The sequence below is a fragment of the Neoarius graeffei genome, chromosome 23 (assembly GCF_027579695.1).
Source record: "Neoarius graeffei isolate fNeoGra1 chromosome 23, fNeoGra1.pri, whole genome shotgun sequence".
Lineage (NCBI taxonomy): Eukaryota > Metazoa > Chordata > Actinopteri > Siluriformes > Ariidae > Neoarius > Neoarius graeffei.
Window position 1 is genome coordinate 24,410,942 of NC_083591.1, and position 72,089 is coordinate 24,483,030.

Here is a 72,089-nt window from a genome sequence, read left to right on the forward strand (position 1 = left end):
GAAAGACTTATGGGCAATGGCTGGTGGAATTGAAACTTTGGTCAGAACAATGAAGAGGGTTAACATTACAAAGAGAGATACAGGTTATTCCTCATAAATCTGGTCTGAACTGTCTATAACCCTGTTTGGTCAAGATCATAAGAAAAACCGTCACTGGCTGTGGGTCATATGGATCGGAAATCGAAATGGAGTGAGGGATCTGATTAATAAACAACAGGAAAAGTCAGAGATGAATGAAGCTCAAGTAAAAGAGAAAAAAATATCTGATTGTGAGACTAAGGAAATCAAAGAAGAGCAACCAGACATAGATGAAGACTCGCACAAGAATGAGGAAGAAGATAAGCATCAGAAGATGTCACTGCAGAGGGAAGTTCAAGTAAAGCAAGCAGACACACATGAAGACTTACACAAGAATGAGGAAGAAGACAAGCATCAGATGTCATTGCAGAAAGGAGCCCAACCCAAGAATGGAAACAAAAAACAATGGAGAAAGTTGCCAGTGGTATCAAAGAGGTTCACAATTACAGTGGACAGGAAGAAATGGCAAAAAATTGTTCCACTGGCAGATTCAACCAAACTGAGGCAACCATGGACCAACGTATTGCACAACAGTTTCCGAAAGAAAAATCTCTGTTGTACACTTGCCTTCAAGAGCCAGCACGTCAAAACTTCTCACAGCCGGAAAATTAATAGTCCATATTTAAACATCAGTGCAGTTTGTACATTCCCTTCCTGCAGTGCTAAATACTCCTTTAAAAGAAAAAGGGAGCCAGTGGGAGACACCCTGGTTAAAATATTTGTGTTACAAAAAGGACAAATAGCACACAAAACAAGTAAAAGACAATTCAGAGTAAGAAGAACTGAGAATAAGAGTGAAGTTATTGAATATTTTTGCCAATAAAAATTCCCAAAAATTATGCAAAAGCACATTTTTCCAAAATAACTGTTGTAATGTAACCAATGGGAGACTGTTGATGTGTACAGTGATTTTGGTGACACTACAGTGAATAAGAGTGAAGTTATTGAATATTTCCATAGCATCTCTTTTTGGACTTGCACTTTTCAGACGGTCCCTGCACACTCCTCTCACAGCCGGCTGCACAGAGACCAATGTTATTTGTCCAGCTCAGAGAGCAACTCGTTTTGATTAAAATTGTGTTGTAGCTTGTTGGCTACCTTCATACAGTAGGAAAGAAGCATCTATTGTGTTTTAACAATGTTTTGCTTAAGAGTTATTGATCTGGGAAGTTTGAATCTGTGAATATATTTCCAATCTTACCTCAGTGTTACACTCTGGAATTTCAGCAGTGTGGAAAAAAATCTCAATAAAATTTTGATTGATTTCTGTAACAGATTGTGCGATAACATGTTCTACATATCACATTATGTGATAAAGATCCTCTAACGATAGATCTGTGATTAAAGAATCAGAACATTGCTCAGTGAGCTTTAGATAATAATTTTTTTTTGTCCATTGGCATGTTTTGTTTATACATTTCACCATTCCCATTACCCCATTTGTAGCTGTCCTGTGAGTTTCTTGTAATCCTCAGCCATCCTCCTGTTTGTGGTTTTTAAATGATCATTGTTGCAGGAGCACTGAGATGTTGTACAGTCGGAAAGAGGCATCTTTGATGTTTTAACAACGTTTCGCTTAAGAGTTAACCATACTTGCCACCTCTACCAATTCACACAGTAGTCTATCGCTTTGGATAGGTGAATACCACCTACCACTTTTAGTTCTAAAAAAATACCACATTACAAAATAATCAGCGAACACTGTTGGATTTGCTCTTCTGACCTAGCTTCAGCTGTTTTTGGCATGGGGATACAAGTATACAGCATCAGATAGTCATTTAAGGGAACCCGAGAGCCAATGGAATGGCACGATAATGATGTTGAACCTAAATTGTATTACTCTAACGCACCATTCCATTGGTTCTTGTTAGGGGTCGACCGATAATCGGCCTGGCCGATATATCGGGCCGATATTCTGCATTTTTAGGGTTATCGGTATCGGCCATAATTTCCACCGATATGCGGATAACATGCCTTTTTGCAGCCATTTCGTTCCTAATGCGACTGTCACTGCACGTCCTTTCCTGCACTTGCCTCTCTGAGTTCAAGAACACGGTCCCGCCCACCACAACATCTGATTTGTTTGGCACAAGAGATATAGCCAATCGACACATGTAGCTAAACGCTGTGAACTGTTTCAAGGCGGCCATACGGGCACTCGGGCAGAAGCGGCACAAGGGATACAGCCAATCAACACGCGTAGCTAAACGCTGTGAACTTTTTCAAGGCGGCCGTACGGGCACTCGGGCAGAAGCAGATCCCACTTCAAGGTAAGGACGCTGCTTTTGCCGCAATAAGTCACAAACACACAACATCATTATATGTTTACATTCTTCATCTACTACTCGTTAAAATTGTCCATTTGCATCTGTGTAGCCAGGCAAACTTAGCTTACGGAAGGAAGCACTTGAATTAGCCTACAACCAACTAGTCTCGCTGAAACTACATGTAATGCTTCCTTCACTACAATATAATCCTCCTAAATTGGGAATATTAGGCTTGGGCATTAAAAGCATTAGAATGTAGATGGTTACTTGTTAAGTTGTTACATAATAGGGAGTGATCGCCTACTTTATGTTTGATTTTACTTTTTAAAAAATGCTGCAGGCAGCTCCCTACACTTGATTTGTTATTTAAAAACTACTTGAAGTTGGTAAGTCTTACTTAGTTCTTCGTGTAAAAGAATCCAGAGTGTATTTTCATTTATTTTCCACTGAAAATGGTGAGCTGTAATATAGTAGGGAGTGATTTATTTTTTTATTGGTGAATATTTCTTTTATTATTATTTTATTTCTCATTTTATTCTAACTAATGTTTGACTTTATTGTACAAATGCTGCTGGCATCTCCCTGCACAAAATTTCATGTTCAATTTTACAATTAAACATACATTTCATGGATATGAAGGTCTGTGTTAGTGTGTGCTATGTTTAATTTCATGTGAATTATAATGTTTACATTTATCGGTTGCACATATTGGTTAGGGCGGCACGGTGGTGTAGTGGTTAGCGCTGTTGCCTCACAGCAAGAAGATCCTGGGTTCGAGCCCCGGGGCCGGCGAGGGCCTTTCTGTGTGGAGTTTGCATGTTCTCCGCGTGGGTTTGCTCCGGTTTCCCCCACAGTCCAAAGACATGCAGGTTAGGTTAACTGGTGACTCTAAATTGACCGTGAGTGTGAATGGTTGTCTGTGTCAGCCCTGTGATGACCTGGCGACTTGTCCAGGGTGTACCCCGCCTTTTGCCCGTAGTCAGCTGGGATAGGCTCCAGCTTGCCTGCGACCCTGTAGAAGGATAAAGCGGCTTGAGATAATGAGATGAGATGAGAATGAGACATATCGGTTATCGGCATCCCAATTTCATAATAATCGGTATCGGTATCGGCCCTGAAAAAAACACATCGGTCGATCCCTAGTTCTTGTTATAGTTCTTGGCAATCAGCAATGAGCTCACATGTTACAACAAATCACGCCGGTATTTGTAGAAACCAGACACACTCTGGTTATCCCGAACAATGAAAACTCCAGAAGGGAAAAAAAAAAAGATTCGCTATGACAAGTTCAACGTAACTTGGTCATTGGCTCATCCAGCATCGAAGCAAGGTGAGAAGCATGTATTTTGTGAAGTATGTTGGTCTGATTTCCCAATAAATTTTCTTCAAATATGGCACTTGGAATGCAAGATAATGCACCATTCCCCCCCAATAAATAAATAATATAGGCGAGCATGCCTCCAGACCCCCCTAGAAGGGCATGACCGCGCCGCGCAGTAGAGGTCTGTGCGGGTCGGATTTTTCAGTCCCGCCCGCATTCTACAGTCCCACTCCCGCCCGCGCCCACAAAGAATTATGATTTTCAGTCCCGCTCCCACCCGCGCCCACAAAGAATTATGATTTTCAGTCCCGCTCCCGCCCGCGCCTGGCGTATTTTGTCCCGCTCCCGCCCGCAAATCCCGCATGATGCAGACGTTCGCGTTATTTCTCAGGAAGGTTCTTGTCTTGACACAGCGTGATGGTGCCCCGCCCCCTACTTTGAGTGGATTTGAGCATAAATATCTACAGCTCACGTTCACGTTTGTTATTATTTACCTTGTTTCTGAATTCAGCATGTAGTGTCTCTAATAATAATAATAATTAGTGCTGTCAAGCGATTAAAATATTTAATAGTGAATCACACATTTTTGTCACATGAGAAACCATTGTAATTCTCTGATCAGCATAAAAAAAGTGAATGGGCTTGCTTTGTACCAATGTTGTTGTTTTTTATTGCAAAGCTAGCAAGAGAACCATGAGTGAACAACTCTAATCAGAGAGACAGGTTACACAGTGACGGTAGGCTTGACTCAATGCTATCCCAGAAATCCTTCCTGTAATATGCAAATTTCGCCGCCTCTGATTGGACAGCCAAATTTGCATATTACAGGAAGGATTTCTGGGATAGCATTGAGTCAAGCCTACCGGCACTGTGTAACCTGTCTCTCTGGTTAGAGTTGTAGACTAACTCAAGCAGTAAATCACTTCACTCATGGTTCTCTTACTAGCTGGGTGTGAACGGTGAGTCATTAGACTGATTAAAGGATTTCCTGTTAGGGTGATCAATGGCAAATTTAAGATGCCATTCCTCACTCAATCTGGCAATTTGACTCTCTCTGCAAATTTAGGCATCTAAAATGTATTTATTAATGCCAAATAAAATATCCAGCACAAATTATGTATGATAAACATAAATGAATAATTTATAAATTTTATTTCAAACATGTTTTTAGTTAGTGGGACTGCAGCTTATCACCGCTCTCGCCCGCGCTGCATATGTGCACTCCCGCTCCCGCCCGCGCCCACATATGTGCACTTCCGGTCCCGCCCGCGCCCGCAATGAGCTTTCAAAATTTGGCCCGCGCCGGGTCCTGCGGGACTCCCGCGGGAGTGCAGGGCTCTACCGCGCAGCCTGATCTGTACTGCTTTTAATTTTCTGAGGGTTGGCAAGTATGAGTTATTGATCCGGAAAGTTTGAATCTGTGAATGTATTTCCAACTTTACCACAGTGAATGTAACTGGCTTTCCATTCGGAGGCAAGGTTGTTCCTTTAAATTTTCTGACCAGGGGTCTTCCGGTTTTTCAGTAACAAGACAAGCTGCATTTTTTTTTCTTATTAACTTGGAGAGAATAAAAAGAGGCTGGGGAGGGAATAGCTTTACATGAGATTGAGTTGAATGAAAGCCTTTTATTTTATTTTGCTTTGTTGAAAACAGGTGTCAAAGAAGTGCATCATTTTTCTACATAATCTACTATTTGTTCAATGCAAGTGTTTCATCACTCAATGTACGTCTGGATTCTTCTAGGGAAAAAAATGATTCCATTCTAATTTATGTTGCACTGTTAAGATTTTCATTTGACTCACCCTCAGTTGTTATAAGTTAAGTGATAACTGGAACGTAAGGTATTATAGATATTAAATGCAGGGGTTATATACTGTAAATTTTTTGATTTTCATGGTTCAGGCTGACTCCATTTAATACAAGGTATGTATTACATGTTCTTTGTAAATTAGTAAAGACTATATAAAGACTTGTCACCTTTATTCCACTTATGGGTGATTTTTTTTTTTTAACATGGCTAATTAAAGATAAACATCAACAGCATGATTTTCAGTCGGCACAAATGTATAATTTCAGTTTGGTAATACAAGTCTTGGTATTATCTTTTATACCTAAAAAAATCACAGTGAGAAGTCGAACCATTCCCAAGATATGGCAGTTTATTGCTTGAAATTGTCAGGAGTGCAACACCTTGAAGCATGACGGAAAAGATCATGTGTCAATTTTCATTGTATCCTACAATAAAACAGATGATGATACCAAGGGCGTGGGTTTGGTATTCAATTCAATTCAACAGTGGAACGTAAAAAATATATAAATAACCTAAAGAAATAAAACAACAATCAAACAAAACCACTCACAACAAAAACAATAAATAAAATACAATTTATGGCTCTTAAAAATTGCACTTAAGTAAATATTAACTTGGCACAGGGTAATAAAAAGACATTCTTTTCTTCACAGGCAACATTCTACCAATCCAGTTTCTCAAAGATTAGTACCCAGATAAACAAAAAGTGTAAAGTAACAACGTATTGCCAGCTGTCATTTGGATAAAAGTAACAACAATTAGAACAAGATAACATGTAGGTAAGGGTGTAGGTTTGGTATTAACATTGGTGGGGATATAAACCCAATGCCAACCCCCAGTGGTGCCAACTTCATGTCAACATTAGAGGGTCACAATATTTTGCTCCGTTGTGTTCCACCAAAAGAGTCTCCAAAGTCCAGACTTTTAAAATTTGAAGTTCAGAATTGTAGTAATTCAATAATAATGGGCGGCACGGTGGTGTAGTGGTTAGCGCTGCCGCCTCACAGCAAGAAGGTCCGGGTTCGAGCCCCGTGGCCGGCGAGGGCCTTTCTGTGCGAAGTTTGCATGTTGTCCGCGTGGGTTTCCTCCGGGTGCTCCGGTTTCTCCCACAGTCCAAAGACATGCAGGTTAGGTTAACTGCCGTGAGTGTGAATGGTTGTCTATGGCTACGTTCACGCTGCAGGCTGAAGTGACTCAAATCCGATCTTTTCGCCCATATGTGACCTGTATCCGATCTTTTATTGACAATATGAACGACACAGATCCGATTTTTTCAAATCCGACCCAGGCCGTTTGGATATGTGGTGCTAATTCCGATTCCTATCCGCTCTTTTCATATGCGACTTCAGTCTGAACCGCCAGGTCACATTCATCCGACTTACACGTCATCAACAAGCCACAAACGTCACTATTCTGCGCTGAAGTAGGCGGCGGGTCTCTCAAAAAAGTTACAACAACATGGCGCATAATCACGGGCGCAGATAGAGGGTGGGACGAGTCATATTTAAATTCACCTCGTTCGGTCCCCCCCACTTATAGGGAGGAAAAAACGTCTATGCTGTCTTTCTTTGCATAAGGCAAACCTCACGGAAAAATCAAAAGACTAATTACCATTCGGTTTATTGAGGTGCACGGCAGTGTATACATAGTTGCAACAACTCACATAAAACAAAACAAAGACTGATATTCGGTTGGTTGAGCTGCGCAGACTGCACAGGTTGCGAGCTCGAGCTTGGTTGCTATGGTTACTAACAACAAGTTTGACAGGCATATCGGGGTTGGGGTTGGTTTGCTGGCAGCTTTGTCCCCCCCCCCCAGTTTTTTGACCCCCCGAGTTCAAAAAACGTATCTGCGCCCCTGCGCATGACATCAATGCGAGGGACGCTTCGGGCTGTGAAGGTTCTGAATCTTCTCAATGGAAGGACGCAGAGGTTAGGGAGCTGATTTCCATTTGGGGGGATGCAGCTATTCAAGCTAGATTGGATGGGTCATACCGCACCCGGGCGGTTTTACTTCCGTAAACACTGGCCATGCTCACTGCGTGTGACGTCGTCGTATCCTGCAGTGCGCATGCGGAACACTTTTAGGTCGCTTTTCGTTCATACTGAGGATCACATACAAGTCGCATATATTTGTTAATGTGAACGACCTAACAAAAAAATCGGATTTCACAAAAAAATCGGAATTGAGCATTAAGCCTTGCAGTGTGAACGTAGCGTATGACTACGTTCAGAGTGCACCCTGAAACGACCCATATCCGATTTTTTTGCCCATATGCGACCTGTGTCCGATTTGTTATTGACAATCTGAACGACACAGATCTGATTTTTTCACATGCGACCCAGGCCGCTTGGATATGTGGTCCTAAATCCGATGCATATCCGATATTTTCACATGCGACTGCAGTCTGACCGGACAGGTCGCATTCATGCGACCTACACGTCATCAACAAGAGACAAACGTCACTATTCTGCATTGGCTAATCCCGCCTCTTTGGTGGAAAACAACAACATTTGTACAGTTTTCAGAATTTAAATAGACTTTTATAGAATTGATCAAGCTAATGGTGGATTTGGTAGGGACCTGGATGTTGATCTGTTAGCCTGATTAAATAAAACAGTTTCTATAACTGATTTATAACTTAAACCATCCTGTATTACAAGATTATAAGATTGTTCTGGAAATTTCCAGTAATTTGACACCTTCGGTCTCATTAGTCTGCTGTTAATCAGATTATTGTGCGAGTTCCGCTGCCGCCACAAAAACCACATCGCCACAAAAACCTCATCTCCATAGCAAACTGCACTGGTGTTTATGCACCTGAAGCCAGCGCTGAGAGAAGTTGCAGAATTCAGCTGGCTATAAACAATCTAAATAAATATTTATAAAAACGTAGAAAAAGTTTATTAATATGACGAAATAAATATGTGCAAATTATTAAGCCTGAATTAAGAGTTTGGTAATACAGCGGCCGTATCCCAAATGACTGCCTACTGAAGCTCGAGTGCACTATATAGAGTTTAAAAATCCATTACTTCCTAGTAACATGTAGTGCACTTATATAGAAATTAGAGAGACATTTAGGAGTCAACCCTCGTTACCAGGCTACACGTTTTCATTTCAGTTCAGAAACAAAAACACACACGAGACCTCACACTTTAACACTAACCAGATAATTAAACAAACAAACAAAAAAAAGAAATCATTAAACATGAAGAGTGCACTTTTTTTTGTTTACGTATTACGTAGATGTGCTTATTACGTGTCAATTTGCGCATGCGGGACACTTTTGGGTCGTTTTCCGTTCATATTGGAGATCGCATACAAGTCTCATATAATTGGTAATGTGAACGGCCTAACAAAAAAATCGGATTTCACAACAAATCGGATATGGGTCGTTTCAGGTTGCAGTCTGAACGTAGTGCAAGTGTCAGCCCTGTGATGATCTGGCGACTTGTCCAGGGTGTACACCGCCTTTCGCCTGTAGTCAGCTGGGATAGGCTCCAGCTTGCCTGCGACCCTGTAGAACAGGATAAAGCGGCTAGAGATAATGAGATAATATGCAAATCATTTGATTAATTGCAAATCATGCATGTGATGATTAACTCATTCTACCAATTTGCAAATGAGTTTTACAAGTGAATAACGCATTGACTGTCGGGAGGGAGTATGTTCCTTTCCCTCATAAATGGAAGTAAAACACATATGGAGCCTTAAACACTGCGTTACATTAGGTTGGCAGGGGGAGTAGGCTATCTTCTGTGTGATCTTTAACTAGTTTAATGGGGCTTTTCCTCTACCAACGCGGCTGAGTTGGGCTGAGCCGTGCGGTGCTGAGTTGGGCTGAGTCGAGCTGAGTGGGGCTGTTGGAGTTGCATTTCGACTACATCCGCGCTGAACCTTGCTGGCTGGAAGTGGGTGGACACATTGGGTGGAGTTAGCGAAAGTGGGTGGACGTCACGTGATGTCGTTAGGCGGCACAAACAGTGACATCAGTGACCTTTTAAGCGGTAGTCTCACGACCCGGATAGTAAACAATAAACATGGAGTCGTTAGTGTTGCTGGTCTTGGTGCTGTGGCTTGTTGTCACCGACAATGCCAACAGATACTGGCAAGAGCGTATAGATGAGGCGAGGCGCATAATTTGTCGTAATTCTTCTTCTTCCTGGTTTACGGTGTTTACAGATGGTGGTTCCCAGCATGCTCACGGGGCATGTGTGGGCATGTGAGGACACTCCTCCTCACCAATCAGTGCACAGGGGAGTGTCTCCTCACGCCCCTAGCCCCACTCGGCTTGGTTTGGCTCACTTCAGCCCCACTCCAAAACCATGCGAGTTTTGGGTGCTGAGTAAGGCTGAAGTGAGCTCAGTCGTGCTGCTCTGAGGTAGTCGAAACGTGACAGCCGTGTTGGGCTGAAGTGAGCTGAAGTGAGCTGAAAAAGGGTAGTGGAAAAGGCCCATTTGAATGCTAGTTTAAGCTGATATGTGATTGATCTAACGGTAAAACAGGACGAGGTCTCTAGAACTTTTTTGACACGTTGAAAGGTTACAATTTTACTTGGCAACAGAATGTATCTGAATTCTGATTGGTTGTTGTTATATTATTGCCCTTCTGTTGTCTTCTTGAGCCCAGAGTGGAGAGAGGAGGGAGGGAGGGACAGGGTTCTACAGAGAAAAATTTTTAGCCTACCGCTTTCAAATGAACCCCCTTGAAAACCAATCAGTTCAGCGTATGTATGTACTTGGTTTGTGACGTTTTCAAAAGAGAGGCGGGAGTAACCAAAAATTTCTGCTCAAGAAGGCGGACACTGTTATGCTTATTACGTGAAAATGTTTTATTTCATTGTTCATGGCCTAGACACATTTTAATGTCCACATCACCATCGGGTTGTTGTTTACATGTGTCATGTTACACGAACTTGGTCAGGACTCTCTGCAGGTCTTAACTGAAGCACTTCAGATTAAGGGTTAGCGGGCTGCTAAAGTTTGCAGGCACTTCACAAGCAAGACTAAGGTGCAATATTAGCCAACATTAGCACAATTTGATATGATTTAATAATGTCTTTGTGACCTTAATGAACACCAGTTGTTGTCGGTATCAAGTCGGATTGTTACTTCCATGCCACACAAACTTAGAAAAGTCATATTCGTATATTGTCGTTTTTACACACTGAATGCGAACTGTCGTTAACTGATTAATTTTACGAGCTAATCTAACGTTGCATTCCTCAAGGACAGTTTGCTAGCTAGCAGCCGCTCACTGCACTGCAACCGCACTTGCTAATTGACATGGTAGCCGAAAAAGGGAGCTGTTTTCGCGACCACGCCCCCAGAGCGAATATTCATGAGCGAATTTTGCGTGGTGTTTCGGCCAGTGGAAACCTACAGTAACCATCTGTGTACCGCGCACAGAGCGTGTTTTTTTATTTTTTCTTCACTCAGAAATATTGGTAGGGACACATCCATACCATCCATACCCAATTCTATGCCTATGGATGATGCACACTATTTTTGTTGAGTTTTTGAATCATTAACGATCATCATTCCATCACAGATGTTGAGGTATCACATCACTTTCTCATTGCGACTGAATTCAGTTTACACAACAACCGTCAAACTATGATTTGTATGAAAAAATAGTTGTATTGATGTCATGCAGCATTTATACTTTGTAGTACACCATCCTGTGTACTTTTTTCTACTGTAATAGTATTAGTATGCATCTTAGCTGCTGGTGGTAACTGTTAGCACTGCTGTAGTATTGTTAAGCTATGGTAATCGAAATTCTTAGATCATATGCACAAGTGTCAGGAGTGCAACACTAATTATTCCACATATGACCATATTCTAGTTTGATGATACATAGCATATATTTTTATCTGTTCCGATGAAGACTGGTGTCAAGAAATTGATCAACATTAAAAAAAATTGCTTCCTGCAGCCATCTACTATCTTACAGGCTGTTTAAATTATATGTCAGGAGTGCAACTATTTTAATTTTAACTGTATTATTTAGTTGTCCATTATTATTTTATTTAAACTCACGTCTATGTACGGCGGCACGGTGGTGTAGTGGTTAGCGCTGTCACCTCACAGCAAGAAGGTCCTGGGTTCGAGCCCCGGGGCCGGCGAGGGCCTTTCTGTGCGGAGTTTGCATGTTCTCCCCGTGTCCGCGTGGGTGTGCTCCGGTTTCCCCCACAGTCCAAAGACATGCAGGTTAGGTTAACTGGTGACTCTAAATTGACCGTAGGTGTGAGTGTGAATGGTTGTCTGTGTCTATGTGTCAGCCCTGTGATGACCTGGCGACTTGTCCAGGGTGTACCCCGCCTTTCGCCCGTAGTCAGCTGGGATAGGCTCCAGCTTGCCTGCGACCCTATAGAAGGATAAAGCGGCTAGAGATAATGAGATGAGATGAGATGTCTATGTACTTTTCTAGATATGTTTTCTATTGATATTTAGTAATAATTTAAATATAGTACCCTTGAAATTTATGCTGCTTATAAAATATATCAAGTAAAAAGGTTGCAATAAGGGGCGGCACGGTGGTGTAGTAGTTAGCGCTGTCGCCTCACAGCAAGAAGGTCCTGGGTTCGAGCCCCGGGGCCGGCGAGGGCCTTTCTGTGCGGAGTTTGCATGTTCTCCCCGTGTCCGCGTGGGTTTCCTCCGGGTGCTCCGGTTTCCCCCACAGTCCAAAGACGTGCAGGTTAGGTTAACTGGTGACTCTAAATTGACCGTAGGTGTGAATGTGAGTGTGAATGGTTGTCTGTGTCTATGTGTCAGCCCTGTGATGACCTGGCGACTTGTCCAGGGTGTACCCCGCCTTTCGCCCATAGTCAGCTGGGATAGGCTCCAGCTTGCCTGCGACCCTGTAGAAGGATAAAGCGGCTAGAGATAATGAGATGAGATGAGGTTGCAATAAAAAAAATCGCTTAACGAATCATGGTTCAGTCCCTGGCAATATAAAATTCATCACTTTATTAACTTTAGTAAACATCATTAATATTCATGGAAGTTTGACATGGGTAGCCATTTGTCTCCATTTGACCTTGACGCCTTGATTGAAGATCAAACCTGATGGCACGAAATGGTTCCCCATACATAATTTTCCATAAGTGCTTAATACATACCTAAGCTCTCGGACGAATATTTAAAAAGTTACAGGCACTTTAATGTCTATGCTATAAATAGATTTGGGGAAACAACCCCCCCATATGTCATGTGATAGATCACACCATACTTACTCTTCTCAGAATTTCAGGTCAGCAAATAAGGAAAGATTTTGAAAGTTATAAACTGTTGCAAAATGAAACAGGTGTTGCCAGGCAAAACAAACCTTGCCCGGTAGCACTTTAAAGCACTGAATGGTCTCGCACCACAGTACCTGAGTGAACTTCTGCTCCTCTATGACCTGCCACGCCTACTTAGATCAAAAGGTGCAGGCTATCTGCTGGTACCTCATATAGTGAAGGCTACATCAGGGGGCAGAGCCTTTTCTTACAAAGCCCCACAGTTATGGAACAGCCTTCCAAGTAATGTTCGGGAATCAGACACAGTCTCAGCATTTAAGTCTAGGCTGAAAACATATCTGTTTAGTCAAGCCTTTTGTTAATGGTGTTTATGAGGTAAAGGAGTAGATCTGGAGGGTTGTCAGACATAGAGTGTTTTGGTAAATTGGGATGTATGGATGCTGCCAGTCCCCCACTTGCTTGCTCACTCGAGTTTGTTGACGGTGTAGTGGCTGGCTGCTTTATGTCCCGGGGCTCCCTCATGCCTGTGTTACCTTCTGGCTCTCCCCTTTTAGTTATGCTGTCATAGTTGGTTGCCAGAGTCCCTGCTTGTACTCAGTGCAATATGTATACTGTTCCTACTTATTCAGGTGACATTGGGCATATCTAACAACCTGTGTTTTCTCCCCCCCCCCAAATCTCTCCCTCTGAGTTACATGTCGTTCCTGGGATCAAGATGCTGACCTCTTCTGCTCCTCGGACCTGCCTGATCCATCCTGGTGCCCTGTGTCTGGTTGACTCATCGCATCGTTCCTGTGGAGGACAGCCCCATGTGGACAGTTGAAAGTCACACTTGGAGGACTCTCTGGACACTTACAGTAATGCTTTTATGGCTGAGGACTACAGTTGACTTGCTAACTTTAGGACTGCAGTTGTCATGAACAGTTTTGCACTCAAATTTCCATCAATGAACAGTTTATAACATCAACAAAATTGACTTCATGTTAAAACTGTTAATGTGATAGTCATGTTGTCTGTTGTTGCCCAAATGAGGATGGGTTCCCTTTTGAGTCTGATTCCTCTCGAGGTTTCTTCCTCATGTCGTCTGAGGGAGTTTTTCCTTGCCACCGTCTTGCTCACTGGAGATAAATTAGGGATAAAATTAGCTCATGTTTTAAGTCGTTCAAATTCTGTGAAACATATTTTCTTCCACTTATCTGGGGCCAGGTCACAGAGGCAGCAGTCTGAGCATGGAAGCCCAAACTTCCCTCTCCCCAGACACCTCGGCCAGCTCCTCAGGAAGAACACTGAGGCATTCCCAGGCCAGCTGAGAGACAGTCCCTCCAGTGTGTCCTGGGTCTTCCCCAGGGCCTCCTCCCGGGGGGACACGCCTGGAACACTTCCCCAGGGAGGCGTCCAGGAGGCATCCGAAAGAGATGCCCGAGCCACCTCAGCTGATTCCTTTCGATGTGGAGGAGCAGCGGCTCTACTCCGAGCTCCTCCCAAGTGACTGTGCTTCTCACCCTATCTCTAAGGGAGAGCCCAGCCACCCTGCGAAGGAAACTCATTTCGGCCACTTGTATCCACGATCTTGTTCTTTCGGTCATTACCCAAAGCTCATGACCATAGGTGAGAGTCAGAACATAGATAGACCGGTAAATCGAGAGCTTCGCCTTTTGACTCAGCTCCTTCTTCACCACGACGGACCGGTAAAGCGACCACATCACTGCGGAGGCTACACTGATCCGCCTGTCGATCTCACATTCCCTCACTCGTGAACAAGATCCCGAGATACTTAAACTCCTCCACTTGAGGCAGGACTTCTCCACCAACTCTCCACCAACCTGAAGAGGGAAAGCCACCCTTTTCCGGTCAAGAACCATGGCCTCGGACTTGGAGGTGCTGATTCTCATCCCAGCCGCTTCACACTCGACTGCAAACCGCCCCAGTGCATGCTGAAGGTCCTGGTTTGAAGAAGACAACAGGACAACATCATCCGCAAAAAGCAGAGATGAAATCCTGTGGTTCCCAAACAGGATTCCCTCCGGCCCCTGACTGCACCTAGAAATTCTCTCCATAAAAATTATGAACAGAACCGGTGACAAAGGGCAGCCCTGCCGGAGTCCAACATGCACTGGGAACAAGTCTGACTTACTGCCGGCAATGCGAACCAGACTCCTGCTCCATTCGTACAGGGACCGGACAGCCCTTAGCAAAGAGCCCTGAACCCCATACTCCCGAAGCACCCCCCACAGGATATGATGAGGGACACGGTCGAATGCCTTCTCCAGATCCACAAAGCACATGTGGACTGGTTGGGCAAACTCCCATGAACCCTCGAGCACCCTATGAAGGGTATAGAGCTGGTCCAGTGTTCCACGACCAGGACGAAAACCGCATTGTTCCTCCTGGATCCGAGGTTCGACTATTGGCCGAATTCTCCTCTCCAGTACCCTGGAGTAAACCTTCCTTGGGAGGCTGAGAAGTGTGATTCCCCTATAATTGGAGCATACTCTCCGGTCCCCTTTCTTAAAAAGAGGGACCACCACCCCAGTCTGCCACTCCAGAGGCACTGTCCCCGACCGCCACGCGATGTTGCAGAGGCGTGTCAGCCAAGACAGCCCCACAACATCCAAAGACTTGAGATACTCAGGGCAGATCTCATCCGCCCCCGGTGCCTTGCCACCGAGGAGCTTGCAAACCACCTCAGTGACTTTGGCTTGGGTAATGGACGAGTCCACCTCTGAGTCATCAGCCTCAGTCTCCTCAATGGAAGACATGACGGTGGGATTGAGGAAATCCTCAAATTATTCCTTCCACCACCCGACAATGTCCCCATTCAAGGTCAACAGCTCCCCACCCGCACTGTAAACAGTGTTGGCAGAGTACTGCTTCCCCCTCCTGAGGCGCTGGACAGTTTGCCAGAATTTCTTCGAGGCCAACCGATAGTCCTTCTCCATGGCCTCCCCGAACTACTCCCAGTTCCGAGTTTTTGCCTCCGCAACTGCCTGAGCTGTGGCACACCTGGCCTGCCGATATCCGTCAGCTGCCTCAGGAGTCCCGGACGTCAACATGGCCCGATAGGACTCCTTCTTCAGCTTGACGGCATCCCTTACTTCTGGTGTCCACCACCGGGTTCGGGGATTGCTGCCACGACAGGCACCAGAGACCTTGCGGCCACAGCTCCGGACAGCTGCGTCCACAATGGAGGTAGAGAACATGGTCCACTCAGACTCAATGTCCCCTGCCTCCCTCGGAAGCTGGGAAAAGCTCTCCCGGAGGTGGGAGTTAAAGACCTCCCCTGACAGAGTGCTCGGCCAGACGTTCCCAGCAGACCCTCACCATACGTTTGGGCCTGCCAGGTCTGTCCAGCTTCCTCCTCCGCCAGCGGATCCGACTCACCACCAGGTGGTGATCAGTTGACAGCTCAGCCCCTCTCTTCACCCGAGTGTCCAAGACATAGGGCCAGAGATCAGATGAAACGACAACAAAGTCTATCATCGACCTCCGACCTAAGGTGTCCTGGTGCCATGTGCACTTATGGATACCCCTATGCTCGAACATGGTGTTTGTTATGGACAAACCGTGACTAGCACAGAAGTCCAATAACAAAACACCACTCGGGTTCAGATCGGGGAGGCCGTTCCTCCCAACCACGCCCCTCCAGGTGTCACTGTCGTTGCCCACGTGAGCATTGAAGTCCCCCAGTAGCACAATGGAGTCCCCAGTCTGAGCACCCCTCAGTACCTCTCCCAGGGACTCCAAGAAGGCCGGATACTCTATACTGCTATTCGGCCCATAGGCACAAACAACAGCAAGAGCCCTCTCCCCAATCCGAAGGCGCAGAGAGGCGACCCTCTCGTTCACTGGGGTAAACTCCAACACATGGTGGCTGAGCTGGGGAGCTATAAGCAAGCCCACACCAGCCCGCCACTGCTCACCATGGGCGACTTCAAAGAAGTGGAGAGTCCAGCCCCTCTCGAGGAGCTGGGTTCCAGAGTCCAAGCTGTGCGTGGAGGTGAGCCTGACTATCTCTAGCCGGTACCTCTCAACCTCCCGCACAAGCTCAGGCTCTTTCCCCCCCAGCGAAGTGGCATTCCATGTCCCAACAGCTAGCCGCTGTGTTCGGGGATCAGGTCGTCGAGGCCCCTGCCTTCGACTGCTGCTCAGTCCACACTGCACCAGTCCCCTACTGCTACCTCTGTGGGTGGTGAACCCACAGGAGGTCGGGCCCACGTCACCTCTTCGGGCTGACCCCGGCCGGGCCCCATGGGCAAAGGCCCGGCCACCAAGCACTCGCATACGAGCCCCAACCCCGGGCCTGGCTCCAGGGTGGGGCCCCGGCTGCACCATACCGGGCGACGTCACGGTCCTCGATCATTTCTCCATAAGGGTTTTGGTGAACTGCTCTTGGTCTGGCCTGTCACCTAGGACCTGTCTGCCTTGGGAAACCCTGACAGGGGCATAATGCCCCCAACAACATACAGTGGGGCAAAAAAGTATTTAGTCAGCCACCAATTGTGCAAGTTCTCCCACTTAAAAAGATGAGAGAGGCCTGTAATTTTCATCATAGGTACACTTCAACTATGAGAGACAGAATGGGCGGAAGAATCCAGGAAATCACATTGTAGGACTTTTAATGAATTAATTGGTAAATTCCTCGGTAAAATAAGTATTTGGTCACCTACAAACAAGCAAGATTTCTGGCTCTCACAGACCTGTAACTTCTTCTTTAAGAGGCTCCTCTGTCCTCCACTCATTACCTGTATTAATGGCACCAGTTTGAACTCGTTATCAGTGTAAAAGACACCTGTCCACAACCTCAAACAGTCACACTCCAAACTCCACTATGGCCAAGACCAAAGAGCTGTCAAAGGACACCAGAAACAAAATTGTAGACCTGCACCAGGCTGGGAAGACTGAATCTGCAATAGGTAAGCAGCTTGGTGTGAAGAAATCAACTGTGGGAGCAATTATTAGAAAATGGAAGACATACAAGACCACTCATAATCTCCCTCGATCTGGGGCTCCACGCAAGATCTCACCCCGTGGGGTCAAAATGATCACAAGAACGGTGAGCAAAAATCCCAGAACCACACGAGGGGACCTAGTGAATGACCTGCAGAGAGCTGGGACCAAAGTAACAAAGGCTACCATCAGTAACACACTAGGCCGTCAGGGACTCGAATCCTGCAGTGCCAGACATGTCCCCCTGCTTAAGCCAGTACATGTCCAGGCCCATCTGAAGTTTGCTAGAGAGCAGTTGGATGATCCAGAAGAGGATTGGGAGAATGTCATATGGTCAGATGAAACCAAAATAGAACTTTTTGGTAAAAACTCAACTTGTTGTGTTTGGAGGAGAAAGAATGCTGAGTTGCATCCAAAGAACACCATACCTACTGTGAAGCATGGGGGTGGAAACATCATGCTTTGGGGCTGTTTTTCTGCAAAGGGACCAGGACGACTGATCCGTGTAAAGGAAAGAATGAATGGGGCCATGTATCGTGAGATTTTGAGTGAAAACCTCTTTCCATCAGCAACGGCATTGAAGATGAAATGTGGCTGGGTCTTTCAGCATGACAATGATCCCAAACACACCACCTGGGCAATGAAGGAGTGGCTTCATAAGAAGCATTTCAAGGTCCTGGAGTGGCCTAGCCAGTCTCCAGATCTCAACCCCATAGAAAATCTTTGGAGGGAGTTGAAAGTCCGTGTTGCCCAGCGACAGCCCCAAAACATCACTGCTCTAGAGGAGATCTGCATGGAGGAATGGGCCAAAATACCAGCAACAGTGTGTGAAAACCTTGTGAAGACTTACAGAAAACGTTTGACCTCTGTCATTGCAAACAAAGGGTATATAACAAAGTATTGATATGAACTTTTATTATTGACCAAATACTTATTTTCCACCATAATTTGCAAATAAATTCTTTAAAAATCAGACAGTGTGATTTTCTAGATTTTTTTTCTCATTTTGTCTCTCATAGTTGAGGTATACCTATGATGAAAATTACAGGCCTCTCTCATTCTTTTTAAGTGGGAGAACTTGCACAATTGGTGACTGACTAAATACTTTTTTGCCCCACTGTAGCTCCTAGGATCATTCAAGCACACACACACCCCCACCACAATAAGGTGGCAGTTCTAGGAGGGACAACTAACAGGTAGATATCACAAATATTGAGTAATATCACAAAGCTTGGGTCCACCCTTCAACATGGCCATGTTTGGAAGCCCAAAAATCATGCTTAAATTAACCTGATATGTATTGTTTTTATGCCAAATATTATGCTCTGTTCAAAACTCCTTCAAGGTTAAAAAAAAATTAGAAATGTATTGTTTTAAACCCTCATATCTTTCAGGCAGTACCTCAGAATATGCTTTTTGCAGAATTGTTTTGCACTGGATTAACTTCAATCATACACTACCCAGTGTAAACTGATTCCGCAAGAAGCTTACTGGGTATGGGGCTTGAAAAGGAATATTTGTTGAGAAAATAAAAATCTGAGACCAGAGGACATGGGATATTCTGGAATTTGGTTGATTTTGTCATGAAATGACCCTTACACTTTTTTAATGTAGTTTCACCAAGGAGTAGACCATCCAGAACACTTCTGTCCTCTCTCAAATTGAGGCACTCAGTTACAACTCATGCAGAACTCAGACGTGCTTTCTAACACTAAAGCAGGCCACATGGTTTATCAGTATGAAGCTGAACTCACTAATCAGAACCACCACATCGTATTAGCTAGTGTGTAGCGGACATCATGCTCTGCAATGCGGCTTAGCCAGGCCACTGCATCAATGATTCCCTTTGGCTTGATAGAACTGCAAGTATTCCTGAGATGGACATGCAATGTCTATCTCAGGAATATATATATATATATATATATATATATATATATATATATATATATATATATAATATGTGTGTGTGTGTGTGTGTGTGTGATGCATTATATTCATTGAGCCTTCGTCCTGGGATTTTTGAGGGCCCCCTTCTGATTGTGGGTCCCTAAAATCATTACTTCCTCTCACCCCTACACCAATGACCCTGTTTATGTGAGTTGACGAGTTATTGCTTATGTGATTTTGTTTACCTCTGTTCTCTGGATAAATTCTAACCTTTTAAGTTTTATTTACACTTCTGAAGTTTTTAAGTCATAAAAAAGCAAGATAATCTATAAAATATTCCTGCAAATTGAACAAAAGCACTTTGGCTTCAAACTGGCCAAGATGGGAGGACCACTAGTTAAAATGCCCAAATGTTATGGGAAATGATTGACAGGTAAAGGATCTGATTTGTTGTGAAGGAGTGGATGATGTGGAAACAGTAACTGATTAATTTTTATAATTGCACCACAGAAACCCATTAATTCACTACTTCTTTACTACTTCTTTTTTAAAATCTACAAATAGGAAGTCCATATGTACATGTATTTTACTTTAGTTCACACTGATAGCACTCTAAGCCTTTATTTCTTTCTTCCGTCCATTCATCATCCAAAAGTAATTTATTGAATTATATAGTACATCTTGAATTTTCAAGCTGGGTTGTGGGAATGGTTGACTCAAAGCACATAACTGCATCTTATGATATGCTGTGTTCAGCAAACACTCCTATCATTTATTTCATTCTTTTACCGCTTTTATTTTACTTTTTGCCTTTCACTGAATGAAAAGACATTGAATTTACAAGCTAGATATTTTCTATGCAAGTTAATGGTTGTTCACGGACAGTACCAGTCAAAAGTTTGGACACCCCTACTCATTCATAGGTTTTTCTGTATTTTGACTATTTTCTACATTGTAGAACAATACTGAAGACATCAACACTATGAAATAACATAATTCCATATGTGGTAAACAAAAAAAGTGTTAAAAAAAACTTTCATATTTTAGATTCTTCAAAGTAACCACCGTTTACCTTGATGACGCTTCACACGCTATTGGCATTATCTTAACCAGCTTCATGAGGTTGTCACCTAGAATGCTTTTCAATTAACAGGTGTGCCTTGTCAAAAGTTAATTAGTGGAATTTCTTGCCTTATTTTGTGTTTGAGATCAAACAGTAAATATTAAATAATACAGTAAATAGCCCTATTCCACAACTGTATTAATCCATATTATGTCAAGAACTGCTCAACTAAGTAAAGAGAAACGACAGTCCACCATTACTTTAAGACATGGTGTCTTTTGGGCGGCATGGTGGTGTAGTGGTCAGCACTGCCGCCTCATAGCAAGAAGGTTCTGGGTTCGGGGCCAGCGGGGGCCTTTCTGTGTGGAGTTTGCATGTTGTCAGTGTGGGTTTCCTCCGGGTTCTTCGGTTTCCCCCACAGTTCAAAGACATGCAATTAGGTTAATCTGGGGCAGCCTTGGCAAGGTACTTAACCCCTGACTGTTCACCGGGTGCTGTAGTCTGGCTGCTCACTACTCTGTGTATATGTTTGTGTGTTCACTGTTTCAGATGGGTTAAATGCAGAGGATGAATCTCACTGTGCTTTAAGTGTACATGTGACAAATAAAGGTTTCTTCTTCTTTTAATTAATTAAAAAAAGAAAAACAATTGAATTAGGTGTATCCAAACTTTTGACTGGCACTGTAGTTTAATTTCTATTTCACTTCATAACTTAATCCATTCATAATTATAAACCTATGTTGAGTTTAGGTCCATCAGGGACACCACTTAATGGTCATTTTCAGGGAACACACAATAGTCAGACTGCATTGAGTGACTTTATTGTGATGCTAGACAGTACAGGAGAGGGTGCATGTAGTCTCAGGGAAGTCCAGAGCTTTACTCTTCATCAAATCCTTTCTGTATTTAAAAAAAAAAAAGTAGAGAAAAAAGTCCAGTCAGTTGTTAATTTAGAGGAATGAAATTATATTAATACACTACAAAACTGTGTACTGTGTTACACATTTGATAATCAAATTAACATGAAGATGATGAAAATTGTACTGAAAAACACCACAAACCCACCTTTGACCCAGGTTCACGGCTCTTTGCACGCATTTTGTTGACCTGGGACTCAGCGATGTCAGCCCTCTCCTCTGCTTCATCTAGCTCATGCTGCAGTTTGCGGAATTTTCCAAGATGAACATTGGCTTGTTCTTCCTACAATAAAATGTGTGCAAAACAAATTAATTGTGTGTCACCATCACTATTACACCATTTCCATCGATCAGGTTACTTACAGCATCTTCAGCAGCTCGCTTGTAAGCCTTAACTTTAAGTTGCAGCTTGTCAACCAGATCTTGAAGACGGCCTATATTCTTGCGGTCCTCTTCAGACTAGAGGTCGTCAGATGAAAATAAAACAACTTTAATATGTTTGTGTACAATGTTGGTATATTACCATAATGTAGACATTGGAAAGAAGTGGGAAAATAATATTTATAATCAAACCTGGTAGGAAAGTTCTTTAATACGACGTTCATATTTGCGAATTCCCTTCACAGATTCACTGCTTCTTTTCTGCTCTGCTTCAAGTTCATTCTCCAACTCTCTTACCTGAAAGAATTGTGATGAAATTATACACATAGAATATTAAATAAATGTACTGATGAAAATATAGCACTGTTTATTCTTTAATTTGGTGCATGGACAAAAACATCACATGAAAAAGGATCTCAACTTGAAGATAACAATTACAATTACAAACAGAACTGCAAAAACAGTCAAGTTATATAAATTTGACTAGTTTTCTAAGCATGACCCTGCTTGGCTTCTGTAACAGGTCCCCAAATACATGCATGCTTTTTTAGCTGAAGGCAACTCATTGGATCAGAGACAAGCTACAGGGCTAGAGACATTAGCTTGGAGTTTTCACAAATTTCTTTTTACCCGGTAACATCTGATTAGTGAAGTGATGTCACTGCTTGTTTTAAAGAAAATTTAAGCTCAAAATAATGTTTAAAGATAATTGGACAAAGTAGTATGTCCAAAGTATTCTTTCTGCATCGCACTGTATTCTGCTAAAGTGTTACCATGATGCACCATAAAAAAAACATAACTTCAAATTGCCTTATTTATACCCATAAACGAAATATGAATGGTTAAGCAATGAAAAAGGTAACTGTTGTCACCATTCAGTCATGTTAGTTGCTTATGACCTATTCATAAAACTGTATGTCACAAGCTTCCCAAAGCTGGTTATGGATACATTACACCAGTTTATAGTGCAATAAATGTTTTGGTTTTTGAATATTAAATACATAAAGTGGTGTTTACCAATATTATTTACAGTTTGTGTAGTGCAGTACAATGCTAGACTCACCCTGGCCTCCAGCTTCTGCATTTGTTTCTTGCCCCCTTTCATGGCAATTTGCTCTGCTTCATTCAAGCGGTGCTGGAGGTCCTTGATTGTTTGTTCCGTGTTCTTTTTCATCCGCTCTAGATGGGCACTGGTATCCTGCTCTTTCTTCAGTTCCTCTGCCATCATGGCAGCATCAGTGATGGCCTTTTTCGCTTTTTCCTCAGCATTCCTGCACTCTTGTAATGAATCCTCCACTTCACTTTGAAGCTGGGATATGTCAGCTTCTTGTTTTTTCTTTTGGTTCAGTAAGCTAGTATTCTATAAATTGAAAAGTCAGAGATATAACTGATGCTCATTTATTAAAGATGGCAAGAATAAGCAATAAAGCAAGAAAGAAGCAGGACTTACCTGTGAATGCAGTAGCTGAACTCTTTCACTGACATCTAGTAGTTCTTGTTCTGCAAGCTTGCGTCCTCTCTCTGTTTGCTCTAATACGTTTCGGAGCTCCTCAATTTCTGCCTGTAGCAGAACATTACGTCTCTCTACAATGGCAATATTTTCCTTCAGATCATCGTTGGCATGGACAAAATCATCCAACTGGATCTGGCAGTCCTAAATAAGAATAGTTTGTTTTTAGATTTTTGTTACAATGCATACTGCATTTGTCTGTATTTAAATACTTTATACTTCTTGCCTTGAGGTTAGCTTGAATTATTTTGAGCTGCTTTTGAGCCTCTGCGGCCTGTCTATTGGCCTGACTTAGTTGGATCTCCATCTCATTAAGATCCCCCTCCATTTTTTTCTTTACTCTAAGAGCTTCATTCCTGCTACGAGTCTCTGCCTCCAAAGAGCTTTGCAGGGTGTCAATTGTCCTCTGCAAGTTTCTCTTTGTCTGCTCCACTTCCTCGTCTTTTTCAGCCAATTTGCGTTCATATTCAGCCTTTATCTGGTTGAGTTCCAGTTGGCTTCTTAGTATTTTACCCTCTTCATGCTCTAAGGAGCCCTGCAAAAAAAGGATAGTTCTCAATAGTGAAAACAATGCCGCTTTACAATCCACAGCTGAATGTTGCTTCATTGCTTTACCTCTGCCTCCTCCAATGCCGATTGGATTTCTGTTTTTTCTTGCTCTAGCTGTTTACGGGCCTTCTCTAATTCATGGATTGTCTTTCCACTTTCACCAAGTTGTTCAGTTAGATCAGTTATCTCCTCTACAAAAAGAAAGATTACCATTAAAACAAGTCCCTGGATTGTATAGTAAACACTAGTCCAAAATGTTTGTAGTTAATATGCACATTTAATCATTTATGCACCTTGGAGAATCTTATTCTCTCTCTTCAAAGTCTCCAGGTGCTCTAAAGATTCCTCGTATGAATTCTTTAACTTGAAAAGCTCGGTACTCAGAGATCGGGCTTCCTTCTGGGAGCTTTCAAGCTCACACTGAGACTCCTCATATTTCTGCTTCCATTCAGCAAGGACCTTAAAAAATAAATTATATGTAGTCAAATGACTTTTAAATTACAGAATTCAGAAAAGCATCTAAAATATAACTGCAATATCAACAATTCTCAATGCTGTAAGAGAATTCTTTACATTACAATTATTTTGGGGAACTAAATTGTAATTAGTAATATAAACAATTGTTTGGAGTTACCTTATCAAAATTCCTTTGTTTCTTGTCCAAGCCTGCAGCAGCTGCATTTGATCGCTCCATATCCACCATGAGGTCTTCAATTTCATTCTGAAGTCGGTGTTTGGTCTTCTCAAGAGAAGAACATTTAGCATTAACTGCTTCCACAGCCTCTTCTGCATCCTGCAAACGCTGAGCAAGTTTCTTTCTGTATAAAGAAAACAGTGTAAATACTATGTAGAGCTTAGTCAGTATAAATCATATTACAAGGGCAGGTGGGAAATTGCTATGCATAGTAAATCACCCAACTACGTATATTCTTTCAGGTTTAGTGGCATGGTAGGGTTTTTGGCCATAATTTGAGTGTAGTTGGGATTTTTAAACAGCTCTGCCTCACTGTTAGGTTAAGAAATATCAACCACAAATAACCAGTGAACAGTCCTGGGATTATAAACTGGCCACTGATATGCCAGTAAAGGAAAATTAATTCAAATTGGGCCTGTTAAAAATTAGCTGTAGTTTCTAGTTTCTGTATATCTACACATTGTGCCCAGCAAAATTTACAGTGTTTGAAACACCAATGATGTTTCAGTTCTTGATACACTTGTACCAAAGTGTACTGCTATGCTCAAAATGTTCCATCATCCAAAAAGTACTTGCTCAAGATGGACCTTTTCCACAAATGGATAGAGCTGGAGGTTTCTAACAAACTGTGCCTGTCAACAGATAAGCTACATCCACAGAATACCAATAGCCTCTGAAACTGTCATCGTCAACTGTCCATCGCTAGCGATGATGACTGCTTCATTAGGATGTACAGAAACACAGATGGGCCGCGAGGGCCGCACTAGAGCGACAGACAGTGCATTTACATGCACATAGAGAAAATCGAATTTCTGCCGTTGCTCGACTGAAATCGAAGTTCTAAATGCCATGGAAACACCTTAGCTAGGCTGAAATTGAACTGAACTTGATTTCTTGTAATCAAGCTACATGACCTAGATTATGCGATTTTTGCCGAGCTACTTAGTGCATGTATACCCTATCGAGCTACGTAGTCGAGCTACTTACTTCAGCACTGCCCCTTCCGGAAGTGACGAGTGACGAGACCACAAGCAGGAAACACGACAGCCTCGGTCGGCATGACAACAGTAGTAGCGAGCAGCAGAAGAGGTCAGGAGGAACAAACAAAGAAGAGAAAATGGCGAGCAGAAACGTGCACTTCTGGAGCAATGAGGAGACAGAGTTCATGCTCATTCAGCTTAAGGAGTTGAATATATTAAAATTCATGGATGGGAGAAAAACGCGCAATGGAGAACACGGAACTGATAACTTTGTTTACACTCTTGAATAGCTCTTCTTCATGACGACAACCGGAAGTGTACCAACACGATGGGGCGTGTAGCGCCACCTGTGGCTCGGGTGCACAATGTACCTCACACAATAGCTCGATTTCCTTGTGTGCATGTAGGATTGGATTTCTCTGGTACCCCTGCTGGGACCCTTTGCTCGATTACCGACAGCAGCTCGATTTGGATGTGCATGTAAACGTACTGAGAGTTGTCCGCAGTGGTGGCATGAATGACCTGGTTGAGCTGCTATGGAATGTCTGGTTTTGTGAGCTCTCGTATATTCCCTTTGACGCTTGTCTTCAATTGCGGACACTGAGCTTTTAACTATGCTTCGCCATATTGCTCTTTCCGAGGCATCCCTTTACTACGTCTGATCAATAACTCCAGCATTCTCCAACTCTGAAACTGTACTGAAAGAAACAAGCACCAAAATATTTTCCCTTAATTGGTGTTTTGGTAACAGTCAGTACGTTTACATGCACATCCAAATCGAGCTGCTGTCGGTAATCGAGCAAAGGGTCCCAGCAGGGGTGCCAGAGAAATCCAATCCTACATGCACACAAGGAAATCGAGCTATTGTGTGAGGTACATTGTGCACCCGAGCCACAGGTGACGCTACACGCCCCATCGTGTTGGTACACTTCCGGTTGTCGTCATGAAGAAGAGCTATTCAAGAGTGTAAACAAAGTTATCAGTTCCGTGTTCTCCATTGCGCGTTTTTCTCCCATCCATGAATTTTAATATATTCAACTCCTTAAGCTGAATGAGCATGAACTCTGTCTCCTCATTGCTCCAGAAGTGCACGTTTCTGCTCGCCATTTTCTCTTCTTTGTTTGTTCCTCCTGACCTCTTCTGCTGCTCGCTACTACTGTTGTCATGCCGACCGAGGCTGTCGTGTTTCCCGCTTGTGGTCTCGTCACTCGTCACTTCCGGAAGGGGCAGTGCTGAAGTAAGTAGCTCGACTACGTAGCTCGATAGGGTATACATGCACTAAGTAGCTCGGCAAAAATCGCATAATCTAGGTCGTGTAGCTCGATTACAAGAAATCAAGTTCGGTTCAATTTCAGCCTAGCTAAGGTGTTTCCATGGCATTTAGAACTTCGATTTCAGTCGAGCAACGGCATAAATTCGATTTTCTCTATGTGCATGTAAATGCACTGAGTGGTGGAGTCCAAAATCTCCAATAGCAGGGATGAGAGTTTTCCACTTTTTGGCGGATTTCTGCTTTTTCTGAGCGAAAATCGATATTATGCCAAATCCGTTGAGATTTTTTTTTTCATTTAGGGGGGTTGGGGTATGTTCCTTTGTGATACTCAAGCGTACGATGATGTTACATGTTTACATTTTCGCCATCTTTAGTCTCGCTAAGTCTCGCGGTAGAATACGTGTTATCTACAATGTAATTGGCCAAAACATCACTGGCGAGAGCATGATAGCCAATCATAACAGTTGTTACAAGAGTGTGGTAGAGAACAAAAGCCAATCATAACAGTTCTTACAAGAGTGTGGGAGAGAACAAAAGCCAATCATAACAGTTCTTACAAAAGTACCGGCATCGTTCTATTTTATCGAAACTTGCACATGTTCATCGTCACTGCGCTTCAAAAATAAGTTTCTCTTTCATATCGGCTTTTTTACTCAAAATGCCGAATACAATTGACAAGCGAGACGAAGCGAAGGTACATGAAATCGATGCTGGTATAAAAAACAGAGAGAGGACTGACAAGCTTTTGTCTTTGGCCAAAAGGCTGAAGAAGAAGTCAAAATTATTAAATGAAAATGAGAAGTGACTGTGAACTATATATAATTGTATAAAGTGTACATAGACATTATCCCATAAACTTAGCATTCGTTTGATTTAATACATTGAACATGTATATGATGGTCAGTAAATCTGAATTAATGCTGACAGTTTTGAAAACTTAAATATTTCAAAAGACTTTGAAATCATATGCAACTAATGAGGACATAGGGTGACTGACCTTTTCTCCCTAAGAAATTTTATTTAATATATGAACATTTTGATAATTAATAAAACTTACGTTTAATGTGAATTTAGTTTGTCATTTTTGTTGATCATAAATTATAACCATACCCTTGAATGTAGAATGTGATTTTATTTTGAATTCAAACAATACTCCTATTGATTTGAAACATATTTTCATGTAAATATATAAAAAAGACAACAGATTTTTTTATCTACTACAGCTCAGATTGCAGGAAAAGTGGTTTGTAAGGCCTTATTTTTCAAAATTTTCCTGGGGGGGTATCCCTCCCAGACCCCCGGCTTCGGGCGCCATCTTGTTTTCTGCTTTTTTGGTGACCACCCACTCTCATCCCTGAATAGGTGTTCAAATAAATTGAGATATGACAACTACAACACCATAGTATGTTAATTATATCATTTTCAGACACGTCAAACCATTCAATATTCTGTGGATGTGAGCATTGTTATCTTGGATGAGATCTTTCATCAGGATAGAGTTTTTTTATATTATTATTATTATTATTATTATTATTATAGGATAAGGGTGATCAGCCTGAACAACTTTACAAACCGTACTAGCAAAATATCCCACACAACATAACGGAGTCCCAGATCTCCTCACCAAGCTTTCAGGCCTGTTTCATTTGCTTGGTTTTTGCCAAAAATGCACTTGCCAACTTGTTGAGAATATAATGCAGAATTACTTGTCTGACCAAATCACATTTTATACATTGTAATCCTACCATAATATAATTCTCTATGTTATAGAGTAGCACTGTCGCATCACAGCAAGAAGGTTCTGGGTTCAAGCCCAGCGGCCAGCGTGAGCCTTTCTGTGTGGAGTTTGCATGTTCTCCTTGGGTCTGCATGGGTTTCCTCTGGGTGCTCCGGTTTCCCCCACAGTCCAGAGACATGCAGGTTAGGCTAATTGGTGGCTCTAAATTGTCCATAGGTGCGAATGTGAGTCTGAATGGTTGAGAGGAGAAAACCTCTATAATAATCCAGCTATTATTATAGAGGTTTTCTTTAGGCAACAGGAAACCACTACTGTAATGTTCCCTAGACACTTTGATGGTTGAAGCCATCAGAGTGGCCACGTCACTGAAGTGATATGCCAAAATGGATGGATGGATGGATGGATGGATGGATGGATAGATAGATAGATAGATAGATAGATAGATAGATAGATAGATAGATAGATAGATAGATAGATAGATAGATAGATAGAGATCTTAGTTGTTGATGAACTGATGCTGACAGTCTGATCATCTCCTGCACAGACACACTCACAGTTGCTCTACTGTATTTCCTTACATATTGTACAAATGTGTGAGCATCATGGTCATGAATGAGTACTTTTGGCACATGTGCTGATGCCTTTCCCATACACTGCAAAAACAATGATATCTTACCAAGTTAAAATATCTTGAATATAGTCAAATTGTTCAAGTATTTCCGAATATAAGATTACAAGAAACCAAATATAATATGATTAAACCTATTTCTTGGTATTTCTTTTTACTAATATCAAACTTGAAATACTCTTATTCTATTGGCAGAGCATTCTGTATAAATTTAAGCATTGATGTCTATAAAGAAGCAAAATTATATGCCAACAGAGGAAGAACATTTAAAGCTTAAATGTGACTATACTTAAGGTATTTTCATTTACTAAGATGACATTTTTTGTAGTGTAGATCTAAATGTCACTATAGTTGCTGTTCCTTTTGAAACACTAGCCAGTTGACCAAGCTTTGTGACTGAAAGAATCTTCTTCCAAACTCATGAGATCATTTTCTTTTCCCATCTTGATCTAAAAATCAAGGTCAGCTAGGCCTGCTCAGCATTTTTATGCATCCCCCAGAGCATGTTATTTGCTTAGTTGTATCATGCGGTACATCTGTCTGGAAGTATCAAGGCCTATGTTTGTTATTTTTCTCTACTCATTTAATTAGTTTTATCCTTTACCATCCATCTTATTCTTTGTATATACTGCATCAGAGACTAATAAAATCCTTCAGACAGCATACATTGAATTAGCATTTATTGTGAACATTTGATATTGCTGTTATAAAGCCAAGATTTATCAAATCTGTGACTCTTTTGAGATTTTTTTTAGACTATTTGAGAATTTTATGCCTTACTTGGCTTCTTCCAGTTCTTCTGTCCTCTGGATGGCATCAGTTTCATACTTGGTTCTCCACTGAGCAACCTCAGCATTAGCCTTAGTGAGACTGCGCTGCAGCTCTCCTTTTGCCTCCTGCTCCTCTTCATACTGTTCTCTGAGTAGCTCTGAATCATGACGAGCAGACTGTACTGCATGGGCAAGGGCATTCTTGGCCTAAGAAAAGAGGTGAAAATTCAAGGCACTGTCACAATATAATTTAGTTGCAGGTAGGATATATATCTGTATTTTGCCACAAATGGTAATACCTGTAGTCATTATTTACATGTGAGTTTGTTTAAACTTTGAGCCACTTTCATTGCTGCAAAAGTTGCTTTCATTTTTGACACATGCATTTCCAGTGTCAGTAGTATTGACCAAGAAAAGTGTTCAACAAAAGAAATTATATTTTAAATTCTTAACACTATTCCTAATAAAGCTTTGCAAACTCTTGGAATCTTCTCAACCAGCTTCATAAAATAGTTTCTCTATAAGCAGATTCCCCAAATAGGCTAAGCACTTGTTGGCTGCTTCTTCTAAGCTCTAAATGAAAGCTACTTAATTTTAAGTACAAGCCCATTTCTAGAAAAGTTGGGATGCTGTGTAAAATATAAATAAAAACAGAATGATGATTTGCAAATCATGGAAACCCTATATTTCAGACAAGACAAGGCTAAAATGCATTTTGCACATAGTACAATTGCGTAGCTCCGTAGTAAAAGAGTCCTGGTGTTAAACTGGCCTGCCTGCAGTCCAGACCTATCACCCACTGAAAACATTTGGTGAATTATGAAAAGTAAAAAATGACAAAGGAGACCCGAACAGTTGAGCAGCTGAAATCCTAGATCAGGCAAGACTGGAACAAAATTTCACTTTCAAAACTACAGCAATTGGTTTTCTTAGTTCCTAAATATATTAGCATGTTGTTAAAAGAAGAAGCGAGGCAACACAGTTGTAAACATGCCCTTGTCCCAACTTTTTTGAAATTGGTTCCCGGCATTAACTTCATTGTGCAAGAAGACATGTCCTTACTGTGCATATGACAATAAACACTTTGAACTTGAACTTGAAAATGAGCATATATATTTTCAAAGGGCAATAAAATTTCTCAGTTTCAATGTTTGAGTTGTTGTCTTTGGAAAAAGTACTTAGTTTTAAGTAAACATTACATTTTGTTTCAGAAATAAACTTATTATTCACTGTTTATATATGTCTTAGAAATAAATTTCAACCATATCATTAACTGTTTTTAATTTGAATGAAAGGGTGAACGATTCTGCTCTTTGGATGGTACCAGTTCAATTCACAGTTACATAAAATGTTATGAAACATGGAATACTTTACCTTAACCTCCTCTTCAAGCTGCCTTTTTAGATCATCAAGCTGTTGAGAGTAGGACTGTTTTCCCCTTGTAAGTTGAAAGATTAGTGACTCCTTTTCCTCTACCTGTCTTGAAAGCTCATCTGTGGTACACACACACACACACACACACACACACACACACACACACACAGTTGTTAAAAAAAAGTAGTGTCTATATTTTTCTCTTCAAACTCAAACTGAACTAATATTTAGTTGCATAACCATTGTTTTTGATAACTGCTGCACATCTCTGCGTTGCATCGAGTCAACCAACTTCTGGCATCTATAAACAGGTATTTCAGCCCAGGATGAATAAACTACATAACACAGTTCCTGTGAATTTTGCTTCAGAAACTGCATTTTTCATGTCACTCCACAAGTTTTTGATGGGGTTGAGGTCAGGGAATTGAGCTGCCATTCCATTACCTCAATCCTTTTTTGTCTGGAACCAAGATGTTGCTCACTTAGTAGTGTGTTTGTGGTTGTTGTTGTTTTGTTGAAATACCCATTTCAGGGGCATTTCCTCTTCAGCATATGGCAACATAATCTCCAAGTATTTTGATGTACTGTATTCAAACTGATCCATGATCCCTGGTATACGATAAATAGGCCCAACACCGTAGTATGCGAAACATCTCCATACCATGATTTTTACGCCACCATGCTTCACGGTCTTCACAGCGTACTGCGGCTTGAATTCAGTACCCAGGGGTTGTCTGACATACTGTCAATGACCACTAGACCCGAAAAGAACAATTTTACTTTCACCAGTCCACAGAATGTTATGCTATTTCTCTTTGGGCAAATCGATGTGTTCCTTGGCAAATTTTAACCGATTCTGCACATGCTGTTTTTGTAACAGCGGTGCTTTATGGGGGCTTCTTGCTGATAGCTTAGCTTCAGTTAAACATCTTCTGACTGTAACAGTTCTTGCAGATAATTTTAGATCATCTTTGATCTTTCTGGAGGTGATGATTGGCTGAATCTTTGCCATTCTGGTTATTCTTCAATCTGTTTTAACAATAGTTGCTCATTTTCTTCCACATGTCTTGGGTTTTTGTTGCCATTTTAAAGCATTTGAGATCATTTTAGCTGAGCGTCCTATAATTTGCTGTACTTCTTTATACGTTTTCCCCTCTTCAATCAACTTTTTAATCAAATTACTTTGTTCCTCTGAACAATGTTTGGAACGGCCCATTTTTACCAAGCAATTCAGAAGGAAGTATATTTTATAACAATGTGTGAAACATTTGCTTCCCTTCTTCCTTTATAAAGGACAATTAATGGCACCTGTTTTTTCACAGATTAAATTAATTCTCTAATTAAACTCCACACTGCTCTTATTTTGAACAGGCCCCTTTCAACGAATGAGTCAACTACTCGAAACAAGTAACGTGCATGTCATGAGAGTTGGGTCTGTTGTGTTTCTATTTCACTACTACATCTAGAAGTAAATCATTTGCCATGCAGAAATATCACTCCTACTAATAACAGTGGTTCATCAGGTTACTGATGTTGTACTGCTATTTTTAACACAACTGTACACTGGTGCTTGAAAGTTTGTGAACCCTTTAGAATTTTCTATATTTCTGCATAAATATGACATAGAACATCATCAGATTTTCACACAAGTCCTAAAAGTAGATAAAGAGAACCCAGTTAAACAAATTAGACAGAAATATTATACTTGGTCATTTATTTATTGAGGAAAATGATCCAATATTACATATCTGTGAGTGGCAAAAGTATGTGAACCTCTAGGATTAGCAGTTAATTTGAAGGTGAAATTAGAGTCAGGTGTTTTCAATCAATGGGATGACAATCAGGTGTGAGTGGGCACCCTGCTTTATTTAAAGAACAGGGATCTATCAAAGTCTGATCTTCACAACACATGTTTGTGGAAGTGTAGCATGGCACGAACAAAGGAGATTTCTGAGGACCTCAGAAAAAGCGTTGTTGATGCTCATCAGGCTGGAAAAGGTTACAAAACCATCTCTAAAGAGTTTGGACTCCACCAATCCACAGTCAGACAGATTGTGTACAAATAAAGGAAATTCAAGACCATTGTTACCCTCCCCAAGAGTGGTCGACCAACAAAGATCACTTCAAGAGCAAGGCGTGTAATAGTCGGCGAGGTCACGAAGGACCCCAGGGTAACTTCTAAGCAACTGAAGGCCTCTCTCACATTGGCTAATGTTAATGTTCATGAGTTCACCATCAGGAGAACACTGAACAACAATGGTGTGCATGGCAGGGTTGCAAGGAGAAAGCCACCGCTCTCCAAAAAGAACATTGCTGCTCGTCTGCAGTTTGCTAAAGATCATGTGGACAAGCCAGAAGGCTATTGGAAAAATGTTTTGTGGATGGATGAGACCAAAATAGAACTTTTTGGTTTAAATGAGAAGCGTTATGTTTGGAGAAAGGAAAACACTGCATTCCAGCATAAGAACCTTATCCTATCTGTGAAACATGATGGTGGTAGTATCATGGTTTGGGCCTGTTTTGCTGCATCTGGGCCAGGACAGCTTGCCATCATTGATGGAACAATAAATTCTGAATTATACCAGCAAATTCAAAAGGAAAATGTCAGGACATCTGTCCATGAACTGAACCTCAGGACAAGGTGGGTCATGCAGCAAGACAACGAACCTAAGCACACAAGTCGTTCTACCAAAGAATGGTTAAAGAAGAATAAAGTTAATGTTTTGGAATGGCCAATTCAAAGTCCTGACCTTAAACAAATCAAAATGTTGTGGAAGGACCTGAAGTGAGCAGTTCATGTGAGGAAACCCAACAACATCCCAGAGTTGAAGCTGTTCTGTACGGAGGAATGGGCTAAAATTCCTCCAAGCCGGTGTGCAGGACTGATCAACAGTTACCGGAAATGTTTAGTTGCAGTTATTGCTGCACAAGGGGGTCACGCCAGATACTGAAAGCAAAGGTTCACATACTTTTGCCACTCACAGATATGTAATATTGGATCATTTTCTTCAATAAATAAATGACCAAGTATAATATTTTTGTCTCATTTGTTTAACTGGGTTCTCTTTATCTATTTTTAGGACTTGTGTGAAAATCTGATGATGTTTTAGGTCATATTTATGCAGAAATATAGAAAATTGCAAAGGGTTCACAAACTTTCAAGCACCACTGTATATAGTGTGTGTGTGTGTGTGTGTGTGTGTGTGTGTGTGTGTGTGTGTGTGTTTCTCAGTATACCTTTCTCAGTCTGAAGCTTTGCCTTCTGAGTTACAGAATCATTGAGGGATCTTTGGTTTTCCTCATATTTGTTTCGGAATTCATTCAGCTGGTCCTCCAGTGTCCTACTCATTTTCTCCAGGTTAGTCTATCACAAGTGGATATGAAGGCAAATGTACAAATGTATTAGACTGTCATTAAGTTACAGTCCATGTCAGTTTCCTGTACGTCAAACATACCTTATAAACCACACTTACTAGAATGGAGACACACTATTTTTTTTTTTTACAATGTATGTATTTATATTTAATTAAACATGGCCTCATTTTGCTTGATAAATTTTTGAATAGGTCTAATAGAAAAAGAAATACTTGTAAGACTATCAGAAATCAATTGGCAAAGATTGTGATATCTATTGCTTTCTCATCTCATCTCATCTCATTATCTCTAGCCGCTTTATCCTTCTACAGGATCGCAGGCAAGCTGGAGCTTATCCCAGCTGACTACGGGCGAAAGGCGGGGTACACCCTGGACAAGTCGCCAGGTCATCACAGGGCTGACACATAGACACAGACAACCATTCACACTCACATTCACACCTACGGTCAATTTAGAGTCACCAGTTAACCTAACCTGCATGTCTTTGGACTGTGGGGGAAACCGGAGCACCCGGAGGAAACCCACGTGGACACGGGGAGAACATGCAAACTCCACACAGAAAGGCCCTCGCCGGCCACGGGGCTCGAACCCAGACCTTCTTGCTGTGAGGCGACAGCGCTAACCACTACGCCACTGTGCCGCCCCTCTATTGCTTTAAAAACTCTATTAATCTGTACAGTCTTCTCTTGTACACAACACTGGCCCTAACTATGAGAATGAACATGAATTGATTTAGAATACACATCTCATCTCATCATCTCTAGCCGCTTTATCCTTCTACAGGGTCGCAGGCAAGCTGGAGCCTATCCCAGCTGACTACGGGCAAAAGGCGGGGTACACCCTGGACAAGTCGCCAGGTCATCACAGGGCTGACACATAGACACAGACAACCATTCACACTCACATTCACACCTACGGTCAATTTAGAGTCACCAGTTAACCTAACCTGCATGTCTTTGGACTGTGGGGGAAACCGGAGCACCCGGAGGAAACCCACGTGGACACGGGGAGAACATGCAAACTCCACACAGAAAGACCCTCGCCGGCCATGGGGCTCGAACCCAGACCTTCTTGCTGTGAGGCGACAGCGCTAACCACTACACCACTGTGCCGCCCCTCTATTGCTTTAAAAACTCTATTAATCTGTACAGTCTTCTCTTGTACACAACACTGGCCCTAAATATGAGAATGAACATGAATTGATTTAGAATACACATCTCATCTCATCATCTCTAGCCGCTTTATCCTTCTACAGGGTCGCAGGCAAGCTGGAGCCTATCCCAGCTGACTACGGGCGAAAGGCGGGGTACACCCTGGACAAGTCGCCAGGTCATCACAGGGCTGACACATAGACAACCATTCACACTCACATTCACACCTACGGTCAATTTAGAGTCACCAGTTAACCTAACCTACATGTCTTTGGACTGTGGGGGAAACCGGAGGACCCAGAGGAAACCCACGCGAACACGGGGAGAACATGCAAACTCCGCACAGAAAGGCCCTCGCCGGCCACAGGGCTCGAACCCGGACCTTCTTGCTGTGAGGCGACAGCGCTAACCACTACACCACCGTGCCGCCCCTTTATTGCTTTAAAAACTCTATTAATCTGTACAGTCTTCTCTTGTACACAACACTGGCCCTAACTATGAGAATGAACATGAATTGATTTAGAATACACATAATCAGTATATTTAAATTGACGTTTATGGAAATCGACTTGGAAATCAACATTTAGCCAGATCGACTTACAGAGGTGCTTGAAAGTTTGTGAACCCTTTAGAATTTTCTATATTTCTGCATAAATATGACCTAAAACACCATCTGATTTTCACACAAGTCTGAAAAGTAGATAAAGAGAATGCAGTTAAACAAATGAGACAAAAATATTATACTTGGTCATTTATTTATTGAGGAAAATGATCCAATATTACATATCTGTGAGTGGCAAAAGTATGTGAACCTTTGCTTTCAGTATCTGGTGTGACCCCCTTGTGCAGCAATAACTGCAACTAAACGTTTCCAGTAACTGTTGATCAGTCCTGCACACCGGCTTGGAGGAATTTTAGCCCATTCCTCCATACAGAACAGCTTCAACTCTGGGATGTTGGTGGGTTTCCTCACATGAACTGCTCGCTTCAGGTCTTTCCACAGCATTTCGATTGGATTAAGGTGAGAACTTTGATATGGCCATTCCAAAACATTAACTTTATTCTCCTTTAACCATTCTTTGGTAGAATGAGTTGTGTGCTTAGGGTCGTTGTCTTGCTGCATGACCCACCTTCTCTTGAGATTCAGTTCATGGACAGATGTCCTGACATTTTCCTTTAGAATTCGCTGGTATAATTCACAATTCATTATTCCATCAATGGTGACAAGCCATCCTGGCCCAGATGCAGCAAAAACAGGCACAAACCATGATACTACCACCACCATGTTTCACAAATGGGATAAGGTTCTTGTGCTGGAATGCAGTGTTTTCCTTTCTCCAAACATAACACTTCTCATTTAAACCAAAAAGTTCTATTTTGGTCTCATCTGTCCACAAAACATTTTTCCAATAGCCTTCTGGCTTGTCCACATGATCTTTAGCAAACTGCAGATGAGCAGCAATGTTCTTTTTGGAGAGCAGTGGCTTTCTCCTTGCAACCCTGCCATGCACACCATTGTTGTTCAGTGTTCTCCAGATGGTGGACTCATGAACATTAGCCAATGTGAGAGAGGCCTTCGGTTGCTTAGAAGTTACCCTGGGTCTTTTGTGACCTTGTCGACTATTACACGCCTTGCTCTTGGAGTGATTTGTTGGTCGACCACTCCTGGGGAGGGTAATAATGGTCTTGAATTCCTCCATTTGTACACAATCTGTCTGACTGTGGATTGGTGGAATCCAAACTCTTTAGAGATGGTTTTGTAATCTTTTCCAGCCTGATGAGCATCAACAACGCTTTTTCTGAGGTCCTCAGAAATCTCCTTTGTTTATGCCATGTGTTGTGAAGCTCAGACTTTGATAGATCCCTGTTCTTTACATAAAACAGGGTGCCCACTCACACCTGATTGTCATCCCATTGATTGAAAACACCTGACTCTAATTTCACCTTCAAATTAACTGCTAATCCTAGAGGTTCACATACTTTTGCCACTCACAGATATATAATATTGGATCATTTTCCTCAATAAATGAATGACCAAGTATAATATTTTTGTTTCATTTGCTTAACTGGGTTCTCTTTATCTACTTTTAGGACTTGTGTGAGAATCTGATTTTTTTTAGGTCATATTTATGCAGAAATATAGAAAACTCTAAAGGGTTCACAAACTTTCAAGCACCACTGTACAAAAGTACAGTATATGCATCACACAAATTCTAGTGCATCACTCTGAGGGCCTCTGCATGCTCTTGCGACAAGGCTTTCGCAGATAGCTTTTCGCAGACAGTTGTAATTTATTGTTGAGCGGGGAGTAATAGGCGTGCGCGATGTTATTCACCGCCACAACGCAAGGGGGCGCGAAGTCGCGAAATCGCTAGGAGTAGTTGGTGGGTGTGGTTAGTGGAGTGTTTATCCTCCGGTTACTTATAATGACTAGAACTGGAGTCGTATAGATGTACGTACTTCCTCACTTCCTCGATCAACCGCTCTTCGTGCTGCTCCATCTTCGCTCGTGTTTTTAAAAATGGCGGTCATGAAAACAAACCAAACCGGGAAAGTAGGGAAGCGGAAGTGCGTGTACAGCGGATGTAGAGTGGACCAATCAGAGCCCTCTTGTCTGCGACGCTGTCTGCGAGGCTTCTGCGGTGGTCACAATTTTTGGGAGGTGCGCGCAGAGCGTCTGCGAAGGGGGGGGGGGGGGGGGGCTACGTAGGCGCCATCTGCGACACCATCTGCGAGGACTGCGTTGTCAGCATAAATTGGCCTTGAGCCTGTTCTTGATCAAACTCATTGGGTGTTTCTTCTGTGATCCACAAGCTTAGATTATGTGCAGACTTGTATCAATGAAACAATTCATGTTATATGAAGTTTGTCAAATTATTTCTTAAATAGGTGTTAATGCTGTGCATTATACATTTATTTCTGCAGTGCCGTAAAAGTGTGGAAGCAAAAATTCCTGGAACTTTTAACAATAATGTAAAAACTGTGCTTTATCCACTTTTATTATTACAAAAATGGTTCCATAAGGGTTCCTCTACTGTAAGGTTCTACACAGACATTTTAATGGATCCCCCACAGGATGACAAACCAAAGAATTGAAGATGTTAGTCAGCATGCATTGTCTAAGAATATATTATTAGGAAATATACATTTTAATTTATTATTGATTTAAACAATCCTCACTGAGAACTTACTTTGGACTTGACAATCTGTTCCATGCTGGAAACCACATCATCCAGCTCCAGTTTAAGCTCACTCTTCTCTTTCTCTAATTTTTGTTTGACCCTCTGAAGGTTATCTATCTGCTCACCCAGTTCAGCCACACTATCAGCTTGTTTCTTTCTAAGTGTGGCAGCTGTGGCTTCATGGTGCAGAGTCGCCTCTTCAAGGTCTCTACGCAGTTTCTGAAACTCTGACTCCCTTTTTTTGTTCATTTCAATCTGAGCCACAGTAGCTCCTCCAGCCTCTTCCAGTCTCTCACTTATTTCCTCCAGTTCTCTTGCCAGATCTGCCCTCTGTTTCTCCACCTTGGCTCTGGCAGCTCTTTCTGCCTCAAGCTCTTCCTCCAGTTCTTCTACTCGAGCCTAAAATAAAGCTGAACTTTCATATTGTTCTACATTTTATCCATTAGACACTTTATCTATAAGACATAAGTAAATACCTGCAACTCTTTAATTTTCTTTTGAAGTTGCACAATGATGACTTGCTCATCCTCAAGTTTACTATTCAGCTGGCTAATCTCAAAATCTTTCCTAAAGAAAACAGTTTTAGATAAGATGTTGTCAGTATATACATGTGATATGGTGTTAGTTAAAATCTTTGTCTTTTTGTATTACTTCTTAAGGCGTTCCTCTAGTTGTTGTTTGTCATTTTCCAGGTCCATTATGCTTTCTTGGGTCAACTTTAGGTCACCCTCTAGTTTTCTCTTTGCCCTTTCAAGATCCATACGAATCTTCTTCTCTTGCTCTAGAGATCCCTCTAACTGATGAAAAACAAGAATTAAAATTAATCCTGAGACAAGTATCTATTTGCGTCTTCATTTTTTTTTTATTCACTTACATCATCAACTTGCTGCTCTAGTTTGACTTTGGTTTTGGTGAGGCTGTTGACTTTGTCCTCCTCACTTTGCAGGTCATCCAGGGTTTGCTGGTGAGCCTCCTGAAGGGCTTTCTTCTCCTTAGTTAACTTGGCTATGATTTCATCCAAAGCTGCCATTTCCTCAGTCAGATTCTTCACCTATGATATAGCAGATTTTGAGAAAATTGCCATTACATTTTCAGTATTGTTGTATTGTAAAACTTCATGTATGAGGCACAGAAACCTTATTCTCAGTGGCATGCTTCTCCTTTTCCACTTTAGCCAGAGTCAACTCAAGATCATCAATGTCTTTCTTAAGCTCAGAACACTCATCCTCTAGCTTTCTCTTTTTAGCTGTTAGCTCTGCATTCATTTCTTCCTCATCCTCCAGTCTTTCGTTCAGCTCTTTGACTTTGGCTTCCATCTGGATCTTGTTTTTAATTAGCCCTTCGCACCTTTCCTCAGCATCACACAGATTGTCTTGTTCCTGTGTGCATTGGAGCAATGAAATATATTCATATTTTTTAATTAATTTTTTTCAACCATTTCCCAATGCATTTTATACTTACTGCCTGCACTTGTAGCTGCAGATCATTCTTCTCTTGGAGAAGTGAAACCATTTTCTCCTCAAGCTCTTTTCTACGAGCTTCAGACTTGGCATAAGCCTCCTTGAGTTTCAGGAATTCCTCTTTCATGTTGGCCATCTCCTTCTCTGCTTCAGCAGATCTCAGTAATGGTTTGATCTTGAAGTACAGCTTCATCCATGGCCAGTTTTTGACACTCATGAATGTACGCACATTCCATTGTATAACCAGCAAGGCATCTCTTTTGGGTTAAAAAAAAATTAACAGAGGAAATGTTTACAAAATGTAAATTTAAAAAATGGTATTGACAGACATACCTGCGTTCCACCATTTTCTGGTACTCAATTCTTGAGAGAAGCCCACGAGACCTGGCTTGGATTCTTGTTAATATTTTAGATAGCCGTTCGTCTCGCATTTCCTCCAATTGACCTAACAGGCCAGCTTTAAAAAACACCTGAAAAAAATGTGTGTGTGTATATATACAGTAATATATATATATAACATTTTTATTGAAACAGTTTTGAAAGTGAAACTAAACTTAACTCAAATTCAACTCAAATCTAACTCAACCTTTTACCTTAGTGTGCCCAAATCTGTACTGTTGGATATCTATATCAAGTGAAGCCAACAGTTTTTCAGCCCCCTTCTTGCTATCAATGAATTGTCCCTCTGGGATTGCAGATGGGTTAAGGATGCGGTATCTGCAAAATCACATCAGCATGTGCTCATAAATATTACAAGTGCAAGTTTGTTAGATAATAATGTTATCATGAGTATACTACTTAGGTTACATTTTGGTACCTCTGTTTGAAATCACCATAAAGGATTCTGTTTGGGAAACCCTTCCGGCAGATCCTGATGCCTTCTAGCACACCATTGCAGCGAAGCTGATGCATAACAAGGGGGTTGTCCATTGCACCAGGAGTCTTGGTCTCATTGGGAATGATGCAGCGTACAAAGTGTGGATGAGTTGAGCGCAAGTTTGTCATTAGCTTATTAAGATTTTCCTGAAAGTCAGCAATGTTAATAGAGTTAATAGGGATAGTACAACTAACACAAAGGGTCATGGTACTTTGGACTTTAATATCTGTGCACATACCCTGTGAAGTGCAGACACTGTCTGGAAAGAAGATCCTTTCTTTTTCTTTTCTTTTTTGCCAGATTCAGCAGTGGCTGAAAAGTATTAGTGTTATGTGTCAGTGCCATTCAGCACTTTTATATGTGTTTTCAAAGTTTTATAAAATAAGTATGAAGAGATCCAAAGAAGCAAAAACAAATTTTGAAATGCAAAATATGACAAAGGAGACCCCAAGCTGTTGAGCAGCTGAAATCCTATATCAGGCAAGAATGGGACAATATTTCACTTTTAAAACTACAGCAACTGGTTTCCTCAGTTCCCAAACATTTACAGAATGTTGTTAAAAGTAAAGGTGATGCAACACTGTGGTAAACATGCTCCTGTCCCAATTTTTTTTGAAACGTACTACTGGCATCAAATTCAAAATGAGCATATATTTTTCAAACAACAATAAAATTCTTAGTTTCAACATTTGATATATTGTCTTTGTACTATTTTCAATGAAATATAGGGTTTCCTTGATTTTGCAAATGATCACATTCTGTTTTTATTTACAGTTTACAGTGTCCCATTATTTTTGCACTTATTATTCACTATTTATGTCTTAGAAATAAATTTCAACCATAAACTTTATTTAAAATGTCTTTAAAATCATGAAAAATATATATTCTAGTTTGTCCAAACTTTTCACTGGTAATATGCATTTTTCATTATATACTTCAGTACACATATCTTAGAAGAAAACGTGAGTATCATTTACATGTGATAATTTACTCTTTCTAATTTGAACTGAACACACTTTTATGTGTTTTCAAAGCAATATGAAGTAACCAAAGGGCTCCAAGCAAGCAAAACCAAAGGTGTCTATTGTAGAAGTCACAACAGCTTCCAACTACTACTAAGTGGACAATGACAGAGAACTTGACCTGGCAGGAAGAGTGAGTGGTGAATGGAGGAAAACCTAACTTCAGCCCCAGTGTTGTCAGTTAGAGGAATCCAGCTAACTTCGCTAGTTCTTTTGTGAAAGTGCATATTAAAGCAAAGGGAAAACTTCTCAGCTGTGCCAACAGCTAACAGTCATAGGTTTTCTGGTTGGGGGTGTGAAATACTCTGAGAGAGGAGGGGGTAGTGCATTGAGAGAACCAAGTGAAAGAAGTGCTGCTACTGAACAAAAAGGCAATAGTAAGTTGGTTGAGATTATTAATGATGGTAATAATGCTAGCAATGTTGACAAGGGAAAGCCAACTCCAAGCTAGCTGGCACAACACAGAACACCATCACTGTGACTATAAAAGTACTCATAAGTTATAAAATAAATCTCACTTGCTGCAAGAGAAGGTAATAGCAGGTTATTGCCACCTTTTGTGGACCAGTTACCTGGAGCTCCAACCTTAGTTACAAGCTGCTAAGAAGATAACTTCATATATTGTGCATGTGGTCTGACGTACATGATACAAGAAGAAAGTGAAAGATGGTTGTTGGACAGGATGGCATGGTGGGTCAGTGGTTAGCATTGTTGCTTCACAGCTGGAAGGTTCTGGATTCAAACCTGACAGTCAACTAGAGCCTTTCTGTGTTGAGTTTGCATGTTGGAAACCTCATGGGTTTCCTCTGGGTGCTCCAGTTTCCTCCCACAGTCCAAAGCAGTGCAAATTAGATTAACTGGCAACTCTAATTTGCCAGTAGGTGTGAATGGTTGTTTGTCTGTGTGTTAGCCCTGTGATAGGTTGGCAACCTGCCCAGGGTGTACTGTGGCTCTCACTCACAGTCAGCTTGGATTAGCTTCAGTGACCCTGACAGATAAGCGGTATAGATCAGTGGGTGGGTTGTTGGACAGACATGTCACTTTGTGACCTTTTTTTTTTTTTTGGAAGTTTCAGCATGTATATGCATGCACACAAGACATCTCATCTCATCTCATTATCTCTAGCCGCTTTATCCTTCTACAGGGTCGCAGGCAAGCTGGAGCCTATCCCAGCTGACTATGGGCGAAAGGCGGGGTACACCCTGGACAAGTCACACAAGACATTCAGGTCATTTTCTACACCCCTGGTAGGAAGAAGTAGAACCACTTTTGCTTACCTGATTCTGCCCCAGCATAGTTTGCAAACAGGACAGTCAACAGTTTTAGTGAAGATTTTTGGTAGAGTCCAACTACAGTTTCATTTAGTGGATCCTTGTTTTTTATGAGCCAGTTGATGATGTTGTAGTCCACAATGCCAGCATAGTGAACAAGGGCAAAGTGAGCCTCAGGCTTCCCCTTTACAATCCTTGGCTTCTGGAAGTTACTTGATTTCCCCAAGTGGTTGTCAAAAAGCTTTGCTTTAAATGTGGCATCTGTGGCTTTGGGGAACATGCATTCCTCTTCAAGGATAGACATGATACCCATGGGCTAAAACAAATAACAACAAATTGTTTACATTAGCAGTAACCAAACATTAACCATTATATCTCTAATCATAACTATAGCATAAAACTATACTACTTGTCTTTGAAACGTGTATTATTTATTCAACTAATGTTTGAAACCTTTCTTAATTATTAACGGCCCACCTTCTCAATCAAATCAATGCAGGCTTGCAAGTCCATGCCGAAGTCAATGAATTCCCACTCTATGCCTTCTTTCTTGTATTCTTCTTGTTCCAGCACAAACATGTGATGGTTGAAAAACTGTTGCAGTTTCTCATTTGTAAAATTAATGCAGAGTTGCTCGAAAGTGTTAAACTGTAAACATATGAATGTATTAATGTTTCAAATGAATGTATTTATGTTTCGATATCAACTTCTTTGTCACTGTCACAGGAATTCCTACTCTATCCAACATCTACCAAGCATTGTCCAAAGGCTACAGTAGAGTGTCAACTTCACACAGTTTTCCAAAATCAAACCAGCTTTCTTATGCTTCTGTTCACATTCAGTTAGGAAGTTTCATCATAAACCATTCCCTCAAAATTAAAAGTGGCTAATACAATCACTAAGAAGGAAATCTGTTCAAATGTGTGCATGCATTAAGTCCACTCTGAGTGAAATGGAGTTAAAACATGGTTGTAAGCAAAATAACAAGCTTTATACAAAGCCTTTAGTCAGTAATATTAACATATTACATGTTTAAATCATACAAAATATTACACCTATATCAGAATTGATCTAATAGCATGTTTTATGTATGTTTTTGTGTATTCATGCACTCACTTCAAAAATCTCAAAACCAGCAATGTCTAATACACCAATGAAATACTGGCGTGGCTGTCTTGTTTCCAGAGACTGGTTAATTCTCCCCACCATCCAGAGGAACATTTTCTCATACACTGCTTTGGACAGAGCACCAACAGCATAGTTCACCTGTAAAAACCAGCAAAATTAGTTGAAAAAGATGTAAGCAGTATTTGCTTCAAAGTATTATTTTTGTTGTGTATTTTTGAAGTAAATATACTATAAAGATTTGCTTACCTGTTGAACATTTTGTCCTTTGGTCACCCACTCATTGCCTACTTTAACTCTTGGGTGACACAAACCTTTTATGAGGTCAGCAGAGTTCAGGCCCATCAGATAAGCAACTTTGTCTGCATCTAAAATAAATTAAGAAGTCTGCATTAAACTGTGATAGATTATTAATGATTTCTTTGATGGCAAAATGCAAACTATATACCCTCAGTTCCATCAGCTTCTGCTTGCTCTTCACGCTGCTTTTGCTTAAATTTCATGTTACCATGGTGCATAATGGCTCCAGTAAGCTTGTATACTGAGTTTTTTTCATCTTGTGTGAAGCCAAGTACATCAAAAGCATTCTGTAAATGAAGCAATGAAATGAAAGGCAAAGTACATAACCACATTAATATAAGAAAAATACTGATCCTTAAAATAAAGGTCACAGATAAGGACAAATAGGTTATGTCAATAAGAAAGCAATTATGCCAATTAAGAGAACATAGTATGTCAATAAATGTTATCTTTTGAAATGTACAGATTAAATCCAGCAAACCTTCAGAGTTCTTTCACTGCATCTTCTTGATGATCATTGCAAATGAAAGTGCAACATAATTTTAACACATTTACTGAATCTTCATCAGATTTTAGACTGGAACTTGTTTAAGCCCCTGAGTTCTACTGAAAGGAAACTGTAATGCTACCACATACAAAGACATTCTACACAATTGTTTGCTTCAAGCTCTGTGGCAACAGTGTGTTGAAGAATCACATATGGTTGTGATGGTTATGTGTCCATATACTTTTGGCCATACTGTGTAGTTTATATCCCTGTGTTTGACATACTGTAATCCACTGGCCAAATTGAAGCTGACTCTCCAGTAACTTTAAAAGTGAATTGGTTAAATATATAGAATTCAATATATTTATCAACAGATCATTGGCATCTGGTCATAACATGGCGTCTTAGTCAAAAGTTTGGACACACCAACTGATTAATAGGTTTTTCTGTATTTTGACTACTTTCTACATTGTAGAACAATACTGAAGACGTTAAAATTATGGAATAACATATGGAATAACATTCCATAAAACTGGATGATTTTGTTCGATAACTGAAAACAAACTGCTTGAACACAGAAACTTACATCAGTTGCCATTAACTCTTCAGCATCATCAATGGAAAGAACTGTGGTTTCTCCCTGAGAAATGAATGCGTAGTCATATGGGTTTGGTGTCACCAGTAGCATCTCTGCAGGGAAAAAAAAGAATATTATGCCATTTTATCAAAATCTTTATGGATTTTGATGGTGTTTCATCTTTATTGATTTCACTGATTCCATTTACTAACCAAGTATCTCTGGTTTCTTGTTTGACAAGATTTGATAGAATATGTGATAATCTCTCTCCGCCTTGAGCTGAAAGGTCACGCGAGATTTCTCCAGGAGATCTTAGTAAATATGAGAGTAACATAACATAAGTGTTATGGTAAATATGTAAAAATCAGAAATATGAAATGTGCTTTTGATACCAATATATATTTTACAAGTACTCATGCACCTGATATGGCAAGAAATTAATTTAACAGTGCAACAAAACCAAATATATCACTTTATGCATATTATTGGAACAACTGATTAGTGATGTAAATCAATATTAACAGTTGCAGACAATTAAATATATATATATATATATATATATATATATATATATATATATATATATATATATATATATATGTGTGTGTGTGTGTGTGAGAGAGAGAGAGAGAGAGAGAGAGAGAGAGGAAAAAACACACATGTTTCAATGTCAGCTGATGCCAGTTTCCCTCTGGTGTCAAAGTGAATTCTTATGAATTTGCCCTGAAGAAAATAATAAAAATAAGGCATTTTACACAAAAGAGAAATGTTGATGTACTATTAAAAGTGTCATGACAAACATTTCTCATACAAATCTTGAGGAATTATCATTTCTAATAGTCTTGGCATTGCCAAAAGCCTCCAGCGCAGGGTTAGCTTGGATAATTTGATCTTCCAAAGTTCCCTGAAAAAGAGAATATATTCCAAAATATAGATACATTTAGATAATAATTCATTTTATGTGTGTGTGTGTATATATATATATATATATATATATATATATATATATATATATATATATATATATAAAGAATGTAAATGGGAACCTTGTTTTGATTAGATGAATCCTTCTTTGTCCCACTTGCTGCAATACTGGCAAAGTACTGAATGACCCTTTTGGTGTTTACAGTTTTCCCAGCACCAGATTCTCCACTACATATGAAAAAAATATTGGTTGCAAGCTAGAAAGTAAGGTATATTAACACAGATAGGTGTTTCTTTTTGCCCAGGTGTGCCCTCTTAGATTGATTATTTTAACAGTTAATAGCTCTGAATGTCTACTTAAGTAATTTTGCACGAGAAAGAGTGCAGGTATCCTGAATATCAGCATGGCTGTGATTTAGCTGCAGGCAAGAGGCCGCAGGGTGAATGCTGTAGGTAATCATTCAGAGCTATTAATTTTTTAAACAATCAATCTAACAGGGCATACCCAGGCAGCAAGAAACCCCTGTCAGTCACATGTTCAATTATTTTTGACCAACTAAACATTATGTTTCGACCAAATATTGTTTCAAACCCAAATGTCTTGAAACAAAAGAACTGGCTTTGCACTCCAGTACTTTTGGAAAGAACAGTATAAATGAATAGCCTGGGGTCTCAAATTTGTGGGGAAACCTTTGTTCAAAAAGTGAGGGCTCTATTTTCCTCACTTTACTGTAAGCTTATGCATTAGGCCTAACATCTAATACTTAGTCCCAACTCTCAATTTCTATAATTGACATCTATTAATATATGAATGTGATGTAGGTGAATCAATTATAGATAGTGCCTTATAGATAGATAGATAGATAGATAGATAGATAGATAGATAGATAGATAGATAGATAGATAGATAGATAGATAGAATGTGAGTTTAAGTACTCAGTATGTTATAAAATTGTGGCTTATTAGTAACTTACGTAATCAGAAGTGACTGGTTTTCACGGTCTATGTGAAGAAAGAAACAAACAATCATTTATTACACACTGCAAATAGCACATTAATACAGTATATTATTTGTAAAGAATAACATTTAATTCTCAGACAGACATTTAATTTCCAGATTTTGAAGAATGGAAGATTTTTTTTAATAATTATAAAATTTAGACAGCATTTTTTTTTTGTCCAAAGTCTTCCCCAAACATTCATAAGAATTTATAATCATAAAGGTATGGCATCTTAAAGGGAATGCTAAACCTTTCAGCTGCACATCAGTCCATTACTTTATTGTGGTTCAGTTTGTTTAGAAATAAATTAAGTTAGTGTTATTAAGTTAGGTTAAATTAAATTAAGTAAACTTAGTGTTAATATTACCTTAGTGATATTATTTATCAGTGCAGTAGAAATGACTACTGTTACTTGTTTAGCATTTACCTGCCAACATATACTGATATGCATTATCAGAAATGGAGAAAATGTGAGGAGGTGCTTCACTTCTCTTCTTGCCCCTATAAGCTATTACCACTTCCTGATTATAGACTGGCAGCCACTTGTAGGGGTTGACAGTGACACAGAACAGCCCTGAATAGGTCTTTGAGGAAAAAATATATATGCATTCTTTTAGTTATTTTGAACAATAATGAAAATGTTCAATTGGTTTGAATTACCTTCATATACTCACATAGATCATCCAAGCAGCATAACGCTCTTTGAGATTATACAGCACGGCTGGCTCATGCAGGAAAGTCAGCATGGCCATGTCTTCAATTTTGTCAAACTTTGGAGGATTCTGTTGCAGAATCTGACTGTCCTTAAGCGTCACTGTCTAAAAAAAATTATGGTGTTTAGAATATTACTTACTTGACATAAAGAAACTTTCTGAAAAGTGATCAAATATTCTGAAAAAAAATAGTTGCATGTAATATTTGACATGTTTTATAGAAATAGCCGTCTTGAAAATCCTTGGAAATAATGTTCACAGTGGAACATTATAAGTAACATATATACACATCCATCCATCCATTATCTGTAGCTGCTTATCCTGTGTAGGGTCGCAGGCAAGCTGGAGCCTATCCCAGCTGACTATGGGCAAGAGGCGGGGTACACCCTGGACAAATCGCCAGGTCATCGCAGGGCTGACATACATTATATATATATATATATATATATATATATATATATATATATATATATATATATATATATATATATATATATAAGAAGCCAATCTTTTTTTATGAGGTGATTTTGGACATTTTGGAACAGCTTTCATTATTATTTAAATATATTTTGTTATTGCTTTAGTTTGGTATTTTGTATAATTTAGAATGTGTAATATTGAAAATTTCTATGTAGAAACAAATCAGAACAAGCCCTGTGATGACCTGGCGACTTGTCCAGGGTGTACCCCGCCTTTCGCCCGTAGTCAGCTGGGATAGGCTCCAGCTTGCCTGCGACCCTGTAGAACAGGATAAAGCGGCTACAGATAATGAGATGAGATGAGATGAGAACAAATCAGAACATGTGTATTATAGACACTACATGTCAAAGCATAGAAGTGATATTGCAGCTATTTTAATTCTATCTATCTATCTATCTATCTATCTATCTATCTATCTATCTATCTGACTAACTAACTTGATGCCTAATTAGTATCTGGTTTAAACTCTATCTGAGAAATAGAGTTCATGTCTTGATTTATTTATATACATGTTTATATTATAATTCCAAAAATATTCCCAAAACTCCATGAGGAGTATAAGATGTATAACATATAGTACATAAGTTCTACGAGATGCTGATAAATGACTTTTCAACTTAGTAAGAAATAAAATTTTGTTTGATCACATCTATATTTCTAATCACACATCTAATATGCAGATGCTCCTAAAAGCCTGATAAATTATTTATATATTAAATTAATGTATGTGTTTATGCAGTTTATTTTTGTGCTTTAAAACGCATGAGCTTTCCGTTTTCCATTTAATAATTAGAGATTTGAAAGCAACTTGTATTCATGTAATATATCTTTAACCATATAGAAATATGAGAGACAATGTTTTTAAACTGACCTTCCCTGATTCAGTCTCTACAGTCACTTTATCTCCTTCACGACTGGTAATTGTGGCCTTAACAAACTCCTCCACAGGATCAGGCACAAAACATTCTTTCTTCATGTCAAAAGGACGAGTCTGTGCCTCTAAACGTTCTTTTTCAGACTTCCGCAGGTAAGAGCTTGCCACCCCGAACACTGCCATCTCAGCATCCACCATACTTATTCTAAGAAAATGTCAAATTTGTTAAAAGTGATTAATGAATCATAAAATAAATATGTTACAACAATATTTCAGTGACTACTGCAAATACATCTGCACTGCAGGTTTCATTTGAGCATAAATGTACTTACTGATTTATGTCTTACTGGATACAGAGAATGATGAAAATTCCAGTGCTTTGTTAGTAAACCTAAAATTTAAGAAAATCAAAAAGAAAAAAGTCAAGCCAATTCACATTTTTGCAATGCATCAGCACATAAAAAACAAGTATAGGCATGCTGAATTAGTAGAGATCCAGAAGCATTGTAAGAACATAGAGCAAAATGTGAAAAATAAGAAGTCTATGACAAACATTGGGAAAACTCACACAATAGCAGGTGTAATGGCTGGGCAAAAACTGAGATCTAATTTATAGCCTCAACCACTTCAATCTCCAATGCTATGAGGTCACACATGTCCTCTGACTATTCCCAGAAAACACACACACACACACACACACATTTAAACACTTAGTACATCAGTTTTAAGTGTTTGGCCTGACAGGCAGGAATGCTGCATGTCTGTTTTATCCCACATTAGCACTTGCTGTCAGTCTCTAATTCTTTGGCCCAAACCTTGTCACTGCCTTATTTATTTATCAGATCTATTTCTAGAAGTTATAAAATTAGACATACTATTAGTTACTTATGTGTACTTATTTTCTATTATCTTCCATATGGACTATTTTGAGGAATTTGAGCAAAATACATTACATTGTACAAAACATGAGCAGTCCCCCCCCCCCCAAAAAAAAAAAAAAAAAACCTGTCTGTAATTCTTAGATAGATTTCTTGGACAAAAACTGCTAATAAATTGTGAAGGTACATCATAATATCCTTATTGGCATTTCAGAAAACTATAAATGCAGACTGGGTGTCTGGATATAGATCTATTAACAATAAATAGTCCAATTTCTTCAGAATAATCCTGTCATCTACCACGAGTCTTGTTCTGAATGGTTAAAAAGAGCCTGGGGCTACTCCTAACCTCGTAAACCATGTACTGGAATGGCATAAGATTAATTAATTAATTGTGGGCATATTCTTTTAAAAAAAAAGGAGGTCAAGGATGAGTATAAACAGAATGACAGCTGTTGGTGTCTCTGGATTTCAAACCATGGATGTCAAACTAGTTTCATTCGTATCAACCCAGACAGCATGCACACTTGGGCCATATGTGACTGTAATCTGGTATGTTTGGCCAAAGTATGGTGTGGCTAACAATATACATTCTGCCATAATTTCAGTCATGTGTGGTATACATGCTGTAGAATGTGATCACACATGGGTAATGTTTTGTTGACTCTTGCAAAGCCACATCTAGTCTGTAGTAGAGTGTGGAACTTATGTGCCAGTACACACCTCAGACTATCCATCCATCCATCCATCCATCCATCCATCATTTAACAATACTATTTATCCATCAGGGTCATGGGGAAGCTGGAGTCAATCCCAGCTGACTTCAGGTCAGGGGCAGAGTACACCCTGGGCAGGTCACCAATCTATCACAGGCTAACACAGAGACAAACAGCCATTCACACACACCCACTGGCAGTTTAGAATTGACCTAATCCACATGTCTTTGGACTGTGGGAAGAAACACATGCAGGGACAGGGAGAACATGCAAGCTCCATACAGAAAGGTCCCAGTCAGCAATGAGGTTTGAACCCAGAACTTTCCTGCTGTGAGGCAACAGTGCTAACCACTGCACCACCATGCCACTCCCCACCTCCTAAGTGTACACAAATTTAAGTGGAAAAAGTGCTAACTCTAATTTTTCAGCCTTCCAATGAGTGAATTCATGTCTGAAAATAGTATTTTGTAAGTTAGGGGATGTGTAGCAGGAAGTTACTTCAAAAAGGCATGCAAAAAGTCTATTTACTTGCCTTGCTGCACCCAGAAGACAGAGACGAGTATGGCTTGATTTTTATAGTCCCAGGATACCCAACAATGGATAAACTGAGATACAAAAGCTGTTCAACTGGTTATTACTACACTGGTGATCAAAAGAAACTGCTGAGGTGCACATATTATTTTATTCTTAATTTTGCCTTAAGCAAAGCCCTGATATACCATACCAGTCACCCCTCTGAAACAGTGAGACAACAAAATGTGTCATGGACTGGCTTTAAATATCCTGCCTGGCAGGTACAGGTATCCTGGCAGCTTGGAGCATTCTGGGCAAATGAGGGTTGGTTTGTTATTTTGTTGTTTTTTTGTTTTGTTTTTTTTAAATAGCCACTCTACCTGTGTGCTGTTGCTGGCACACACTGAGGCATGGCCTCTTACAGTACATCTCCCTCTAGGGATGGCCCCTGAAGTTCCTAGGTGAGCAGGGCAATTGCACTGGAACTCCCTAAAGAGCTCTGGATCTATTGGATCAGATGTGGCTCTTTGGGATTCACAGGCCTCCAACTTCATGCTCCTGATCTGGAAGCATGGGTGGGGGGTACTCAAATTAGCATTCAAATGATGACATGCCCAGAGATGAATGTCAGAGGGTATTATGGGTGTATTTAGCCCATGGGAGGTGTTCTGCCCATGAGGATGGACTACTGGAGGCAAGGCAATGCAAAGTACATCCTAGGTCTTGGTTGACTATCTCAGTCTGGCCATTTGTTTAGGGGTGAAAGCTAGAGGAGTGTGTCATTGGTCTACTGATGTGTCTAGTGTAGCATGCTGTGTGTTGTGTGCTTGTCACCCTTCTGCTTTCAGCCACTGCCGCTGGCTAGCCTTGTAGGTAAAAAGGAAGCTGAGTGTGTAAGTCTTCCCTGCCAGTACATAGCCTCTCTGTAGACAAGCTCTATGCAGTGCCTCCTCGTGGTGACACATGGATACTGAGCACCTTGCGGCCTCAGGTTAAACTGCAAGACACTCTGAGGTCTGCCCCCAGACGTGTGGCATACTAGGTGCAATGCACTGATGCCCACGAACAGACCCCCAGCTATGGGAAAATAGCTAAGGGAGTAAACCCTGACAAAAAAATCTTGGTCCTCCAGGTTGGGGGTTGGGCTTGGGGCTAACACCTCCATCCTGTAAAACAAACCTTGTTACAGAAACATCAACAAATGCCCAAACCACAGGCCCATCAGTAGATTTGAGCCAACCGAATGACAGTATGACTACTCCGGATGAAAGTCTCCAGCAGGAAGTCAGGAGTAAGAATGATAGTCTACTTGGGCCAAGAACAACTGTCTGTGTTGGAACATGGAATGTCCGCACTATGTTTGAGCCATCCAAGTCTGCACAGGTATTGCAGGAGATGGAAAGGTATAGACTGGACATACTTGGGGTTAGTGAATGCCACTGGACTGGATCTGGCAGACAAGTTGCCAGCAATGGATACATCATCCTACACTCTAGACATGACAGTAGACATGTGGATGGTGTAGCCCTCGTAGTGGCCAAGAAACACATAAGGGCATTGCTGGAATGGGAGCTGCTTGGTGAAAGAATGATCAGAGCTTGCTTCAACTCCAGACACTGTAAACTTACTGTAATTCAGTGTTACACACCCACCAATGAAGCAGAGGAGGAGGACAAGGATGACTGGTACAAAGCTCTGCAGCATGCGGTCTCCAAAGTCCCTCAGCATGACATGCTCCTGGTCATCAGAGACATAAACGCCAAAGTCAGCTCTGACAACACAGACAGGGAACGTGCTATGGGGAGACACGGGTGTGGAGCTATGAATGACAATGGAGAGCGTCTTGTTGACTTTTGTTTGGACAGCAACTGTGTGATAGGATGGACCATCTTCCCCCACAGAGACATACACAAACTCACCTGGAAGTCACCTGACAGTAACACCATCAACCAGATTGACTATGTTATCATCAATGGCAAGTGGTGGAGATCACTCAGAGATGTCTGAGTCTACAGAGGTGCGGATGTCTTCAGTGACCATTATTTGCTCTCTGCTACCATCAGTCTGAGGCTGCAGTGGACTGTCTCGCGGACACAACCCAGGAGATGTTTAGATGTCAACAGGCTGAAGTCCCCACAGGTCAACGAGCAGTTCACCATTGAGCTGAGGAACCGCTTTGCAGTTCTACCCAGAAAGGATGTGGACCCAGGCCCTAGCACCAGATGGGAGGCCATCAAGAGGACTTTTGTAGAGACAGGAACCAACATCTTGGGGTACAGGAAAAGGAAGAACAAGGAGTGGATATCACCAGGAACATGGCAGAAGATAGCGGAGCGGAAGGTTCTGAAAGCCAAGATGCTGGCCACCAAGTTGCCGAGACTCCACAGTAGGGCTCAGGAGGCATACAAGGTCAAAGACAGGGAGGTCAAGAGAGGTGCTAGGAATGACAAGCGAGCCTACCTAGAAGGGCTAGCTAGCAAAGCTGAGCAGGCAGCACAGAGAGGTGAGATGAGTGTGGTGTATAGGATTACCAGACAGCTTATTGGTACGTCATCAAACCACTCCATGCTGGTTAAGGACAAGCAAGGCAACAGCCTCACCACTGAGCAAGAGAAGGTTGCAAGATGGGTACAGCACTTCCAGGAAGTACTGAATCGACCAGACCCAGGGCCCCCTGTTGCCAACGAACTGCTGGATATCGATACCAGCCCACCAACTGAGACAGAAGTCAGACTAGCCATCAAAGCCATGAAGAATGGGAAAGCAGCAGGTATCGACTCCATCCATGCAGAGATGCTGAAAGCTGACCTAGACACCTCCAGTAAGGTCCTCACTGACCTCTTCAAGGACATCTGGAATGAGGAAGCAGTCCCCAATGACTGGAACAGAGGGCTTGTTGTGAAGCTCCCCAAGAAAGGTGACCTCCAGGCCTGTGATAACTGGCGAGGCATAACACTCCTCTCAGTCCCATCGAAGATCTTCTGTAGGGTTCTTCTTGGCAGAATTGGCAGAGCCATTGATGGTAGACTGAGACAGGAACAGGCTGGCTTCAGGAGAGGCAGAGGGTGCATTGACCAGATCTTCATGTTGAGGAACATCATCGAGCAGTGCATCGAGTGGAACACCCCTGTGCACATCAACTTCATAGAGTTCCAGAAGGCATTTGACAGTGTGCATCAAGAGACTCTATGGAAGATCCTGGCCTCCTATGGTGTACCCCCAAAGATGGTCACACTGATAAGGCTCTTCTACCTGGAGTTCAAGTGCAGTGTCATTGTAGATGGACAACTGTCAGACTGGTTTCCTGTGAGGTCTGGTGTGCGACAGGGATGTATCATCTCCCCGATCCTCTTCCTGGTCACCATTGATTGAGTGATGAAGAGTGCCTGTGACAAGCCCAGAGGCATCCAGTGGACCCCATTCTCCCAGCTAGAAGACTTCAACTTTGCGGATGACCTTGCCATACTGTCCACCAAGCTTACCCACCTCCAGCAGAAAACAGACAAGCTGAGTGACTTCACCACCAAGGTGGGGCTAACCATCAGCACTTCCAAGACCAAAGTCATGAGCATAAACACCAGATGTGAAATGCAGGTCAGTGTGAATGGCACTCCTCTAGAACAGGTCAGTGACTTCACTTATCTTGGAAGTGTTGTTAGCACAGACAATGCAGCACAGAAGGACATACAAGCTAGACTCAGCAAAGCCAGAGGTTCCTTCACCAGACTCAAGCTAATCTGGGGATCCAGGAAGTACAGCAGCACTACAAAACTCAGGCTGTACACCAGTTTTGTCAAACTAGTTTTGCTGTATGGCTCTGAGTGCTGGAGGATGACCAAGAGCAACATGAAGAAGCTCAGCGTTTTCCACAATGGATGCCTCAGGAGAATCTGCCGCATTTTCTGGCCCATGAAAGTCTCCAATACAGAGCTCTACCAGATAACCAGCAGCCAGGACACTACCACTGAGATCAAGCACTGCTGGATGCGATGGCTAGGACACATCCTCAGAATGGACCAGTCGCGTACTCCAAAGATTGCACTGAAGTGGACACCACCTGGAAAAAGGAAGCAAGGATGCCTGAAAACCACATGGAGGCGTACCATCATACACGAACTGAAGGAGATGGGGCTCTCATGGGGTGAGGCACAACATGCTGCAAACGACAGGAACAAATGGAGATGCCTTGTTGATGCCTTATGTCCCGCCTGGGATGAAGAGGACTAAGTAAGTAAGTAAGAAAGCTAGAGGAAAGAATTACAGAGGCCCCAAAGAGCTGGAAGAAAGTGTTCCAATAACAGCTGGGGCTACTGGTCAGACTGCAGATTGCTAGGCAACCCATACACGTACAATTTTTAAAAAAAAATCAACCAACTGAAAATGGGGCAATCACTACCTCCAGGCTTTCACCCTTTTCCAGTTCACAGTCCAAATTCATGTTCTGTGTGTGTGTGTGTGTGTGTGTGTGTGTGTGTGTCAGTCAGTCACACTCTGCCAACTATGTCACTCTGTCTCACTGGTTACCGCAGTTGCTGAAAGCACAAAGAAACACAACTAGACTGCTGGTAACAAGACACAGGTGAGAAATATTATGTATTACCTGCTGGTTCAACCCACCTCATCTCCATCCACAACCACAAATTTACAGGCATTGGAGAAATGGTTGATTTGAATCAGGATGATTGTAAGAAATTAAATATGGCCATATGACAATGGAATTCATGGATAGTTACTCATCAGCTGAAAATAAATCCCATCAGGATGGAGCTGCTGTACATCTTGGGAGATGCATTCCCATGTCAAGACTCCCTTGACAACTCTAGAATCTCATGCAGTGATCATCCATCACTGCATGTAACCTTGGGGTAGTCCTGGACAATCAGTAGTCCTTCCAACCTCAAATCTTGAAACTGAAATCACTCATGCAGGTTTGTCCACTACAACATCAAGAGGATCCAATCACTTCTATCCACACAGGTCACTAAGGTGCTTTCTTTACTCGCTTGTCATTTTGAGACAGTATTCCTGAAACTCACCTGGGCAGGTTATCCACTATGTGCCATTGGATCTCTGCAGTTTGTGCAGTTGCATTCTAGATTTAGAATGCAACTGCACAAACTGTTTTTGCCCAGGTTCTCCCACACCACCCTATTACTTTGCTCCCTTTTCTGTAGCTGCCCACGACAAATTTAAAACACGGATACTTGCCTACAAAGCCAAAAATGAACCATAGCCCACATAACTTAAAGCACTTATCACACCTGCTCTGCACCATGTGCCCACTGAGCCTCTAGTACATCTTGACTGAATCATGTCTCAGGTTACAAGTAAGACATGCATCAAGGCTGTTCTCTGTCCTTGCACCCAGATGATGGAATTAATTTCCTCTGCTTGTCTGAATAACTGAGTAACTTCCTGTCTTCCAACAAAGACTAAAGTTCTACTTACACCAAGCACTTAAATTAGCACTAATACTGGATGAACCTCTGCAACAGAGTTTTTAGTATGATGGTACTCTTAGTCCTTGATCTATGGAATTAATATGAGGATGTGTTTTTGATAGAGACCACCAAGTACTTCTCTAAGTTCTTATGAATAAGGGGATACAATCAAAACATACATGCTCACATGCCCAAGAAGGTTTCCAGGTGATTCTTACTGTTGCTGGTGGTTAGAAGTGGTAAAATAGAACAGTTTCTCCAAAAATCTGGAAGAGGATAACTTTTTTTTTCTTTGAAACACCCAGTCAAACAGTTGGAATAGGAATTGACCAAATGAGAAGGTATTTGTCAGTGTTTGAGTTAGCCAACCTGAAACTATGAGCATTCTAATATTTCATAGGCAGCATGGTCAGGCTATCCCAACCAAAAGTCTACAATGACCTTCCTGGTGTTCCAGATAATAATAATAATAATAATAATAATAATAATAATGTGGCACAGTGGTGTAGTGGTTAGCACTGTTGCCTCACAGCAAGAACTTTCTGGGTTCGAGCCCAGTGGCCAATGGGGGGCCTTTCTGTGTGGAGTTTGCACGTTCTCCCCATGTTTGCATGGATTTCCTCCAGGTGCTGTGGTTTCTCCCACAGTCCAAGGCTCCAGCTTACCCATGACCCTGCACAGGATAAGTGGTTACAGATACTGGATGGATATTATTATTATTATTATTATTATTATTATTATTATTATTATTATTATGAAAATCCTTTTCATTTTTTATTGTACTTTCACTTTAGCTTTCCTTTTTCTGCATTTTAAATTTTTCCGGAAGAACGCCAAGACCGGAAGCTTTCTTTTCTTTTCTCCTCCTGCATAAAGACCACAAGCAGAAGCCAGCCACATCAGATCTGCTTTAATTTCAACAGATCCTCAATTAAGATACGTGAATCCTTTCATCATGGCACACTTTCAGTTTGTTCAGTGTGCAGGATGTTTAGTCATTCTTCCTCTGTTGCTAGTGATGGCTTTATTTGTGATAAGTGCAGATTAGTTAGCTCTCTGATGGAGAAGATTGCAGCTTTGGAGGTGCGTATCCAGACTTTAGAGAGGATACGCACTCTATACGCACTCTTCATTACTGTACAGGATAGGAACCACCTGCATAATATTGTCATGGTGTGTTCTAAGATTATTGGACTTCCTGCAATACTGTGATACACCTGAATACTGTGTATGAGCAGCAGGCTTGCGGCCTGGCTCGTCAAATTCTTAAGGACTCGACTCATGCTTTGTTCCCGGTATTTGAGCAGCTGCCATCTGGTCGCAGGTTCCGCTGTCCGGCCTGTAAGACCCAGAGGAGGAGAGCAACCTTTGTTCCAAGTGTTATTCTCCTCCTGAACTCTAAGAAGTCTAAGACAGTTACAATAACTTAAGTCTTCTGTACAATACTCTAGTGCAGGGGTGCCCACAATATTTTGATTTGCGAGCTACTTTTAAAATGACCATGTTAATATGATCTACTCGGACTAGGTTGTTACCACTACTAGGCCTACTATGACTACTAGTACTGCTAATAATAATAATAATAATAATAATAATAATAATAATGACACTTGATTTATAAACATTCATATGCAATTTGTTTAATAATATGCAAACATGCATACAAAAAGGTGACTGAAATTTACATTCAAATTATGTTAAATGCATAAGCTTTGTACTCCTAAACGTATTTTTGTTCAAATCACTGTTAACTTTTATAAACCGCAAACTACTAATAAGTAAACATGAAACAAGCCCACTGTAAAAAAAAAAAAGGGCTATGTTTAGAAAAAAAAAGTTAAATGCATCCAGACAGGCATTGTAAACCCCAAAACATTTTTGTTCACATCAATTGACTTTTGTATAGCCTGCTAGACAGAGATTTGACATTTACAACAATTTTATATAAAAACATTTTTCCTTCTTTTATATTTTTTTTATTTTTTTTTTAACCGTGGAACTTAGCAACAGCACAACATTAATACATAGCATACTGATGTAGGCCCTAAATCAGATCTTAATCCAATGATGATCGGCACTGGAGGGAGTCAGAGAGGGCTGCATAGTCCGGACAGTAGCTGCTGGTAGCGAGCCTCAAGCAGGCCTCGAGATGATCGTCGGACATACTGGAGCGGTATTTAGACTTAATGATCTTCATATGCGAAAAGGCTGACTCGCACAAATAAGTGGAGCCGAACAATGCGGTTAAGGAGGTGGCACATTGCCGCATGTTCGGGTACTTCGCCTCCGTGAGTAAATTCCAAAACGGCCCATGCGCCCTGGACTTCAACTCGATGTCAGACTGCAGCATCAGCATCTCGTCTTCCACGGCAGACGTGTTCAGCTGAAACAGTGCCGCAACTTTTGAGGCGAGGGAATCCACCTCAGTATCTTCCCCGAATGGGTGGCACATGAATGTAGCTAGTGGCTCGAGCAAAGCAAAGTCTTGAAATCGCTTCTCAAACTCTGACTGGAGAATTTCAATCTGCTCAGTGTAGCGCGCACTGTTAAGTTGCGCAAACGCCCTCCCTTGCATCTCCAGCTCCGAGGCGAGGTTTCGGAAGTTTCCTAAATCACGGCGCTGCATCTTTGAAACCAGCAGTTTCATTTTACTGGTTGTCATGGTAACCTAATGTAACATTTTTTTTGACGCAGCGCTTGGCTGACATTTCGCTTCAGGGAAAAAGCAAATTTGTTTACATGTAAAAATGACCACGACGTTTTTTTTTTTTTATTTCATAACAAATATATTAATATTTACATATCAATCATGAGATCTACCATCCCTGCCTTCGAGATCGACCGGTCGATCGCGATCGACGTAGTGGGCACCCAGGCTAGTGCAATATCACATGTCCTGATGTGCAATATTACAATATCACCTTGTCACTTTAACTACAATGTCACTCTAATCATATTTTCATTTTAATTTTATCCACGCTTCATTTTATTTATTTGCCATATTTTATCTGCTACCTTTTTTTTTTTTACTTTTTTTTTTTACTTTGTTACTGGCAACAGGCCTGCCATTGTACATTGTACATAATACGCTGTTTTTTTTTCCCACCCATTTTTGTGATTTTATTCTTTTTGTGATTTTATTTTCTTGCTCTTTTTTTTAAATGTACCGCTCTTCGCCCTTCTAATTGCCCTTTGGGGATAAATAAAGTTTTGTCTGATCTGATCTAATGAGAATGAGAACAGTGTAGTTTCTGCAGAGGAAAGTCTGGATGCCCTAGGTGGAGTTAGTAATCCCCCAACTCCGGCATTAGAGCCCTCACAGCAGAGCGAATGGGTGACGAGTCGGTGGCATAAGTTTAGAGCCAAAGCTACCGCTGAGGCTCGCCCATGGGAGCACCACTCCTCTCTGCTTCACATGTCAAACAGGTTTGCCCCCCTCGGTGATTCACCCACTGAGAAACCTGAAAAAGCTCTGGTTATAGGAGACTCTATCATACGGCACGTAAAATTAACTAGGCCTTAAGGGGCACCAGTATCTTTAGTCAGGTGTATACCAGGAGCCAGGGTGCCGGACATAGCAGGTAATCTTAGGGTCCTAGGCAAACACAGGTTCTCAGAGATAGTTATCCATGTAGGAGCTAATGATATATGCCTTCGTCAGTCTGAGGTTACTAAGAGTAACTTTGTAGAGGTGTTTAAATTAGCGAAGGTGATGTCTGATGCTGTTGTATGCTCTGGCCCCATCCCAATGTGGTGTGGCGATATAGCTTACAGCAGGTTATGGTCGCTGAACTACTGGTTGTCCAGGTGGTGCTCCGAAAACAGTGTGGGCTTTATAGATAATTGGGCTAATTTTGAGGGCACTGCTGGCCTGTTAGGGTGGGATGGTATCTATCCCACTCGGGAAGGTGCTGCTCTCATTTCTTGCAGCATAGCTCATAGTCTCAGAACAGGCCTGGTTAACTTCTGACAATCCAGAGGCAAGGCCAGGGAGCAGACGAACAGGCTAAACCGACTGTCTGCTAGCTGCACAGAGTCATCACTCAGGGTCCACTACATCGAGACTGTGTCTGCTCCCCAAGCTAAACAAAAAAGTAGAAATACTCAGAGAGTTTGTTCCAGTAACCTAATCAGTATTAGGTTCCACAAGGTTCTATCTTAGGCCCACTGCTTTTTTCTTTATATATGTTACCTCTGGGCGGCACGGTGGTGTAGTGGTTAGCGCTGTCGCCTCACAGCAAGAAGGTCCTGGGTTCGAGCCCCGGGGCCGGCGAGGGCCTTTCTGTGTGGAGTTTGCATGTTCTCCCCGTGTCCGCGTGGGTTTCCTCCGGGTGCTCCGGTTTCCCCCACAGTCCAAAGACATGCAGGTTAGGTTAACTGGTGACTCTAAATTGACCGTAGGTGTGAATGTGAGTGTGAATGGTTGTCTGCGTCTATGTGTCAGCCCTGTGATGACCTGGCGACTTGTCCAGGGTGTACCCCGCCTTTCGCCCGTAGTCAGCTGGGATAGGCTCCAGCTTGCCTGCGACCCTGTAGAAGGATAAAGCAGCTAGAGATAATGAGATGAGATGAGATGTTACCTCTGGTTGATATTATTCATAAGAATGGTATTAGTCTGGTATTCCCAGACCCAGTGAAATGTAACTGAATTTTCTTGGCCAGCCCTAAGGGTCCCATCTGCATCTCATCATTGCTGAGGAGTGTGCTCCCATCACCCAATCAAGCATCCAGCCAGAGCAGGTCATGATATATTTTACCATATTAACATGCCATTGTGTGTTATGCCTGATGTAAAGACTCTCGTCTCTGCGAGCCTACCACACAGATTTAATACTTGTCATTTTTAGGGCATACCTAACAAGGTGTTTTCTTTCTCTCTCCCCCCCCCCCCCCCCCCCATCTGTCCCTCTGAGTTACATGTTGATCCTGGGATTGAGATGCTGGCCTCTTCTGCCCCTCGGACCTGCTTGATCTGGTGCCCTGTGTCTGGTCGGAGTTTTATCGCCCCACTCCTGTGAAGGACGGCCCCATGAGGACAGTTGAGGGTTATACCTGTTAAAACTGTTAATATTATAGTCAGGCTGTCTGTTGTTGCCCAAATGAGGATGGGTTCCCTTTTGAGTCTGGTTCCTCTCGAGGTTTCTTCCTCATGTCGTCTGAGGGAGTTTTTCCTTGCCACTGTCGCCACAGGCTTGCTCATTGGGGATAGATTAGGGATAAAATTAGCTCATGTTTTAAGTCGTTCAAATTCTGTAAAGCTGCTTTGCAACAATGTTTATTGTTAAAAGCGCTGTACAAATAAACTTGATTTGATTTGATTTGATATTAGTTTCCACTGTTATGCTGATGACACACAATTGTATGTTTCTGCAGAACCAGATGAGACACTCCAGCTTAATAGAATTGAGGAATGTGTAAAGGGCATTAGACACTGGATGCTTATTAACTTCCTTCTGCTTAGTCTGGCAAGACTGAAGTACTTGTACTAGGACCACATGCAGCAAGAAATCGGTTTTCTGATTACACAGTAACTCTGGATGGCCTTTCTCTTTCTTCACATGCAGCAGTAAAAGACCTCGGGGTGATTATTGACCCCAGTCTTTCATTTGAAACTCATATCGATAACATTACAAGGATAGCTTTCTTTCATCTCAGAAATACTGCTAAGATAAGAAATTTAATGTCACAACACAACACAGAAAAACTAGCTCATGCTTTTGTTACCTCCAAGTTGGATTATTGTAATGCCTTCCTCTCTGGATATTCCAACAAGTGCATAAACAAGCTCCAGTTAGTTCAAAATGCAGCAGCAAGAGTCCTTACTAGAACTAGAAAATGTGACACATCGCCACTGTCATATCCACACTGCACTGGCTCCCAATCAAATTTCATATTGTTTATAAAATACTACTATTGACCTTTAAAGCACTGAATGGTCTTGCGCCACAGTACCTGAGTGAACTTCTGGTCCTTTATGACCCACCACGTCTACTTAGATCAAAAGGTGCAGGCTATCTGCTGGTACCTCATATAGTGAAGTCTACATCAGGGGGCAGAGCCTTTTCTTACAAAGCCCCACAATTATGGAACAGCCTTCCAAGTAGTATTCGGGACTCAGACACAATCTCGGCATTTAAGTCTAGGCTGAAAAGATATCTGTTTAGTCAAGCCTTTTGTTAATAGTGTTTATTAGGTAAAGGAGTAGATCTGGAGGGTCTTCAGACATAGTGTTTTGGTAAACTGGGATGTATGGATGCTGTCAGTCCCCCACTCACTTGCTCACTCGAGTTTGTTGATGGTGTAGTGGCTGGCTGCTATACAGTATGCCCCGGGGAACCCTTATGTCTGTGTTACCTTCTGGCTCTATCCTTTTAGTTATGCTGTCATAGTTAGTTTTGCCAGAGTCCCTGCTTGTACTCAGCGCAAAATGTATCCTGTATCCTCATCAGGTGACATTGGGCATAGCTAATAACCTGTGTTTCCTCTGTCTCTCTCTCTCTCTCTCTCTTTTTCTCCCCTCCCCCCTCCCTTTCTGTCCCTCTGAGTTACATGTCAATCCTGAGATCAAGATGCTGACCTCTTCTGCTCCTCAGACCTGCCTGATCCATCCTGATGCCTTATGTCTGGCTGGAATCTCATCACATTGCTCCTGTGGAGAACGGCCCCATATGGACAGTTGAAAGTCACACTTGGAAGATGCTCAGGACACTTACAGTAATGCTTTTATGGCTGAGGACTACAATTGACTTGCTAACTTTAGGACTGCAGTTGTCATGAACAGTTTTGCACTCAAGTTTCCATCAATGAACAGTTTATAACATTAATGAAACAGACTTCATGTTAAAACTGTTAAAAATGTTATAATCATGTTATCTGTTATCACCCAAATGAGGATGGGTTCCCTTTTGAGTCTGGTTCCTCTTGAGGTTTCTTCCTCATGTCTTCTGAGGGAGTTCTTCCTTGCCACTGTCACCACAGGCTTGCTCAATGGGGATAGATTAGGTATAAAATTAGCTCATGTTTAAAGTCATTAAAATTCTGTAAAGCTGCTCTGCAACAATGCATTGTTAAAAGTGCTAACAAATACAAATTAAAACTTTATTATTATTATTATTATTATTATTATTATTATTAACTCGTGGAAATCCTCCTTCTCCTCCTCCTCAAACATGCGTCCCATAATGCATTTTGCCTTCCCCACATGTATTTTGGTGAATCAAGAGGCATTTCATTGGTCACAGGTATTGAAAACAATGGCATCAGTTAAAATACATTCATGTTGCTTCTGGATCTATAGGAAAAAGCCTCTGGTCTAAAAGAGATGTACATGCAAATGTTGCATCCAGTCTATATGGGTTCATTCATTTATCTTCAGTAAGTTCTTTATCCTGGTCAGTGTTGAGGTGGATCCAGACCTTATCCCAGGAACACTTGAGAGTAATGCCCTGGATCACAGAGTGCTTTACTCAGTACCATTATAATTTTGTTTTACATATTTATTAATTGTAATGCTAATGTAGTGTTAGCTTTGTAATGTTTTGCTCCATGGAGAATGTGTATTTAGTAAACTTGTTCAGTTTGGTGGAACTCAAAATGATTTTATAGGATGTGATTTGTACATTCATCTTTCGTCCCCAAACCCCACTACCAACCCAGCCAATAGCCTAAATGATTTATAAGAATATTATGTTAGTCAGTGTTTTCAGTTGTTGATGATTAACTTTAAATTATGAGACATGACCTTACCTCTGTCATGGACTGTTTCTTTTCTTGTTGCTGTTGAGAGAGAGAGAGAGAGAGAGAGAGAACGAACACATTAACATTTAGGTGAACTTTGTTATAATATGAAGCTGAATGTCTATTACCAGTGATTAATAAACAGTCAATTTATTAATACATTTGGTATTTGATTTCATGTATACCTCATGTTAGAAGCCATAGACGTCGCCAGACCCATTTTAGGGTAGCTCCAGCCACCCTATCTTATGGCAAAGCCACCCTATATTTTTTGCCCTTTTTAAAATTATTTATATTTTTATTTTTTTTTCCCCAAAAAAAACAAAGGCAGTAAAGCACTGAACATGAGCCATCAAGAACGCAAGTTAATCCGAACAACAGTTTCTGCTTGCTTATTTATTGTTTAATGCAATATTATTAATATCGTTATGATTCCTCCTCATTGGCTCTGTGTCAAGCGTCACGTCGAGTGGTAGGCTAGTAGGACTTAAAAAACTATGCGGGCATTCTGCAGCAGGCGCGGTGCGGGCTTCCATTGAGTTGGGTTTGCAGAGAGTCAGAATTCTATGCTTTCATTTGCAGACACACACGGTGAGATTGTAATTTGATGTCAGTGGTTTGCATTTGCTTAACTTTACCTAGGCTATACTGAGTCTTCTGTAGAATGTTTACATGATGATTTGTGAAGCACTTGCCCTCTTCAGTTTGCGCAGGAATGCATGACACCTACCATTGTTTTTTTCACATTTTTGTAGTTTAGCTGGTGAAGTTGCTTCAGCAAGCAATTAAATGATGAAAGCAATTTTAAAATAGAATAGAAATGGTGGGAAGTGTGTCCCCAAGGTGTGATGCTCTTGAAATAATGAATTGATTGACAGCCTTAGTAGGTGCTCTGAAAAATGTTCGGCGCGCGCTGCGCACGCACAATACCTTTTCTCCTCTGGGTGCTAAGCTACCCCTGTCTCTCAAACCTAGTGATGTCCCTGTTAGAAGCACTTTTAGATGTATAACCCTGCCTGACATATGAAGATATGTAAGCTTCATAAACTTCACTGCACTGAGAAAAGGTGTAGCCAGACTTGAGTATTAATGATTAAATATTATTAATAAATTTCTCAATTATTAATGATTGAAAATATAACTTCAAACAGAAATAGAAATGTCTAATGCTGTATACACTTGTCCAGGGTGTACCCCACCTCTCGCCCATAGTCAGCTGGGATAGGTTCCAGCTTGCCTGCGACCCTATAGAACAGGATAAGCAGCTACAGATAATCGATGGATGGATAATGCTGTATACTATTATTTAAAACTACAAAAACAGTTATTGCAAAATTATGTTATTTAAAACAATACAAAATTATAATTAGCAACTCAAGTAATAGGCATTAAAATGTATAAGCAGTTGAAGCCTATTTTGAAGCCCTTTAATAGGAGTAATGTAAGAAATAATGTATATTTAAAACACTGCATTGTACATTAGACTATTTAAAAAATGCTACAGTAAACAGAGAAATCAAGATGATCTTCCTCAATTTTTTAATGCACACACTGATAGCTGTGTATTACCTTAAAAGTCCATGGTGTGAAGCATGCAGGGACATGGTTGCACTTGGGAGTGTTGAAGGTTTTGATCCCCTTATCACAGTGAGGTCTCCATTGCACTGGACTCCAATATTAGCTCCTCTCAAAGACTCTTTTCCACACATTTGTCCCTCTACATTGCACAGTGGTGATGGAAAGAAAACATTCCAGGCAAATCATAAACATAAAATAATAAACATTCCAGGCAAATCATAATGAAATGCCATTTCAAGGACCCTGTTTTGACTTGCAGCACTGTGTCCCAGCTTTATAGCACATTCTGATTCATGTCCCACAAACTTTTCTGCTCTTTCTGGAATGTAACAAACCCAAAAAGTGTGTTTATTGACAGAATCTTTACACCTGCATCTTTCATATTCTACAGTAAGAGATTCTATTCTCAATCATGAAAATGGTTAGAATTATAAGAAGAAGAAGAAACCTTTATTCGTCACATGCACACTTCAAGCACAGTGAAATTCATCCTCTGCATTTAACCCATCTGAAGCAGTGAACACACGCACACACTCAGAGCAGTGGGCAGCCACACCAGAGCGCCCAGGGAGCAGTCAGGGGTCAGGTACCTTGCTCAAGGGCACCTCAGCCCAAGGCCGCCCCACATCAACCTAACCTAACTAACAACCTATAACTAATTCAATTTAATGTAACAATTGGTTAGAAAAATGTTACTGAAATTGGGATTCCTTTTCAGTAAATAGGCCTTGCTAACTTGCAAACTTTGCTAACATTAAACTTGTTAACATTAAAGAGTACATGCATCATACCAGCTAATATTACAAAAAAATCCAACTAGTTAAAAAAATAGAATAATATTTCTAGCAGGACTCTTAAAATGCAAGGGGGGAAAAATCACCCAAACAAAGAATACTTGCAAGCGTAACTGTGAAATCCTCCTGAATCCCATTCATAAATTGCCAAGGATGTATTAAACCATTTAATCTCATCTCATTATCTCTAGCCGCTTTATCCTGTTCTACAGGGTCGCAGGCAAGCTGGAGCCTATCCCAGCTGACTATGGGCAAAAGGCGAGGTACACCCTGGACAAGTCGCCAGGTCATCACAGGGCTGACACATAGACACAGACAACCATTCACCCCTACGGTCAATTTAGAGTCACCAGTTAACCTAACCTGCATGTCTTTGGACTCTGGGGGAAACCGGAGCACCCGGAGGAAACCCACATGGAGAACATGCAAACTCCACACAGAAAGGCCCTCGCTGGCCACGGGGCTCAAACCCGGACCTTCTTGCTGTGAGGCGACAGTACTAATCACTACACCACCGTGCCGCCACCATTTAATGTATATTTAAAAATATTACTAAATTAGAATACTAAATAAATAAATAAAAATACCACAGAAATATATAAATAAGGATATAACTCAGTGAAAGACATTTAAATAGAAACTTATAGCATTCTCACCTGGAATTCTGTAACTAGACTAAACTTTTTCAGTAAATTTTGAAGTGGCCAGTAATGTGTATAGTACATTTGCTTTAAGCTACTGAATTGCTCTGTTTACTGTAGCTGTTACAGCTATAGCCCTGGTTCCAGTAGAGTATGAGCAGTTGTCTTGTATGGTAAACAGGTATTTTAATGAGGAATAATGTACATTGAGAACAACTTTTCTGTTTTGAGACAATGGAAAATCTAGTTTCTGTTACATATTGTGTATTTGATTAGTATCAAATTATGGTAAATGCATAAATTCATATATTATAACAAGCCTGACATTATTCAAACACTACCAAATAGTTACACACACACACACACACACACACACACACACACACACACACGATTTGGCAATGGTCTAGTTCCTGTGTATATGTGCAAGTAAAATTAGTGGCCTGAAGTGGGTTCTTTAAAAGGGTATGACATGTGTCAGGTCTATATCAGTAGTCAGATAGGTGGATTTAGAAACTGTTCACACCTAGCTACAGTCTGGCTTACAGCAGTCTGAAGGGAAAGCAAGTGACCCCATCAACGCTAAATAAAGTTATTTGCTCTTTTAAGCCTATCAGGCCAAAGGATGTGGTTAAAGAGGGTTGGCACTGTTACCACCCTTACTGGTTACAGACTGGCAGATACAACAGGTGCTTTGTGCTAGACAGAAAGGTGTAAATGTTGAAGGTAAAATCTGTTCTCAGGTTAAACCTGTATTCAACCCAGGTTGAATTGTTGAACCATTACCTGGGTTAAATATATAGACAGCATTCAGTCTAGGTTAACTTTATAATTTTTGTATGTTTTGAGACAGCTTTTTGTTAGGGTGAGTTTTATTTTAGGGTTTGGGTTAGCTTTTTGTTGGGGTATGGGAGACTTTGCAATGTTAACCTGTGTAGTGTAGTGGTAAACACTGTGTACTGGACTACATGTCAGCCCTGTGATGACCTGGCAACTTGGGCGTACTCTGCCTCTCGCCCATAGTCAGCTGGGATAGGCTCCAGCTTGCCCACGATCCTGCACAGGATAAGCAATTACAGATAATGGATGGATGGATGATTCAGCCTAAGAATCTGTTTTTTGGGGCTTATGCTATTAACTGTTTATAAAATCAGTTGCCTAGAAAGTCTATTTTCTGTATTATGTGAAATTTCAGTAAAAACAAACAAACAAACAAAAAAACCTATCTGTCCCAATGTTCTTGACAACTCTGTTAACTCCATTATAAAACTGCTTAAAATCCATAAAGACTTTTAATAATATGCATGACACCTGTACCGAGATGTCACTTACTCTGGCGGGAAACTTCAGAAAGGCAGTGAGGTATGTTATGTTTCTTCTCTTGTTAATTTGAAAAAAAAAAAGTTGAGGATACACCGACAGTGGATTAATTATTCGTCAAATCTGTCATTGGGATATTGGATTGAATCTCTCACTCGTTTTAAAAAAAAGAATAATAAGATTAAAATCCATAAAATTTTGTTTTTATACATGACATGTGGTAGCTAGGTTGAGGTTAGGATGTAGAGTCAAGAAAAAAAATGGTGGAAAATGTCAACTCTGTTCTCATCAATTCTGTTAATGGATTGCCCAGTTTAACAGAGTTGATGATGACTAACAGAGTCAACACTTGAAAAAAAAAAATATATATATTACACATACACATTGGTAGCGCTGTCGCCTCACAGCAAGAAGGTCCTGGGTTCGAGCCCAGCGGCCGACAAGGGCCTTTCTATGTGTAGTTTGCATGTTCTCCCGGTGTCTGTGCGGGTTTCCTCTGGGTGCTCCAGTTTCCCCCACAGTCCAAAGACATGCAGGTTAGGTTAATTGGTGGCTCTAAATTGACCGTAGGTGTGAATGCGAGTGTGAATGGTTGTTTGTCTCTGTGTCAGCCCTGCGATAACCTGGCGAATTGTCCAGGGTGTACCCTGCCTCTTGCTTATAGTCAGCTGGGATAGGCTCCAGTGACCCTGTGGAACAGGATAAGTGGCTACAGATAATGGATGGATGGATAGATGGATGGATATACAGTGTGTGTGTGTGTGTGTATATATATATATATATATATATATATATATATATATATATATATATATATATATATATATATATATATATACATGCAACCCTGATTCCAAAAAAGTTGGGACAAAGTACAAATTGTAAATAAAAATGGAATGCAATGATGTGGAAGTTTCAAAATTCCGTATTTTATTCAGAATAGAACATAGATGACATATCAAATGTTTAAACTCAGAAAATGTATCATTTAAAGAGAAAAATTAGGTGATTTTTAAATTTCATGACAACAACACATCTCAAAAAAGTTGGGACAAGGCCATGTTTACCACTGTGAGACATCCCCTTTTCTCTTTACAACAGTCTGTAAACGTCTGGGGACTGAGGAGACAAGTTGCTCAAGTTTAGGGATAGGAATGTTAACCCATTCTTGTCTAATGTAGGATTCTAGTTGCTCAACTGTCTTAGGTCTTTTTTGTCGTATCTTCCATTTTATGATGCGCCAAATGTTTTCTATGGGTGAAAGATCTGGACTGCAGGCTGGCCAGTTCAGTACCCGGACCCTTCTTCTATGCAGCCATGATGCTGTAATTGATGCAGTATGTGGTTTGGCATTGTCATGTTGGAAAATGCAAGGTCTTCCCTGAAAGAGACGTCGTCTGGATGGGAGCATATGTTGCTCTAGAACCTGGATATACCTTTCAGTATTGATGATATCTTTCCAGATATGTAAGCTGCCCATGCCACACGCACTAATGCAACCCCATACCATCAGAGATGCAGGCTTCTGAACTGAGCACTGATAACAACTTGGGTCATCCTTCTCCTCTTTAGTCCGAATGACACGGTGTCCCTGATTTCCATAAAGAACTTAAATTTTGATTCGTCTGACCACAGAACAGTTTTCCACTTTGCCACAGTCCATTTTAAATGAGCCTTGGCCCAGAGAAGACATCTGCGCTTCTGGATCATGTTTAGATATGGCTTCTTCTTTGAACTATAGAGTTTTAGCTGGCAACGGCGGATGGCACGATGAATTGTGTTCACAGATAATGTTCTCTGGAAATATTCCTGAGCCCATTTTGAGATTTCCAATACAGAAGCATGCTTGTATGTGATGCAGTGCCGTCTAAGGGCCCGAAGATCACGGGCACCCAGTATGGTTTTCCGGCCTTGACCCTTACGCACAGAGATTCTTCCAGATTATCTGAATCTTTTGATGATATGATGCACTGTAGATGATAATATGTTCAAACTCTTTGCAATTTTACACTGTCGAACTCCTTTCTGATATTGCTCCACTATTTGTCGGCGCAGAATTAGGGGGATTGGTGATCCTCTTCCCATATTTACTTCTGAGAGCCGCTGCCACTCCAAGATGCACTTTTTATACCCAGTCATGTTAATGACCTATTGCCAGTTGACCTAATGAGTTGCAATTTGGTCCTCCAGCTATTCCTTTTTTGTACCTTTAACTTTT

The 72,089-nt window shown here is 41.1% G+C and overlaps 1 protein-coding gene across 2 annotated transcripts; it reads right to left on the minus strand.

The window, feature by feature from the left end:
• Nucleotides 1–21,450: 21,450 nt before the first annotated feature.
• LOC132871629 (myosin-7-like) lies at nucleotides 21,451–50,451 on the minus strand. Of its 2 annotated transcripts, XM_060905951.1 has the most exons (38): nucleotides 50,251–50,451; nucleotides 48,861–49,004; nucleotides 48,614–48,770; nucleotides 48,160–48,187; nucleotides 47,308–47,413; nucleotides 47,073–47,165; nucleotides 46,921–46,984; nucleotides 46,474–46,572; nucleotides 46,271–46,374; nucleotides 45,346–45,484; nucleotides 45,147–45,265; nucleotides 44,889–45,038; nucleotides 44,250–44,420; nucleotides 43,779–44,088; nucleotides 42,611–42,616; nucleotides 41,718–41,791; nucleotides 41,420–41,625; nucleotides 41,196–41,319; nucleotides 40,936–41,072; nucleotides 40,604–40,859; nucleotides 40,279–40,521; nucleotides 40,017–40,193; nucleotides 39,794–39,939; nucleotides 39,619–39,709; nucleotides 39,152–39,541; nucleotides 34,672–34,798; nucleotides 31,435–31,553; nucleotides 30,071–30,267; nucleotides 24,612–24,795; nucleotides 24,271–24,436; nucleotides 24,044–24,168; nucleotides 23,655–23,963; nucleotides 23,369–23,572; nucleotides 22,982–23,278; nucleotides 22,111–22,215; nucleotides 21,901–21,996; nucleotides 21,686–21,820; nucleotides 21,451–21,520 (listed from the first exon to the last, which is right to left on the minus strand). In XM_060905951.1, exons 1-38 carry the CDS (start codon nucleotides 50,449–50,451, stop codon nucleotides 21,500–21,502), a joined length of 5,820 nt encoding a protein of 1,939 aa, XP_060761934.1. In that variant the 3' UTR covers nucleotides 21,451–21,499. The 2 variants fall into 2 exon arrangements, with proteins under 2 accessions (XP_060761934.1, XP_060761933.1); XM_060905950.1 differs by lacking the exon at nucleotides 42,611–42,616.
• Nucleotides 50,452–72,089: the final 21,638 nt, after the last annotated feature.

Excerpts from the sequence above, each read along its gene's own strand:
- LOC132871629 (XM_060905951.1), bottom strand. The coding sequence starts at position 50,451 with ATGGTGGATGCTGAGATGGCAGTGTTCGGGGTGGCAAGCTCTTACCTG. Across the intron at positions 48,771-48,860 it reads ATGCTGCTTGGATGATCTAT|ACCTATTCAGGGCTGTTCTG; the intron begins GTGAGTATATGA and ends TTTTCCTCAAAG. Across the intron at positions 39,940-40,016 it reads TAGAGCAGCAAGTTGATGAT|TTAGAGGGATCTCTAGAGCA; the intron begins GTAAGTGAATAA and ends GTTTTTCATCAG.